This window comes from Hyaena hyaena, unplaced genomic scaffold (assembly GCF_003009895.1).
Source record: "Hyaena hyaena isolate Hyena2069 unplaced genomic scaffold, ASM300989v1 scaffold_220, whole genome shotgun sequence".
Lineage (NCBI taxonomy): Eukaryota > Metazoa > Chordata > Mammalia > Carnivora > Hyaenidae > Hyaena > Hyaena hyaena.
The window spans coordinates 2440960-2512675 of record NW_024080852.1 but is presented as its reverse complement, the minus strand read 5'-3'; the positions used below and the strand labels follow the sequence as shown (position 1 = coordinate 2512675).

Genomic DNA, 71716 nt, shown 5'->3' with positions numbered 1-71716 from the left:
CGTGCTGTGGACTTGTTGCATTCCAGCTTCAGGACTTTCTCCGGTGGCTGCATGTCAGGCTGCCTCCTGGGCTTTCTCTCCAGTTTCTGTCTCTTTCCTCCACAGGTTCCGTGGACACCCAGGTCACCCAGAATCCTGGACACCTGGTCAAAGGGGAAAAACAGACAGCAAAGATGGATTGTACCCCTGTAAAAGGACATTCTTACGTTTATTGGTATCAACAAAAGTCAGAAGAGTTCAAGTTTCTGGTTTACTTACAGAATCAAAACATTGTCGATAAAGTAGAGATGTTCGATGATCAATTTTCGGCTCAGTGCCCCGGCAACTCACCTTGCAGCCTGGAAATCAAGTCCACCAAGCCAGGGGATTCAGCCCTGTATTTCTGTGCCAGCAGCGAATCCACAGTGCTGAATGTCAGCTTTCCTTAGAACACAAACACGTCATGGGCCCACCCAGGAAATACGTGGTGTGTTAGGTAGGTAGGAACTAACAGAAACCCAGTGAGGAGGACCATGAACCAGAAGGAAGAATGTGTAGACAGCAAGTGTAGGTGAGCAGAGAGGGATGTTTTTCTGTTTTGTTTTGTTTTGTTTTTTTAAATTTATTTCTAGGAGAGAGCGAGAGAGACAGCGTGAGCAGGGGAGGGGCAGAGAGAGAGGGAGTCACAGATTGAAATGGGCTCCAGGCTCTGAGCCGGCAGTCAGCACAGAGCCCGACGCGGGGCTCGAACCCACGAACCGGGAGATCATGACATAAGCGACTAAGCCACCCAGGCGCCCCAGAGAGGGATGTTTAAAAGAGCTGATGGGGACAGAACCCTACGGAAGGGGAAGGAAAGTGTAAAAAGGGGTTCAGGCTCCCCAGTTTGCAGGGTATCTGGCAAAGGAAAGAAGGAAAGACCCAAGATACCTTTTCTTCCCCACGAATCTGGTGGATTTTTAACGATCTGTATGAAAACCTGTAATTCTGTGCTTTCACCTGGCAAAGAATAATGGGCAGGTCACCTGTCTTTCATGTAGACCCTGGCCATCTGGGCCAGCATATGTCTTTGAACCAGACCCAGAGACTTGTTAGGGTTTGTGGCTACTTCTCACAGCTGTCCCTGCCCTAGAACCTTGGTAGGAAACTCAGCAACCCCCCTCCGTCCAAAATACTACAATACCACAACTTCTAAAAGCAACTTTCTGGAGCATAACATACACACCATAAAATTAAGTACATATTTCAAAATGTCCTGACCAGTTTTGACGCCCACGTGACCAGCATGACAGTCAAGCTGTAAAACATTTCCAGCTATAGAACATTCCCTCAAGCTCTTTCATTGAGGCCTTTGCTAATTTTTCTCAGCATCACTATGTAGTTTTTTTTTAATCAGACACATCTTGCACATATTTTGTTGAATTTTTCTATTCATTTTAAAGAAATGTACTCTGTGCTTTTTAATATTTATAAGCACTTTATTTATTCAAATATTTTCTGCCAAGATTTCACATCAGCCCAATTCAGTTTAGTTTTTCCAGTTTCAACTGATGCCTCGTCATCAGTACGTTACATAAAATACAGACCTTCTCCAGAAGACAGTCATTCACCAGCAGGTGTATGTGAGCTCACAAGGCCACCTCACCTCCTCTGTGAACCCCCTCAGTGGCAGTATTGCTCTGTATCAGGTAAACTATGCTAGTTCAAACATATTGGTAAAAGTTGCGAAACTCTAAGATGATGTACTCTTTGCTGATGGAAAGAAGCCAAGCCAGGTGTTAAGAATAACACAAGGGTGTGTTTTCCCTGCAGCACGTGTGACTTGGAGTGGAGATGGGGCGCTGCAGCCCAGCTAGTCTTGCAAGGAGCCCTCTTCTTTTTCCCCTGGGGGCCATTTTGTCAGGTCCTTGGTCCTGTACCACAGGGTCACCTTTCTCCTCATCCACCTACCCAATCAGTTCAGTGTTCCTAGCTTTCCATATCCAGATTAGCAATCTCTTCCTTTTGATTGGATTATTTAGACTGTTTATTTTTCATATAATTAATACATTTGAGTGAAAATGCCACATCTTGCTCTTGCTTCCTATGTGTTCCATTCACCCGATTTCTTCTTACCCCTTTTGGGCAACCATTTTTATTATTCTCCCGGTTTATTCTTTCAGTGTTTGTTTTGAAAATATATAAACATCCCAGTGCAAACTGGTGCAGCCGCTCTGGAAAAGAGTATGGAAGTTCCTAAAAAAATTAAAAATAGAACTACCTTACGACCCAGCAATTGCACTACTAGGTATTTATCCAAAGGATACAGGAGTGGTGATGCACAGGGGCACATGCACCCCGATGTTTATAGCAGCAGTCTCAACAATAGCCAAATTATGGAACCAGCCCAAATGTCTATCAACTGATGAATGGATAAAGAAGATGTGAGATATTTATATATATATATGTATATACACACACACACATATTTATATGTGTATATATACACATATATTTATATACATTTATAATTCATATATAACAATTATATTATAATATATGTATAATATATACATATATTTATATACATTTATTTATAATATATGTAATATTACTTAGGGATCAAAAAGAATTAAATCTTGTAGCAACATGGATGGAACTAGAATGTATTATGCTAAGTGAAATAAGTCAGTTGGAGAAAAACAAATATCACATGATTTCACTCATATGTGGGATACAATAAACAAAACAGGTGAACATACGGGAAGGGAAGGAAAAATAAGATAACAGAGAGGGAGACAAACATTAAGAGACTCTTAAGTATAGCGAATAAACTAAAGGCTGCTGGAGGGGAGATGGGTGGGGGATGGGCTCAATGGGCTTAATAGGAGCACACCTGATGGGATGAGCACTGGGTATTATACGTAAGTGATGATTACTCAGTTCTATACCCGAAACCATTATTATACTATATGTTAACTAACTTGGATTTAAATAAAAAATAAATGTAAAATTTTTAAAAAAATAAACAATTTAGAAGAATAAAGAAAAAAATTTTTAAAAAGAAAATATATAAACATCCCAGATGGAGAAGTACCTCATTAAAGGCATGGAATGGGAGCAGGCTATGGAATCTTTTGCAATATGGGAAAAAATGTTTAATAATGTAACTATTATTATTTATTCCTTTGAGCTGCCTCTGAAACTTGACACAGCCGAGCAACAAATATGACAAGGATCTTGAATGCACCAGAATGATCTAAATTTGGTCAACAAGGAGAGTACATATATATTACCATTCATTGGGATCTGACGTGCCTCAGAATTAGTCATGTTTGCTATTGTAAAAGGTTATTTTAAAGAATATACTGTGTAGATTTTTTGCTTTCCACTTAGGAGATATTATTTCTGGTTGCAGAGTTCCTCTGCATAAAGCCTCACTCTTCCATGCAAGCAAGTATATCTCCATCACACTGTGTTCTTGTCACTTTCTACTCCCATAAATTCCCTCAAGAATCACATATACATCATGATAAAGAAAATGAGGAGGGGGAGGAGGAGGAAGAAGGGTTGGAAGAAGAGGAGGTGGAAGGTAACTGACATTGAAGATGGTACATAGAAAGGTATTTTATAAAATTGTATCACATTCTCAGGACTAGAATACAACCATAGTAAGTACCCATTAGGTCAAATTTAGGTCTGCAAATCTATCTAAAGTAGTTGTTTACATTTTTTTTACTTTTTAAAAAATCAGGACACTTTTGACAAATCTGAGATTTGTGAGCCAACTATTTCTGGGAATACATGACCTTTCCTAATGTTTCTTTCTATGTATTCCAGTATGAATTATATTCTCTTTCAAAGCAATAATCCTGGGGCACCCAGATGGCTCAGTGGGTTAACTGTCTGACTTTGGCTCAGGTAATGATGTTGCCATTCAAGAGTTCGAGCCCCACATCGGGCTCTGTGCTAACAGCTCACAGCCTGGAGCCTGTTTCAGATTGTGTGCCTCCTTCTCTCTCTGCCTCTCCCCTGCTCATGTTCTGTCTGTCTCTCTCTCTCTCTCAAAAATTGAGGAGCCTGAGATTAAGGCCTCCGTTAAAAGCAACCGCGGGCTGCCTGTAGCCCCAGTTCCAAGAAAAGCTTCAGCTGAAGCCACCCTCGGACCACCCTCGGGTCAGCCAATCAAAAGAAATGTGTAACATTCCTGTGTCTGAGTCAGGGCTGGGAACTGCAGGCAGTTACTCTGTACAAACTAGTCAATCACTCACTGCTTGCCTAAACCCCACGTAGGCCCTTTGAGCTCACCTCATAATTGGTCATTTTCAAAGCATTCTCAAAGGTCATGATTGGGTCCCGCCAAAAGTAATGAACACCTCACAGATACTGAATGGCCAAAACTGTTACCATGGATGCTGTACAATTGTAATTGGTGTTTATGTGATGACGCTACACATACAATGTGTGCACTGTAACACCCTCGTCCCTTACCCCATAAAAACCTTGCTCGCTATTGTTCGGGGCTTTTCACCCTGCTGCCGCTGCGCCGGTTGACAGGTGAGCCCCTGCTTGAGCTTGTAATAAAAGACTTTATGTACTTGCATCGGTGTTGGCTCCTTGGAGGTCTCTGGGGACTTGCGATTCAGGCATAACAAAATAAATTAAAATTTAAAAAAAAACAGTAATCCTAATCTGTGACCCATGGACACAAATTCAGGGAATCCATGAATTTGAATGAGATAAACGTATCTTTATTTTCACTAACCTCTAACTAAACTAGAGCACTTAGCTCATGATAGATACAGCTAATAAATATAGCAGTGTTCACAGTACCTATGACAAAGCCAATAACAGAAATCACAGATATTTTGCATATATTACATTTGATATGACAGGCATAGATATATTCATCCCTCATTATGTAAAATAAATATAATTTATTCTCACTACTACTTTGAAATCAGGGTAGTCTGCAACTCACAATATATTCTATTCAATAAATTTTAAAGATGTCATATTCATATATCATAAATTTCCTTAAAAATTTTTGATAACTGCATTTCAAAATAACTCATTTCCTTCATAATACAATGTATTCTATTTCATGGGTTTAATACATTATTCTGAGACGGGGTCCTTAGGATTCGCTGGATTGCCAAAGGGGTCCATGTACCAATAAGGTTAAGAGTCCCTGCGTGAGGAATGAGATCCTCAGCTTTGCAGATGTGATTGAGAACTTGAAGCCTTGACCTGGTCGTTGGAAGCAACCTGTCAGCAAGCATTCTTTCTCAGAGTTCTACCCACACTGCTGCCCTTTCTGATGGTCCTAACTCTATATCATTAGCCTTTCCCCTTCTCTCCCTCTCTTTCTCATTCTCTCTCTCTGTCTCTCCGTCTGTCTCTTTCTCTCTCTCTCTCTCCCTCTCTCTCCCTCTCTCTCTCTCTCTCTCTCTCACACACACACACACACACACACACTCACGCCCCTTTCTTTTAGGAGCAGGCAGCAACCATTTCTAAGCCACTACATTCCAATCAAAAGTTTCATCATAAAAGTGTCTGTTTTTAAATTTTTTAAGTTTATTTATTTATTTTGAGAAAGGGGGGATGCACATAAGCAGGGGAGGGGCAGAGAGAAGGAGAGAGAGAATCCCAAGCAGGAACCAAGAACTGTAGAACCAGATGTGGGGCTCACATTCACAAACTGTGAAATCATTAACCTGGGCTGAGATCAAGAGTTGAACGCTTAACCAACTGAGCCACCCAGGCATCTCAAAGTGTCTTTAAGTTTATTTATTTATATTCAGAGAGAGAGAGAGAGAGAGAGAGAGCACGAGTGGGGGGCGGGCAGAGAGAGAGAGAGATAGAGATAGAGAATCCCAAGCGTGCCTCACACTGTCAGCATGGAGTCTGATGTGGGGCTCGAACCCACGAACTGCAAGATCATGGCTTGAGCCAAAATCAAGAGCTGGACACTTAACTGACTGAGCCACTCAGATGCCCCATGAAACTGTCTTTTATTACAGATAACCATAGACATAAAAATAAAGGAAACATTGATCTATCAAAGTAGTAGCATTTGTTAAGAAATAATCCATGATATTTATTTTTATTTATCTAAGACTCTCAAGAAGAAACTATGTTATGCAATGAATTTACATTAGTTGCGTACATTTCAACTCAATACTGGAAAATATATTTTAGTTAGCTAGTACAATTCTGTGTCAGTAAATGTCTGATTTTCTTTGACATAGTATTAACTCCACAAATCCCATGGATTACAACACCAGGTCCAGAAAATAATAATAGCAAATGCAAATATGGTGCTTACTCTGTATGAAGAACTATTCTAAATTCCTTATTTAGATAAAGTTCACAACAACTTTTGAAGTAGAAACTCATGATACCCATCTTACCAATAAGAAAATAAAATCAAAGGGAAGCAAGAGACTCGTCCACCTTTAGGTAACTGCTGCTAAATGTCAGGACCAGGACTCCAGCCCAGGCTCCAGTCCACAGTCCTCGGGGAGGGTGGGCTTAGGACCCTTTTCTGTTGCCAAAATCACTTGAGGAGTCTGTGCTCCATCTCTATTGTATCAATGATAATAAACACAGAGGATGGAGAGAATTGGCTTTATTTTATAAAAACAAAAAATTCGAACACATTCTTGTATTTGGAACGGTATTGGTGGGAGCAGAGCAGTTGATAGACAAGCAATAGACTCTGAAAATTGTAGGCATTTCTTTTCCACAATCTCGTCACAGCGAGCACAGAGACATAGGGTGTACTGAGTGTGACTCCGACCAGGAAATGGGGAATCTCACCATTCCGGAACTTGTCCATTTAGAAGGGATATAAAGAGCTGTGTAGGCAGAAGACCTTGATCTCTGAGCCTTACCATCCCCAGCCACAAAATGAGCTGTGACAGTCATTCATCTTACAGCAGTGACGACTTGTGCAACCGTGGCAGGGGGAGCCCTACATTCTAGTCCCCTCCCTTGGACTCTCTCAGAGCCTGTGTCTAGACCTTCACAAAGACTCTATGCCTGTCATGGGCAGCCGCGCCCTCTGCTATGTGGCCCTGTGTCTCTTGGGAACAGGTGAGTCCAACACCCAGTCAGTAAGTTCCTATCCCGGGTCTGCAGCCCCCCAACTCTGCTACTTTCTTCTTACAGTAGTTTTGGGCCCCCCTTCTGGACATTATCCTCAGCCTTCCTATCTTTACCCCACAGGACCCGCACACGCTGAAATCTACCAGACCCCCGCGTTCCTGCTCAGCAGGGCTGGACGGGATGTGACCCTGGAGTGTAAACAGAACTTGCAATTCAGTGCCATGTACTGGTACCGGCAGGCCCCGGGGCAAGGTCTGAGACTGATTTACTACTCAACGGTTGAAAAAGATATCCAGAAGGGAGACATAACTGAAGGCTACGGTGTTTCTCGAGAGGAGAAAGGGCTGTCTCCTCTCACTGTGAAGCTGGCACACACCAGCCAAACAGGCTTGTACCTCTGTTCTGGAAGCGCACCACGGTGGAGCACGGCCACCGGCCACCTGCACGGAAACCGGCTCCAACCCTGTGGTCCCACGGTTGCCGTCGTTCTAAAATCCTCCTCTGCCGAGTAGCCTTCCTGCACTCTCTGTATTCCCTCCCCCCCAGCCTTTTTTTTTTTTTTTTCAGTTTTTAAAATATTTTTTCTTAACGTTTATTTATCTTTGAGAACAAGAGAGGAGAGAGGCAGAGTGAGAGTGGGGGAGGGGGCAGAGAGAGAGAGAGAGAGAGGGAGACACAGAGTCTGAAGCAGGCTCCAGGCTTCAGCACAGAGCCAGACACGGGGCTCGAATTCACAAACAGCGAGATCATGACCTGAGCCAAAGTAAGAAAGACGCTTAACTGACTGAGCCACCCAGGCGCCCCTCTCTCTGGATTCTTAACTAAGCAATCAAGGGAACAGACCCAGGAGATACACTTTATTATGCGTGCCTCCCGTGTTTTAATCACTCTTGTTTTTAAAAAATATTTTTATTTATTTCTAGGAGAGAGAGAGACAGCGTGAGCAGGGGAGGGTCAGAGAGAGAGGGAGTCACAGACTGAAACAGGCTCCAGGCTCTGAGCTGGCAGTCAGCACAGAGCCCGACGCGGGGCTCGAACCCACGAACCGCGAGATCATGACCTAAGCGAAAGTCGGATGCTTAACCGGCTAAGCCACCCAGGCGCCCCTTAATCACTCTTTTGACACTTATCTGTATCTTTTCTTGAGATGTTACTGTGTCCCGTCCCCTTTCTGAATGCAAAGGATACAAAACTGAATAGCAACACATCCTTTCTGCCAGGAGATAACAGTCTAGGAAGAGAATAATTAAAATAAAATAGAGGGGTGGCGTGGGAGGTGGGTCATGAGGTCTGGGAGGGAAAATCTAGAGACTTCAAAGGTGCTGACAATATTTTATTTCCAGAGGGGGGTTGTTTGTTCAAGCGCTCATTGTATTGCTATGTTATCAAATTATTGGATATATATTCAATATCAGTGTTTTAATGTGGAGAAAACAACCTCACTGAACAATTGAAGGGGAAAGAAGAAACCTATGGTAAGATACACATTCCACTGTTAACATTCTTCCCCAGAATGAGGGTGGGAAGGAAGAAGAAAGTAAGCAAAAATAGATCACGAAAAAAGAAGTGTACTACTTAAACTATAGGTTGATAGAAAAATCAGAGAAGAAAATGAGAACTTATCTCACAATAAATGAACAAGCTGAAACATACCAAAAATATCAAGAAGGTAAAATATTCTGCAAAGCAGTGGTTAGCCTCAGAATCACAAAAGCAACAATAACCAAAGGGACCTGTGTTAAATGGAAAGATAATTAGATAATTAATCACTCAAAGCAATACCCAGTCCTGGGTTAGAAACTGTTGAAATCCGTGTAAAAGGATTTTTTTTCAAACAGTTGCTGAACTTTGAATAAAAATTGGGTAGTAGATAAAGTTAAAATGCATTGATAGTGAAAGATGATGATTATCAAAATTTTATTAAGTTAATACAATTTTTTAAAAGCTTATAAAACAGCACTTACAGAATGATATACTTTTTGTCAAAGAGAATGTACACATACATGCAGAGGGGAGGAGAGATCTGGAAAGAACGTCACTAAGATGTTAACAGGCATCATCTTTGGCAGTCAAGTGGTTTTATCTTTATTTCCTAACTTTGAAAAAAATAGATATTGTTTCTGCTGGTAAAACTAGACATAAAATGTTTTTAAAGTGAATATTTCTAGGGGCGTCTGGGTGGCTCAGTCAGTTGAGTGTCCAACTCTGGATTTCGGCTTAGATCATGATCCCCGGGTGGTGGGAGGGAGCCCCTCGCCGGGCTCTACACTGAGCATGGAGCCTGCTTGGGATGCTCCCGTGCCCCTGACCCTCTACCCCTGCTTGCACTCCCTCTCTCTCTCTAAAAAAAGAAAAACAAGAAAAACAAATAAATAAAATGAATATTTCTAAATGAATAAAATACAGACTAGGTGTATTTACTCAACTGGGATAAAAGCTTTCCTTCTGATGCCATGAGGTGTTTTTGCTCATTAACACGAAGCAGTTACATGAAGATTATGAGTCTGCAAAGCCATCATGTTCCAGGAAGGTTTCTGATGGAGCTTGAAAAATCCTCGTCCTTTTGATACTTTGAGGCCACCATGGGCTCAGGGCTCCTCTGCTGTGTGGCCCTTTGTCTCCTGGGAGCCGGTGAGTCCTGAGCACACAAGAAAAATCTTGTTCCGGGCTTATCGACTCCCAGCCCCAAGCTCTTCCCTCGTAGGATCCCTCCTGGGCTTTGTCTACAGCTTCTGTGTTTTCTTCTTAAAGGCTTTCTTGATGCCAAAGTCACCCAGACCCCAGGACACCTAGTCAAAGGCAAAGTTCAGAAAACAAGAATGGGTTGTATCCCCAAAAAAGGACATGCCTTTGTTTACTGGTATCAACAGACCCCAAAAAAGAGTTTAAGTTTTTTATCTACTTTCAGAAAGATCAAGTGCTTAATCAAATCGACTTGCTTCAAGGAGCGAATCTCAGCTAAACGCCCCCAAATGCAGCCTGGAAATCTGGGCCTCTGAACCCAGAGACTCAGCGCTGTACTTCTGCAGCTAATGCGCAGAATGCTGAAGTGTTCGATCCTCTTCGTACACAAACTCATCGTGGACCCAGCTCAGGAAGCAGGTGGCGTATTTGGTTGAAAGGAAGTAACAAGTCAACTGGAGCTAGCTTAAGCCACAACGGATTTAATACAAGGTTTAATACAAAGAGATATCAGCCATCAAGGAGTGATGGACAATTCTGGAAGAAAGCACCCCTTGGACCAGGGTCTGGAATGACTGACTCCCCAGGTCTCACTTTTCTTCTCACTTTGTCCACTTCATGTTTTTCTCTCCCTGTGTTCTGTCTTTCTCTTTTCTTCCAGTCCTCACGGTGGAAAGTGATGAAGAGATCCGACCAGCTCACCTCTTTCTAAGCCTGGGGTCAAATCCAGGAGAAACAACAGCCTGGTCATGATCCAGCCATAAGCCTTCTCATGGAGCATTCAACCCTCACCACCTATGTACGCCCGCATGCATTTAAAATCATGCAAATCTTTATTATGCATGCAAGTCTGCCTTTTAGATTCTCCCCACTCAGCTCAAGTGAGTGAAACACTTCATTTTTCTGTCTGTGCGTGTAGTCTGTTGCTTCTAAGTGATGCACAGCGCTCCGTGCCTGCTTCTCCTGGAATAGACCCAGTGTTCTTCTGATGTCATGCCAGCTTTGAGTATGCTTGTTTATATCCCTTCCTGGACCTGCATAATCATTTTATAGGATTGTATGCCCAGAATCATGACTGCTAAGACATGGAGTACCATTTGTGAACATTATTTTATGCATCTAGATACCACCAGAGGGCTCCTCAGAATCGCTGGTATAAGTCTCAAATCTCACTTAAAAGTGCATAAAACTTCCCATATTCCCATACCCTCTTACCCAGTTGTCTAGATTGCTGCCAGTCTAGAAATGTAAAGAGATTGCCATCTCTCATCCACTGCCTTTCTCCTAAAACACCATCACTGCTTACCTTAAAAATACAGATGAAAATTTAAGAAAAATAAATAAAAGCAATAATTTAATAGGAAGAGCCAGAGACAGAGAGGGAGAGAGAGACAGAGAGAGTTTACTTTATACTCCTGCACTATCAACTGGCAACAGTCTAGAAAGCTGGATGATGGTCTCTCCCTCCTTGCCTCTCCCATTTGCATTTTGTCTGACTGCTAATGAATCTAAGCCCTTCCTCATTAGATGTTGGATTTCTGTTCTCAAAATGGGAGATTTCTGTTCTCAAATGTTCTCTCACTATTTGTGCCATTTCTCTACTGAGAGTTCTGCATCTTCCTCAAAGGTTTGTAGCTATCAGTCCCTTTTTTAATTTTAGAAGAAAACTGAAATGCCACCTTCCCCTATGGTGCACCCCTGTCCCCGACTTCAAAGAACAAGTAGGTACGGAGAGAAACAGGTGGCCTCTCCTCTGCGCAGGTGCACATTATCTCCATCACATGAAAGATGCCGCTATTTCTCCCCCATGATTACGGCCATCTTTGCATATCACAGAGACATTTCCAACCACGGCTGCCCCCACACTACTTACCACCCTTCAACAACACCCTTTCATCCAGAAACGAAAAGAAAATGCTTCACTCCATTCGACTATGCTTTTTGCCCCCTGGAGTAAAGCAAATGAATTTTTCTCCCTTTTTCTAACTGGATTCTGCTGGCCGGTTACAGCAAGAAGCAGTAAAAGTTCACACAGTTTTCTTAACGACTTAATATTTGCCCTCATATCACCTGTTGTAGGGCCAAATGCCATCCAGTGCGATCACCAATGTCACTGAGCTCTTGATATGACAGCTGATTCACATTAACTCCACCATTTTAAGTCACCGAGACATAAAAAGATTGGGAAACTTTTAGTTACATTGCATGGAGTTTTAGTCTCTGGGGAAAGAGAGAAGAGTAAAAAGAGAGCTACGATATGTGTATTTCAAAGAATGTATATAGTTATGGCAAACAGATTTTTACTTTTTACTAAAAACATGAAAACATGAGAATGTTATATGCTCTGCAGGGAGAACTTTTTCTTCAGACAAATTACAACAAATTCCTGAGGAATAAACTTAGGGAAACAAATTTTAAGCGATACCCAGAAAACTATCAGCATTTACCATAAAGACGTATATAATAATTGAAGAAAAGGGGGCACCTGGGTGGCTCAATTGGTTGATCATCTGACCTCAGCTCATGTCATGATCTCACGGTTTGTGGGTTCCAGCCCCGCATTGGGCTCTGCACTGACAGCTCAGAGCCTGGAGCCTGCTTTAGATTCTGTGTCTCCCTCTCTCTCTGCCCCTCCCCCACTTGTGTGCTCTCTCTTGCGCTCTCTCTCTCTCAAAAATAAACATTAAGAAAATAAAATATCACACAAAGGAAAATATTTTATTTATTTTAAATGCTTTTTTAGTGTTTATTATTTTTTTTGGAGAGAGAGAGAGAGTGTGTGAGTGGGGGAGGTACAGAGAGAGGGAGACACAGAATCTGAAGTAGGCTCCAGGCTCCAAGCTGTCAGTATAGAGCCTGACATGGGGCTCAAACCTGCAAGCTGTGAGATCATGACCTGAGCCAAAGTCGGCTGCCCAACCAACTGAGCCACCTGGGCGCCCCAGAAAATATTTTTAAAAATAATAATAATTTAAGAAAAGAATCAAACCAACAGTTTAACAGGGAATGAGAAAATATGTATAGAAAAAGTTTCATGTAAATTTGGAAATAAAGAAGGCTTGTGCAAAAGTGTTTAAGAACCCTTAAGCAATGAATTATGCTACCCACTTTGATCAAGAGCCCCAACAGAGGGTCACTCTTGTAAACTGTATAATAGTGTCAGCTTGACAAGAAGATCAGAACCTTAAAAGGACAATAAACACTATCATAATTATATCACCATAATGAGAATAACAGGAATTTGGCCTCAAGTCAGATCAGATAGTTGTTACCATACTTGCCTACATCTACAAGCCACCGTAAATCTTGATGGAAATTTTTTTTTAAATGTTTATTTATTTCTAGGAGAGAGAGAGAGACAGTGTGAGCAGCGGAGGGTCAGAGAGAGAGGGAGTCACAGACTGAAACAGGCTCCAGGCTCTGAGCTGGCAGTCAGCACAGAGCCCGACACAGGGCTCGAACCCACGGGGCTCAAACCTACGAACCGCGAGATCATGACCTAAGCGAAAGTCGGATGCTTAACCGACTAAGCCACCCAGGCGCCCCTTGATGGAAATTTTTAAGGCAGTTCTCAGGCATTAGACAGCAGAGAGTGGAGGGCCATCAGCACAGAGAGGAGGGAAGATGAAAGGGGGTGTCACGATTGTCCCAGGTCCCTGAGTTGGAACAGCTTCTAAACTGCAGCACAAGAGCATGGAACCAAGTAGAGCAGGTGGCCTCAACACATCAGGGAGGCAGAGAGCAGAGCTCAGGGCCGAGCAGCTGTAGAGAAGGAAACTGTGCAGGAAAAGGACTCCAACATTGCCCAGGGATCAAACACAGAACAGGAGATACATAGAGAGCCTCTGTGAAGCCTGGCAGAGAGCAAAGATGGAGATTCTGGCTGCCACACAGTCCTGGGGGGGACAGGAGAGACATCACTGAACGCTCTGGGAATATACTTGGCACCTAAAGGGCAGGGTCACACCTCAAGAAGGGGGCCACCCAAGTCCAAGAGTAAGAGCCACTCTACAACTGCTCATGGGAACTAGCTGATCTGCCAATAAATTAAATGGTTTTTAGAGAAAAATTTCACAGCACTCTCTACATAAGGGCAGAAAAAAGAACGAAAGAATGAAAGAACAAAAGAACGAAAGAACAAAAGAAAGAAAGAGGAGAAAAGAAAAGAAAAATCTAGACTCTCAACAGTGTAGCATGCACAATTTCAATCATGCGATGAAAAGGTACTAGACATGGAAAGAAATGGGAAAATATTACCATCCATAGGGGGAAATGGGCAATGTAAACCAACCCTGAAATAACATAGATGCTGGACATTTCAGTCAGGAAATTTTAAGTAATTACCATTATAGAAATATATTCAAGGATTTAGAGGAAACTGTTCATAATTTGGTCAATTGATAAAAGTGATTAACCTATAGCAGTCAACACAAAAAGGGGAAAGACACAAATTCCCATATTAATGATGAAAATGGTGAAATGATGAAAAAGAGAATATCTCCATAAATACAACAGACCTTACAACAATAGAATATCATGCATTAGTGTTACAACTAGATGAAATTACTTGAAAAACACAAACTTACCCAACTGATTCAGGATGAAATTAGAAATGTAAAGAAATTGAATTACTTATCAAAAACATCCCCACAAAGAAAACTACAGACACAGATTCCTTTCCTGGTGAATTCTGTCAAACATTTAAGGGAAAGGGAAGCTAGCCAAAACCTGAAGCCAAAATCCGGCAAAGTTATTGCACAACAATATGTTTATGACCGTAGATGAAAGAAATCCTTTTCAACAAATTAACAAATTAAATACAAATGTGTATACATACGGATGTGTGTGTGTAAGTGTATATCCATCTATAGTGGTAATACATCATGACCAAGTAGGTTTATTGTAGGAGAATTATTAGCAGAATAATGAAGAATAATCATTTGAGCATCTGTTTTTTAATGTTTATTTATTTTTGAGAGGGACAGAGACAGAGCTTGAGGGAGGGAGGGTCAGAGAGGAGATACAGAACCCGAATTAGGCTCCAGGCTCTGAGCTTGTCAGCACAGAGCCTGAGGCAGGGCTCAAGCTCAGAACTGTGAGATAATAACCTGAGCCGAAGTCAACGCTTAACCAACTGAGCCACCCAAGTGCCCCTCATTTAATCCTCTTAATAGATGCTGAGAAAAATTTGAAAAAATCCAGTACTCCTTCAAAACCAGGACTCTTATCAAACTGGTAAACGGAGAGTTTTCCCAATCTGTTGGAGGCTATCAATGAAAATGCATGGCGAACATCCTGTTTAATGTTTCTCTTCTCCTTGCCATGCATCTACAGCCTTCTCCTGTAGGACTCCACTGGACCTCAACAGACAGGAGCCCTGAAAACAGCTTATATGTATTCACTTCCCAGATCTCTCCCACTCATCACTGCCCACAGCAGGGGGCAGCAAAACAGCATATTTACATTAAAAATTGCAAATTAGGGCGATGCTTTTCCCATTGAGGACAAACTCAAATGACAATTGTTCTTATAATTATCTTGTTTCTATTAATGAAGCCCCTGGATAAGCAAATTTATTGGGGAAAAAAACCCCAAGTTTCTATTGGTATGATTAATGAAGAACTCTATCCAGAAAGAGAGAGGAAGGAGAGAACACTGGAATATTTCATAGAGAATGTGTACACTGGCAATAAAGTGTGCCTGGGTACTCCTGAATAAAGCAACAAGTATTCAAAATAAACACAGGAGAGAGAGAGAAATTGTGAAGAATGAACAAGAGAAGCCATGAATCGGTAGTTATTGAAGCCAGATAATGTGGGGACATGGAGGCTCATTATATTATTACATCTATTTTATATATGTTATGAATTTTCCTAATCAAAAAGAAAACTATTAAAAAGGAAACTTTCCCAATGTGATATACAGCTGAACTGATTAGTGTAGGAGGCTGTGGTGTATTCATGGATGAGGAAGAATCAGGACAGGCACAGACCTGGAGAGGCAAAGAAGACTGACTGATCACATCGATGTTTCACATGATCTTTGTGGTTGCGCCGTCTTTGTACTTTGTTGTACTGAGATATTAAAGACTTTCCTCCTAAAGTCAGGAGCAGTTTATGTGAAGCTAAAATTACCCCTTCACTGAACTCTTTTCAGTTCATTCAAATGTGAGGGAAAGTGTTAAATACTTCTCTGAAGCACATACCCACATTAAGAGAACACCTTCCTACAATTAGCCCATATTTTCCGTAAAGATCTGTGCCTGGGAAACATTGAGAACAAGAACATCCATTGAAGAGCAATGGAAACTTGGATCCAAGTGAATAGTGCTGATCCCGTCGGAAAAGACAAGACTCTCAATCTTTGTGGTGAATATGTCCAAATTGCATAGCCTACCTAGACCCGAGTGAGAAAAAAATGAATAAGTGCAGAAAAAAAGAAATGTTACGGTGTCACAACCTTCCCCAGGAACTAGCTTCTTTTTATTTGAAAGGAATCTGGATTTACTCCATAGCCTCTTCAACAGGGATGAGGGCGCGCCCTTGAGCTACTGAAATAGAGAAGGCGTGGGAAGGGGAAGGGAGGCTAGTCTCTGGTCGGTGGCAGAGAGGAAGGAGGAAGAGAAGAGGAGGGAGTTGATGAGTTTCAAAATCCTCTGGCAGGACCCCTAGTAAGTAAACCAAGGCACCGCCTGCCTGAGTATCAAGGGAGTGAAGATGAGGCCAGGTGGGGAAAGGGGCGTGGCTGCAGCTTTCTCCAAGGCCAGGAAAGCTGTGCGGGACAAGGACATCACTGACTGAATTCTTCCCATGTCCTGTTCCCGTGCCCTGTTCCCCCAGCACTCAAAGTTGGAAACGCCTCCATCTGGCCTCTCCCCACCATGGACCTCTTTCTCCTGTGCTCTGTGGCCTTTTGTCTCTTGGGAACAGGTGAGTTTGGAAACATGGAGAAGACCTTAAATTTCACAGCTCCTGGCTGAAGCTTTTCCCTTGAGCCTGTGGCAAAAGGAACCTTCCTAAGCTCTGTCCCGTTTCTGTCTTGCTTCCTCACAGGCTCCTTGGATGCTGGCATTACCCAGACCCCACGGAATGGGATTATAGAGACAGGAAAGAGCATTTTACTGGAGTGTTCTCAGACTCTGAATCATGACTATATGTACTGGTATCGACAAGACCCAGAACTGGGTCTACAGCTGATCTACTTATCCTACGGTGTTGACGATATTAACAAAGGAGACATCTCCAATGGGTACAGGGCCACTCGAAAGGAGCCAGAGAAATTCTCCCTGTCCCTAGAGACTGCCATCCCCAAACAGACAGCTCTTTACTTCTGTGCCACCAGAGATATTCACAGTGCTTCTTGGCCACCTGCTCTCTATATAGAAAGACGGGTACATTTGCTCAGAGGGACGCGGAAGGCTTCCTTTGTGGGATGTGGTGACCCTTAGGGGTTTCAGTAGCTCTATGCTGTATCTGCCTCAATCTGAGCTTAAATCCACATTGGATCGATGTCCAAGGCCATGTGGTGACTGTGAAATCACAGATGACTGAACCTATCTCCCTCGCCCACTGACCCTCCTTATCTATTCAAGCGGGGCTAGCTCAATAGTGTCCTTCTAGGAGAATGAACCTGACATTTGGCAATATCACCATGCTTTTCTTTTTAATTTTATTTTGAGGGGATGGGGAGGGGCAGAGAGAGAGAGAGGGAGAGAACCTTAAGTAGACTCCATGCTCAGCAAAGAGCCTGATGCAGGGCTCAATCCCGCGACCCTGGAATCATGACCTGAGATGAAATCAGGAGTTGGACACTCAACCAGCTGAGCCACCCTGGTGCCCCCCACTGTGATTTTCAATAAGAGCATCTCTTATTAGCTCAAACACAATGTGGCTTTTCATGGTTCTGTCCCTACTGACTGTCCCTTTATCCTGCTGTCCCCCCTCTGTCCTGTCCCTCCAAGTGCCAGCCATTCTTCACCTCTGTATTTGAGTGCCTTTATACCAGGAACAGAGGGATTACCTTGTTTTCTAAAACTTCATCCTAAGTAAATTCAATTACTATTGAAATCTGACTCAGAAGGTGAAATTTATCAAGTACCAGGACGGTCATCTATAAAAGTTACCTTTCATCTACTGCCCCACACGTGGATCGCTGCTGAGAATAATCTTAACCTGCAGGAGCAGGTAGACTGGGCCATTATCTGGATGTGCTGGGTCCCAAAACTTTGCCTGCTCCCAGCATGGAGCCAGAGCTCCGAGCTTAGAGATTCCTCTTTCTCTCAAAGGCACTGGAATGATCCCCCTGCTTCCCCGCTGGTGAACCCCAGGCACGAAAATACTCAGTTGAAGGCTACGTAGCATAAAACCTGCCTAAGACGCAAATTGAAGACTTCATACTCCATGAGCCTCAATTAATTGAACAAAAGAATCCATGACTCACTGACAGTTCACTGAAAGAATCCAACTTATTTCATTTTCTACATGTTCTGATCTGAAAAGAATGTTACGCCTTAAACAAACAAACAAACAAACCCTCTGGTATGAGTTCTAGCTCATCTGCTTTCCCTTTAAAAAGTCAGTTTGCTAGAGTTCTGTTCCCTGCTTTCTATCCACACCTCATCAAAGCCTCATTCTGTAATAATAATTCTTCTCTCATAAATGATTAACTGTTCCCTTTAGTTATTTAGTAGATATTTCTAGTAGATTTTCCTGGACTTTCCTTCTGCCTTCTTTCCCTCTTAGTATTAATATCCTTCCTTAACCTTGCCACTCATGATCATGACAATCCCTTCACAAAGTTCCAAACTGGTAGACTCAACTGTCTCCTGGAGCTGCTCCATAGTTCAAATTCAAGTAATTTACTGCTTAATTCATTATCCCCTCTCCTTCTGGCCCATACCCTGTGTTTCTGCTCAGTCTGGAACCCATCATTCTAGATTTCTCTCATTGAATCTGTTTGCAAATCTATTACTTCTATATCCCATATTATCATAGGTTTGGTTTTCTAGAAGGCAGACTTGGCAGGGGAGATGAGTGTTTGGTGGGTTATTAGAAAATGCCATTGCCATCAACATGCATAGAAGGGAACAAAAGAAGGGTAGACTGAGGAAGAAGCCAGGCTACTCTGAAACCTTAGCAAAAGCCTTAGCTGAGCCACAAAGAGTCCTGAGAACCAGCCGAAGTGGAGGTGAGGGGGTCACATCTTCTACCCCACTTTCCTTGGAACAGTGTCACTGTGTATGGTTGCTGTCAGCCAGCAGTACTCCTAACACATGGGGAAACTGTCCTTCACACCTGAAGGGAGATACAGGTGACACGTCAGTCTTCAATATGCATATTTATCTGATTCAGCTCCTCCTTTCCTTTCCTGTCCCTTCTACTCCAGTGCAGATTCTCATCATCTATTCCCTAGAAAAAAAAATTTAGTGCCCTTCTTGATGGCCTATTAGCCTCTTACTTCCTCTCTCTACTTGGTTTTAGGTGTTGCTACCAGACTTATTCCATGTGGCATTCTTCCCGTGGTCGCAAAGCCTTTCGTTTGAAAGATCTCTGTCCAAAAATGCAGCCAGATCGTCCACATTCCCTTCAGTCCTTTAGACTCTAGCTCAGCTGAAACATCTTACGTTTCCCTGACTAGGCCAAGCCCAGTTGCACAACTGTACCTTTGCAAATGTTCTGTCTCATCCGAAATGGACTGCAACTTCTTCATTGTCTGGCTTAATCCTGCACAACACTTAATTCTTAGCTCGGAGATGAGCTTATCTATAATGGCTATTGTGACTCCCATGGACAGAGAAGATTCAGCGCTTATCCCTTCCAGATACTATAGTTATTGTATTCTATACTAACTCTCACCTAGACTATCCATTCTTTAGTTTAAGACTGAGGTCCCTCCAGGAATGCCTGTGTACTCAGTTGGTTTAGCGTCTGACTCTTATTTTTGGCTCAGGTCATGATTTCATGGTTTGTGATCCCACGGTTGAGCCCACATTGGGCTCTGTGCTGACAGCATTGAACCTGCTTGGGATTCTCTTTCTCTCCCCTCTCTTTGCCCCTCCCCTGCTCACACTCTATCTCTATCAAAACTAGGTAAATAAACTTAATTTTTTTTTTTAAAGAAGAGTGGTGTCCTCCAATTTTAGACCTCTAGAACTGTGTGCAATGTCTGACTTAGCAATGGAAAGATGGAAGAAAGGAAGGGAGGGAGGAAAGCAAGAAAAATGGACTCAGATAGGTCTTTCAAGTAGTTCTTTGGGATTTTCTTCCAAGTAGCATGTTTTCTGAGTTCTGGTGCATGTTTACTTAAGTCCACCACACCCCCACCTACAGGTTCCCTTAAAAGAAAGAAAATATGTTAGGTTAAGCATAGTTCTAGAGGAAGACTAGGAACATTGGAAAATGAGAGAAGATGTTTTACTGGATCCAAAGTGTGGAGACATGCGTAACAATTGTTTTTGATAATTGTTGTGTCCTTAATTGTTGACATTAAGAAATTCTCAGAGCTGCTCCAGACCCTTCCCAAACTATGCCAGGAAGGTGGGCCATGCTGAATTATTCCTGCCCTGGAAACAAGGCCTGGCTAGTTATCTCTGCTTTCAAATACTCCTTTATCTGAGTGGGACCTGAGCCTCTCATATCTGCCCCCAACTCGAGACACCAGTTACTGCTGGGGTCTTTCATTCACTCATCACTCATTCTTAGAATCTTTTCACACTTAGAACAACTTGGGATGTCTCATCTTCCTATTTATTTAAAATTCATAAGAAAACCCTTTCAAAATCTCTTAGTGTCTATTCATCCTTTTCACATTTTTTTTTCAGCAGGGGGCAGTAAAGTTTCATTATTTTTTTTTCCTTCCTAGATGCTACTATTAAGGTAAGACCAGCTTTCAAAGCAAAAGCAAAGACCAAATGTCATTCAATTCTGATGATCACCCTTGTCTTAAGGAAGGCTTTAATGGACAAGAATATGTCAGAGTTGGGTAAGTCAAAATTGTTATATTCTTTTGGGACATATGAGAGACCAAGAGTGAGCAGGAGTCTGCAGCTGTCATATATAAAATACACAAAGACCAGGGGCACTGGGTGGCTCAGTTGGTTAAGCAGCTGACTCTTGATTTCAGCTCAGGTCATGATCTCATGATCTCTCAGTTCTCTGTCTGATCACACATCTCACACTCATGATCTCATGAGTTCAAGCCCCACATCAGGCTCTCACTGACAGTGCAGAGGCTCCTTGGGATTCTTCTCTCCCTTTCTCTCTGACCTTCCCCTGCTCATGCTCAAGCATGCTCTCTCTCTCTCTCAAAATAATTGTATACACTTCAAAAAATACGTAAAGACTGAAGAGGTGATCCATCAGCTCCAAAACCCCGGGTCAGCAGCAGCTAAGCAAGATTTTGAGTGACTATCAGCTGTAAATCCCAGTGAACTAGGGCAAAAAGAAAAAGAGGAAGTGGAAAGGGATCCTGGGATTAATCTTTGTGACTCATGACTAAAGTTACAGACTTTTCTGTTAAAAAGAAATGGGGAGAAGAGGATAGTACTTGGTTTGGATGCTGTTTACTGCAACAGCACCCAAAATATTTTAGCCAGTGTTACTAAAGTACGTATTAGAAAGAACTGCAGATCTGAATTTTCTATTCTACCATGATTGATGGTGCAGTGAAGAGAAAGATGAACTTAATAAAATGGAGCTTACGTTGATAAAGTTGGTAAAATCTGAACCCTGAGTCAATGAGAAATAAGACCAAGAAAGTGATACAACAATCACAATACATTTTCGGAGAACTCAGCAGATGTCATTTGCCCCCAAGCCCTTCACACGTGTGATCTAAATGTGTTCCATCATGCAATCCTCCAACACGGTCCCTTGTGCCCTGTCTGATTGAGCCGCTCTGTTCCCTGGGCCCTTTTTTTTGAGCTCTCCTCTCACAGCTTTGCAGAATTCATTCCAGCCCATCCTTCAGATCTCACCTCACACATCCCTTCCTTTCCCGACCTTCCCAACTAGGTCACATCTTCCTGTTATAGCCTTTCAAAGCTCTGCAGTGCTCACTTTCATAGCTTGTGAAATAGTTTCAATTTAATGTTTTGCACAAAGAGTAGAGACTAAAGATAAATAAGCAAAGCATCTAGCCTACTTTGCACGAGAGAAATAAACAAAAATATTAGTCCTTTGATGGGTAAAGGGATATAGATGACACGCTATATCAACAGGATGGCTGTGGGGCCCAGATAGTTTGCAGGGACTGTGTCATCACACAGTGACTTCATCAAGAGCCCACCCCACTTCCCCAGAACTGGGAGACACTCTTCTAGCCCTAACTGTGCCATGGCTGTCAGACTCTTCTGTTATGTGGCCCTTTACCTTCTGGAGGCAGGTAAGTCACTGATACTGATTTCTTTAAAATTGGAAAGAAACATTTTTCCCTGTTCTGGCTTTGTACCTGGTTCCAACACCAAGGCCCATCCCGGACCCTGTGACCAATTTTTTTGTCTCCTACTCTCAGGTCTCATGGATGCTAGTGTCTCCCAGACTCCAAGACATGGTGTTTTGGGAATCGGAAAGAAAATTACTCTGGAATGTTCTCAAACTATGGACCATGAGAACATGTACTGGTATCGTCAAGACCCAGGAAAGGCACTACAGCTGATCCATTATTCATATGGTGTTAATACCACAGAGGACGTAGAGGCCTCCTCTGGATCAACTGTCTCGAGAATAAGGAAGGACCATTTTCCTCTAACACTAGAGTCCACCAGCCCCTCACAGACCTCTCTGTACCTCTGTGCCAGCAGTGAACCCACAGCGCTGCATAGGCACCTACAGCCTGCCTAAAAAGGTGAGGAAGCCCCACCTTAACCTCATCTGAAACTACAAAGGCCACTGCAGATCACCCCAGACACCTCAGCCCTGAGAAGACAGTGTAGTCTGAACGACACTGTGGGTAGAAAACTAACCCTGGGTCGGTCTCTACCAAGATGTGGAACGGCCAAGTCCACAGTCCAGGACTAACTTGTCCCCTGCATTTTTGTTCAGTCTAATGAGAGATTCATCACTTCTGTGGATTGTTTCAAGAAACAAACTTTTAGTTCCATGGATTTCCTCATTTTTTTCTTTTCTTTTCTTTCTTTCTTTTTTTTTTTTTTTTTTACAAATAGTTTATTGTCAAGTTGGTTTCCATATAACACCCAGTGCTCATCCCCACAAGTGCCCTCCTCCATGCCCATCTCCCCCCTCCCCCTCCACACCCATCAGTCCTCAGTTTGTTCTCAGTATTCAAGAGTCCTCATTGTTTTTCTGTTTTCTGTTTGACTAACTCCAAATAGGATGTTTATTATTCCTTCCTTATTCTTACTTTGGGTATACATTTTGTTTCTCTTTACAGTTTCTTAAGGAGGAAATTTAGCTTATAATGCAGACCTTTGGGGTTTTTTTTTTCCTCTAATGTAGCCATTTAACACTATAAATATCCTTTTAATCACTACTTCATTCCATGTGATTTTGTATTTTATATTTTTTATTCAATTAAAAAATACAATTTTCTTTGAGATTTCTTCTGTAGTCCATGATTCATTTAGGAATGTGTGGCTAAATTTCCAAGTATTTGGGCATTTCTCAAATACCTTTCTTTTGTTTATTTCTAAGTAATTTGATCTGAGAAGATACTTTACATCTCTCAGTCCTTTTATATATGCTGAGATTATTTTATGGCATAGTAGGTGGCCTATAATGGAAAACATTCTATACGTTCTTGAAAAGAATGTGTATTCTGTGGTTGTTGAATAGAATATTCTAAAACCATCAGTTAGATCAACTTGGTAAGTACTGTTTTTTAGTCTCTTTATCCTGACTTGTTCTTAGTCTTGTTGGTATGATCACTTTTTGAAGGTGGAGTATTGAAACCACCGACTATAGTTTTGATATGTTCATTTCTTCTGTCATTTCGGTCAGTTCTTACTTCGCATATTTTGGAACTCTGCTGGTATGTGTCAGGAAACACCAACAGTGCTGCCCAGGCAAATGCTCATCACACAAAAATCAACTGAATTTAAGATTTATGGGATGCCACCAAGTTTACCAATATATGCAAATGGGAGTCTCAGGAAGAGAGGAGCAAGAGAAAGAGGAACAAAAAAGTCATGGCCAAAAATTCCTCTGATGACGGAAAACATCAATCAAGAGAACCTAGAAATTTAATGACTCTCAAGTACAATAAACACAGAGATACTTATCTAGACATTATAGTCAAACTTCAGAAAGCAAAAACACACAGAGAAACTATTGAAATCAACAAGAGAAAAATGAATCATCATGTGTAGGAGACCAGCAATATGGCTGAAATGATGGAGGTCAGAAGATAGTGTGACATGCACCAAGAAACAAACAAAAGTCACCAAGAATTCTATACCCAACAAAGCTATCCTTTGAAAACATAGGTGAAACCAAGACATTCCCAGATAAGCAAAAAATAAGAGATTTCAAGTTAGCAGGCCTGCCTTACAGAAAAATCTTAAGGTCATCAGGCTGAAAGAAAATGACAATGACAGTACCTTGAATCCATAGGCAGAAATAAAAAACACCTGAAGGAGGTAATATAAGAGGAATGATAGGTAGGTAGGTAGATGGATGGATAGATAAATAGATAGATAGGTATAGACTGATAGATAAACATAAAAGCAGAAGTTAACAAGGCAGAAAATTCTGAAACAGTAAACTAAGAAATACATAAACTAACTTTTTGAGAAAAATACAAAATTGCTTCTCAACTAAAAGACAGGGAGAACAAATATACTAAATAAGGAATGACAAGGGGAAATTATCATAAAAGAGTACATTTTTAAAAACAGTATTTTGTACAATTCTCTACAAATAACTTCAAAGCCTAAATGAAATGGATCACATTTGAAGAAAATGCAGTTTAACAAAACTGACTCTAATGCAGATAGAAAGCCTAAGCAGAGCAATGGTTAATGGCTCTAAGAGAAATACATGCACCGTCCCATCCCAGCAACAAAGCAGCTCCAATAGAAATGAAAGGTGAGAGGAGAGTTTATGAGGCATTTAGCAGCAGGCACATTCCCAGAATCCCATTCCCTGCCAACTTTCTCCTTTACTGGAAGCAAACTGGTAGCCAACGGAACAGAAGTAGCTAACACAGAAATATGTTCAATTGGATGAAATATTTACTATAAACAAAAATGTTTACATGAAGACAAAATTCTTCAGAATTCTATTCTAATTCTCATAATAAGAGCCCAACCTGGTTACAAGGATGATTTGGCATGACGAGAAAGTACGTGGAATCACTTCAGACTTGCTAACGATCGAAGGGCGTTTGTTTAGAAATAAGAAATAGGGGAGCACCTGGGCGGCTCAGTCAGTTAAGCAACCAACTTCAGCTCAGGTCGTGATCTCACAGGTTCATGAGTTCAGGCCCCACATCCAGTTCTCTGCTCTCAACGCAGAACCTGCTTCAGATCCTCTGTCTCCCTCTCTCTCTGCCCTTCCCCCCACTCACACTTGCTCTCTCTCTCTCAAACATAAATAAACATTTAAAAAAGAAATAAGAAACAGGACACCTATGGGACAGAACCTAGAAATGGACAGCAGCGAATCTTTAGAATAGCCACTCTTAGAAAAGAGATCCAGGGGCGCCTGGGTGGCTCAGTGGGTTAAGGTTCTGACTTCGGCTCAGGTCATGATCTCACAGGTTGTGGGTTCAAGCCCCGCATTGGGCTCTGTGCTGACACCTCAGAGCCTGGAGCCTGCTTCGGATTCTGTGTCTCCCTCTCTCTCTGCCGCCCTCTCCCACTCACACTCTGTCTCTGTCTCTCTCTCAAAAATAAATAAAAACATTAAAAAATATATTTTAGAAAAAAAAAGAAAGTAAAGAGATCAACCAAGAATTTAGAGAAAAAATTGGGCTTGAGCAAGCCATCTGCCAAAAGTATGCTCAAGGATTTCAGCAAGAATAGACACAGTTAGCTTAGGACACCAGAGAGTAAAGGATGTTTTGCATTTCAGGCAGATGGAGAGAGCATACTAACTGTGCTTTTAGTTTTAGAAGTTAGAGTAAATTGAAAAATAATTCCTGCAAGAATAAGACTCCAGTCAAACTCTTAAAAGACAGAGAGAAAAAAAGAATCCTTGAGAAATTCATTATTAAGAGTTGAAAATACAGGTTTTGGAATTCGACTTACCTGGCCACTTCCCAGTTTTACCAAGTTATTGAACCTCTCTAAAGATGTTTCCTAGTCTATAAAATGGAGTCCATAATATATAACTCCCAGAGTGTTTATTAAGTCGAGAAAATGTATATGGATTGCCTAACACAGTCCCCAGCACAAAATTAGACTCAATAATAAATGATGATGTTAATAGCGGTAATATTAGTAGCAGTGCTACTAGTTAACCATTTTGTAAGCGAAATCTTAATGAGCGGTTACTTTATGCTAGGCACTGCTATCACCTCTTAGTGTTTTAATGTTAACTCATTCAGTCTTCACAGCAACTCCATGAAGCACACGCTTTTATTGGCACGAATTAGTGATAGTAAAATTAAGGCACGAAACAGCTCATTTACTCACCTAACACGAAAGTAAGTGGCAGAACCAGTATTCGAATCCAGACCTCTAGAGCCTTCCATGTTAACCACTAACCTGGAGGCAGCAGTGGCTGTCAGAGAATGCCGGAGATGAAAACTATGTCTAAGGCAGAAAGAACGCAAAGGAACAACATGTATAAACCCCAGAGAACAGCTGTTTCTCCCAATCTGAATTACCCAGGAGAGTGGAGCCTAGCCGGGTGATGCTCTGTGAAGGGAAGGAAGGACTCTATCTCTGCAGGACCTGGGACCGTGGGCGCAGGTGGGGACAGTGACATCACAGACAAACCACCTACAGGCTGACAAGAGCTGGAAGAAGATGTGTCCCTTCTCCTACCCTTCCCTGGGTAGCAGGCTCCTCTGAGGACTAAGCTTTTTGTCTCCTGGGAGTGGGTGAGACCATGGAGCACAAGGAAAACTCACACGCTGGGATTTCTAGGCTCTAGCATGAGCCTTATTTCTTTTTCACGGCCAAAATATTGACCTTCCTGGTGCACACTGCCTATAACTTCTGCTGCTTCTCCCCCAGGTCACTTGAATATTAGAGAAATCTAGAATCTAGATATAAAGCAGAACAGAGGGGCAAGAGAAAGCTTTTGCTTGAATGCCTTTAGGACTTTGCTTGTGACAGAATGTTCTGGCGTGACCAAGCCCCAGGGTTGGGGCTACAGCAGAGCCACTGCTGGCTTGTTGCTGGCCGCACTGAAGAAGATTCCCTGATGCATGCAGTGTCTCCTGGAAGAAGAAGGAAGTTTCTTCAGGCCCTGGACCCACCTCTGCACTCCATGCTAGCATTCTATCTATGACAATACACAGCCACATCCTCAGGTGGCCCAGAATTTGAGAAGAAAACAATCGTCCTAGAAATAGCGTTAAATAGCGGAAAGCCACATCTATGACATTTGAACTTCAGTTCATCTGTGGTGACTCACATCCCACAATTTCCCTAAAATGCTTTTTTTCCCCAAGCAAGCAGTTTTGAGAGCAGTTACTAAGTCACTCGAGGGGATCAATAGCTACAAGCACCTGCATAGTGTTTGTCCACACCAGGAAACCTCTGGTCAAATGAGTTCCTACAACAGATTGAGATCACCTCTGAGAATGTTCTAGGCACCTACCAGATTTTCCCGTGTTTGTGCACATTTACCTGCTCTGTTCCCTTCACCACAACCTGCTCACTGCCCACAAAAGGAGAAGGGGCACCAGACATTATTGGGAAAGCATGCTGAGATTAAATGGTGGAAATTCATGGAAATGAAGGACATTAGGCTGGCTCAAGGTTAGAGTACTCTTAGAGTAAAATTTCAAGCTGGCTAGCGAGATAACATGGGAAAGAGTTTCCAGAGAAGTGTTTGGAGAAAACCCTCAAGGGTCCATGCAATGCTACTCTACTCACCATAAGGGTCTGGTAAAAATTCTAGTGCTTTTATTTTATTTTATTTTTTATTTTTGAGAGAGAGAGAGAGAGAGAGAGAGAGCATAACTGGAGGAGGTGCAGAAAGAGCAAGGGACAACAGTGAGCCTGATGTGGGGCTTGAACTCATGAACCACAAGATCATGACCTGAGCTGAAGTTGGATGCTCAACTCACTGAGCCACCCAGGTGTCCTGGGCCTGGTAAAAATTCTAAAAACATGAACCCACCATGTAAAAATGATATATCATATAAGAGAAATTAGAATTCATAGAGATAAAAATAACAACAACAACCTTCCATGCTAATGCTTTAACAGAACATCATAAATGATTTGTGACCTAAATGAAGGAAACCAACCACATTCTATTAAGCCCAAGTGGCTTTTGATTCTTTTCTGAAGCACTGAGGGAGGAGGGCGTGGTCTCTGGCCAGGAAGCAACTAAAAAATCGTTGGCCTCAGAGACTAAGTTCATCACAGCACCAGACAGCAGCATTCATCAGGTGTCGCCATGAGCAACAGGTTCCTCTGCTATGTTGTACTTTGTCTCATCAGAGTAGGTGAGTCCTGGGCACCTGTCACTGGCTTCCCAGGCTCCCTCCACAGAACATTCCTTCAGGACAATAGCATCAGTCTCCTCTCCCCTGGCTCTGCCTGTATTTGACCATCTTTTTTCTTTTTCTGCCACAGACCTCAAGGATGCTGTAGTCACACAATTCCCAAGACATAAGATCTTGGGGACAGGAAAGAAATTAATCCTCCAGTGTACACAGGATATGAATCATGTGTCAATGTACTGGTATCGCCAAGACCCTGGATCTGGCCTGCAGCTGATCTACTATTCAGCCGGTACCAAAGCCTTTGAAAAAGGAGATGTCCCTGACGGGTACCATGTCTCTCGAGATGATTTGTCACATTTTCCCCTGACCCTGGACCACGCCAGCACCAAACAGACATCTGTGTATTTCTGCGCAAGCAGTTTATCCACAGTGCTACACAACCACATCCTCTCTACACAAGAAGGAGGCAAACCAAGGAGTGAGGGGACACTGCCCCCAAACCATGGGGCACCTGGGTGGCTCAGTCTGTTAAGCCTCTGACTTCGGCTCAGGTCATGATCTCATGGCTCGTGAATTTGAGCCCTGAGTGTCAGGCTCTTCACTGACAGCTCAGAGCCTGGAGCCTGCTTCGGATTCTGTGTGTGTGTGTGTGTGTGTGTGTGTGTGTGTGTGTGCGTGCCCTCCCCCGCTTGTACTCTGTCTCTCTTTCTCTCAAAAATAAATAAAAATTAAAAATAAAAAAATAAAGATTACCGACCACAATTAGGGAAGGTTGTCACACACGATTGTACGAAAGCTCTGCCTTGACTTTAATATTTCTTGCTTCCTTTTTTTCCCATTCTCATCCCTCTAAGATATCTTTGCTGTTATAATCAAAGTCTTTGCCCCCGGCTGATACTACACTAGACCAGAGGGCAGTAACTCAGAGTGAATATTTCCTAATGCGAACTTCAATGTTCAGATACAGATGTAGGGGAATTTAGATACAACTGAATTCTGATCAGGTAAAGAAAAAACCCTCAGGATTTGCAAAGGTCCTTCAAAGATTCCACGATGGTGTCTCTCAATAATTGACTCGTACAGGAAAATAAGTAGGGAGGGAGGCCTCCTCAGATGCGGACTCCTGAGCGTGAGTAACATAGGACTTGTCATGTGATTGATGACAAGTTTTCAGATAACCCGTAAGCTCAGGATTACCACGAAGGGGGAAAAGGTAGTGGAGAGGAGAAGGGTAGGTAGTAAGAGACACAAAATGTGTCTGTTCACAAGGATTGTTAGGGAGCAGAACCTCACTTGGGTAGATGCAGGTGTAATGTTTAAAATTGAAATGTGTGGTGCTGAGTGGGTAGATTAGAGATGCAGCAGGCTCACTGCACAGTTGCCCAAAGGAAAATGCTGGGTGATAATCAGCTATATTCATTTTCTTTTGCTGTGTAACAAATCACAAATTAGGCAGGGTACGATAGCACCGATTTATCATCCCGCACCTCGCCATGCGGGAAGATGAGGATGGTGGGGCTGGGGTCTCTGCTCAAGGTCTGCTGAAACCACGGTGTCATGGGGCTGCATTCTCTTCTGGAGCCCACTCCTCCTCCCTGCTCATTCTTATTATTGGCAGAATTCAGTTACTTGTGGTGGTAGGAATAAGACCTTGTTTCCTTGTTGGTGGTTACTGGGGGGGGCGGGGGTTGCCTTCAGTTTCTTGCATTCTTTCTCTGGTCCCCTTCATCTTCAAGGAAAGAAATTCACATCAAATCCTACTTATGCTCCAGAAAGCTTTGTGACCTCCCATTCTGCTACCAGCTGGAGAAAACTGCCTTGAAAGGTCTCATGTGATTAGATTAAAGATGGGCTCATCTGGATATTATCCCTATTGCCAAATACTGTAACACAATCACAGGAGGACATGTTGTCATATTCATAGGTACCACCTACACTGGTAGGGGTGGTACCTATGGGGCTTATACATGGGCAAGTGTCCCTGGGCGTTGTTTTTAGCATTCTGTCTACCACACCAAAAGAGCACAAATATCAAAAGTATTGGGGCAGGACATTCAGAGAGCATGCAAACAAATACATTAAATTAGAATTCTGAACTACTTGAAGGGCGCCTGGGTGGCTCCGTCGGTTGAGCTTACGACTTCGGCTCTGGTCACGATCTCACAGTGGTGAGTTCGAGACCCGCGTTGGGCTCTGTGCTGACAGCTGGGAGCCTGGAGCCTGCTTCAGATTCTGTGTCTCCCTCTCTCTCTGCCCCTCCCCCACTCATGCTCTGTCTCTCAAAAATAAACATTTAAAAAAAATAATTCTGAACGACTTGAGAGATGTTTTTGAGTCTTGGCCACACAATAGATCAAATTTTTTTTCTATTGTTTTATCAAGGACACAGAATAAAAGTAGAATGGAGTGGCCTTTAGTAAAGGCAGCAAAGGGAAGTTACATGAAGGAAAAGGGAAGAGGAAAGATATAGTTCTTACTGGAAGGACACCGAAGCTTCAGGCTAAGGAACCATATTGTTTTAGTCTCTGGGTTGAGAAAAGAGATGAGAGATGAGACCAGAGCAGCTGCCCATGAAAGGGATGGAGTGAGAGTTGAGAGAACTCTTTTGAAGAGAATAAACTTGGTTGGCAGAGGGAAAGAAATCTATAATGAGCTTTGTTACTATGAATTTTGAGGTAACCTAACAGGGAAATAACGTATCTTATCAGTTTATTGACTATTTGCTGGAGAGAGTATAATCTCTTGAAATTCCAATGAGTCAGAGAGCTAACAACCTTGAGAAGCAACACGTATCAGGATCCAGTTAGCAGGACACTATCTGGTGTGATTTTAGTTTTGTTATCAGCCAATTTGTGAAGGTTTTCTGGAGAAGAAACTGGGGCATCATCTGGATACTGATCAGTGTATCAGGCGACAAATTGTTTTTCTCGTGAATTGACCTACCCTTCCGTGATTAGACAACAGAGCTCTTGTCAGGGAACCCAAGTATTAATGAGTTAAGTAAAACTGAATTGCCACCTGCTGCCATAGATGGAGAGTGATAGTTGGAAGAGGAGAGAAAAGTTACTTTCTTAGGGAGAAAAGCTACTCTCGGAGATGGTATCAGTCTTTTGTCTCTCTCAACAAGGTGGCTGCCTTCCACCATCCCAAGATGGGGCAGGGAGCACAAGGATCCCACTCCGTAATTAATGAGTTCTAGATCTGTCCCTTCCCCCCTCCCCAATTCTTAATTTGGACCCAAGTCTATTCAGGACACCAACTGAACACTTCCTACTGGAGTTTATTTATTTATTTTAAAATATTTTTAACATTTATTTATTGTTTTAAATTTTTAAATATTTATTTATTATTGAGACAGAGAAACAGAGCATGAGTGGTGAAGGGGCAGAGAGAGAGGGAGACACAGAATCTGAAGCAGTCTCCAGGCTCCCAGCTGTCAGCACAGAGCCCAACATGGGGCTCGAACCCACAAACCAAGAGATCATGACCTGAACTGAAGTCAGATGCTTAACTTCAAGGTGCCCCAACGTTTATTTATTTTTGAGAGAAAGAGAGACAGAGCATGATCAGGGGAGGGGCAGAGAGAGAGACACAGAACCGAAAGTAGACATCTCAGAGTCCAATGCGGGGCTTGAACCCACAAGCTGTGAGATCATGACCTGAGCCTAAGTCGGCCACTTAACTGACTGAGCCACCCAGGTGCCCCATTCCTCCTGGAGTTTAAACACATGTGTCATCTTTGCCTCTACAAGCCACTTTCTGGTTTGCCAATTTGGTGAATTGAAGTATGAGTCATTTGCTTGTATGAGATTGAAGTTGTCCTACATTTCTCATTCTCCTTTACCCTGGACATCCAATCCATCTTCCAGTGCTTTGATTTCTAACTCTTACCTAACTTTTCTCTTCATCCATTCTCTCAGGGTGACCACTGCCATGTCCATGCTCTTCTAATCAGCTCCACAGGGAAGTTTAGCAGCCTCTTTAGCTATTTCTCCTGTTCCAGCCACCCCCACTAATCCAGTATCAGCGTACAGTACCAAGTGCAATCATCCTCACTGCAAAAACCTGGCCATGTCACTCCCTTCGGTGAGTCCTTCGTGGCTCTCTGTGGTCTACCAGACATAAAAGCTACATAGATTAGCATGGAAAAAAAAACTCATGACAATCCTTTTAAACAATTTAAAAGGAAGGAAACTAAATACCTTACAAGAAAGATACCTTGGTATTAGAATGTCAAGTTCTCATTAGAGTCTAGGATAATGATAAAGGGCTCTTTATGTTTCCCTCTTGAGTTACAGATCTCTTTTTCCATTAAGCCCATCACAGTTGGGCATTAGGGAAGACATACCCATGTGCTGTGAGTACCTAGAATAGGTCAGTGCTTCAGAATCTTCAGGTCTTCTCACAGGAGGAGAAAACCAAATGACCTGACCAGATCCAGCCTTCGACTGACGCTGGAGATAATCACCCCTTCTGTCTTCATAGCTCCTACAGCACGTGTTCACTATGCTGACAAATGCTCTTTTTCCTTCAGTCTTCTAAATCTTTTTCTAGTTCTCCAGCTTGATGTGGGTCAGTAGAGCCCTGGGTGGTGGGTTTTGGAAGAGGCATAAGTGAATCCCCGGGACAGAAGTGTGTGGCAGTGGAAAAAACTTCCTGCATGTATAAGGTATGATCACAGCCCTTCTAGAAAACCCAGCCACACCTCCCAGCACTCACATTCTCACACACTTTAGCAACATTGAACTCTAGCTATTTCCAAACATGCAGCACATAACATTTCCCTTGAATGGCGCATCTCACAAACTCATTTTGCTCTTCAAAATCTCAGTTAAATAGCACTATCTAAAATGTGCCTTGTTTTTCCCCAGATCATGAGCTCTTTCCTCTGTACTCTTACTACACCTTACACAACTCTTCCTTTCTGTAGATGCCAAGTTAAAATTATTATTGGTATGGCTAACTTCCCATTGGACTACAAAATCTTCAATGTAAGAAGACACGTATTTCCATCATTCCTTCCCCAGAATCTTCCTCTGTACTTGGCATACAAGTACCATGAGCAATCAATATTAAATATTATCAGCCTGGAGATAGCAATATTGTCCTTTTGTTCATGCCTGGATTCCCATAGTCTAAAACATAGTCTAAAACCTACCACATAATTGGTATTCATTATATGCCCATTAAAGGAAAGGATAAATAGTTCAGCAATGTCCACAGTGACTGGGTCCTGGGCTTGCTTCTTCTCCTCCCCTTTAAAATTATAGTCCTTAAGCTTAATCAGTTCCCAGTCTTACCTTTCTTTTCTGGTTAAGGGTTCCTGATAGGCTCAATAACACCTTCCCCCAGAGTATTCATTTCCTGATGCTCAGAATCTGAATATATTGTCTTCCATGACAAAAGAGAATTACATTTGAAGATGCAGTTAAATTTGCATACCAGTTGACCTTGAGGTAGATGGTGAGATTCTTCTGGATTATCCAGGTGGGCCCAGTTACATGGGTCTTTTTGGAGTGATGTGGGAAGGACTCCACGCTCTGTGGCTGGCTTAGAAGATGGAGAGGGGTAACAGAGTGGCTCAGGTCGGTTGAACATGTGACTTCGGCTCAGGTCAGGATCTCGCGGTTTGTGGGTTTGAGCCCCCATCAGGCTCTGTGCCAACAGCTCAGAGCCTGGAGCCTGCTTCGGATTCTGTGTCTCCCACTCTCTCTCTCTCTGTCCATCCCTTGCTCATCTCTGTTTCTCTCTGTCTCTGTCTCTCTCTCAAAAATAAACATTAAAAAAATTTTGTAATGAAGTGGGAGAAAGGGGCCATAGAGCTCAGACATCCTCTAGAAACCAGAAAAGGCAGAGACAAATTCTCACCTAGAGGCCCCAAAAGAGCATGGTCTTGCTCTTGATTTCAACCCAATGAGACCCGTGTCAAACTCCTAAATATGTGTTGTTTCAACCCACTAAGTTTGTGATACTTTGTTATAGCAGTGACAGAAAATGAACACAGAGTGAGCCCCACTCCTGAGCCCCTGAAAGAAGGCTGCTGTTGAAGAAGGCCACTCGGGGAGAAGCCTAAGAGAAGGCAGGGGATGATAAGGACAGGAGGTTGAATCAGATGATGCCATTTTTAAAGGCAGATGCTGCCAGTTTCTTCTCTTGGCTTGCTCCATTTTTGCGAATGCCTCCTCTGCACAGGCTTCGGACCAGAATGTTCCAAGAGAGAATCACTGCCAGCCTCAGGGGGCCTATTCTCTTGGGAAGAAGTCTGCCTTTGGTCTGACAGCGGCCAGCATGGTGTGTGAGGCCTCTGCTAAGTAACACAGAGCCACCAAGGTGCTGCTGCCCAGGAAGGCAGGGAAGTCTTGACACAGGACACAGGAAGTCACCTTCCAAACAGCAGGAGGTTAGAATGCATTGTTATTGTGAATATCAGCAGAAGTCCATTCACTTTGAAGCTTCTGCCCCCTTGCAAGGTGACCACACAAATACACTCATGCATGCAGACAGAAAGGAGGGAGAAGGAGATGGAGAGAGAAGGGAGAGAGAAAGGAGGGAAAGAACTATCTCCCCTGACCCTGGAATGTCCTAGCAGTAACCAAGACACCCAAGTCCCTCTGCACCAGCAGTTTGTCAATGCGGCCACATCCTCTGCACAAAAATGGCAAACCCAAGGTACCCGGTAACTCTGCCCTCATGAGTCCCACCCCCACCCCCAAGGTGGCCCAGCAGCCCTGCTCAGGATTCTCTCTGCCCCTCCACTGCTCACTCTCTCTCTCTCAAAATAAATAAATACACATTTTTAAAATACACATACACAAATTTGTTATCTTAGAGTTCTGGAGGTTAGAAGTCCAATGCCTGTCTCATTCAGCTACAATGAACGGATGGGTAGGGCTGCTTTTCTTTCTGAAGGCTGTAGAAGAGAATCAAGCATGTTTGCCTTGTGTCTCCCCACCTCTGTCTTTACAACCAGCTACGTTCACCCCCCCTGGCCCTTCTTACACATTCACGTCTCCCTCTAAACACAGCTAGGAAGGGATCCCTGCTTCTAAAGTTTATTTATCTTGAGGAGGGCAGGTGGGCAGGGAGAGAATGAGAGAGAGAATCCCAAGCAGGCTCTACACCATCAGCGCAGAGCCCTACATAGGGCTTGATCTCAGAACCATGAGATCATGACCCGACCCGAGCTGAAATCAAAAGTCAGATGCTCAACCAACTGAGCCACCCAGGAGCTTAGAGTTTCCCTGTTTTTAAAGACCCATGTGATGAGAAAGGGCTTCCCAGATAACCCATGATAGTCTCCTCGATCGAGGCCAGCTGATTAGTAACCTTCATTGTACCCACAACCGTAACTCCCTTTTGTAAGCTAATCTAAACATTTACAGTTTATGGGATGTGAGCATCTGAGCCTCTTTTTCTGCCTATTGCAGGAAAAGTCCACTAGAGGGCACGGACTTCTTCCTTATTATGACATTATATTTCAAATAATGAGAAATGAGAAAATTTGACAAAACTGAACACTGTATCACCAATTAAAGAGAACTCAGTACACAAATCTCTCTCATGAGGTCTTTCAAAGGTTAATCATATAATAGGGAAATACATAGGGTGGAGCAAATTCCTCGGAACTGAAGTGGCTGAAGCACAAGTAAAATAGGATTTGAAGTGTGGTAACCATTCTACAGTCTGTATCTCGGCTCAGGATCACCCCTAGAAAAAATACTGCTGTGCACTTAAAGGGATAAGCATGTTTCCCTACAGGGTATTTTAAGAAACGGCTCCTCGGTGGGGTGGAGGCCAGCATAAGTATTGTTGTCAGAGACTGTTATCCCAGAAGGAATGGGTGGGAAAATGTGGCAGATTTCCTAAGTAGTGCCTCCGAGGAGGGGGCTGAGAGCAGGCACTGAAGAAGTCCATGGACAGATGGACAGCACAGAGTGAAATGCATTACATTAAAGTACAAAAGACAAGGGAGATATTTCAGGGCTCCTGGCCATCTACAGGATTCTCTTTTCTTCCAGGCCCTTAGTTAGGGAAATAGAAATTTGCCCCACATTGGAAGAAAGTTCCCAAACTCTTGAAAGTGGTGGCCTTCAGGAAGGAAAGATTAGAAGGAAGCTTCTAGGAAGAAAAGGTGGGAAGGTATAGCAAATGGCTCGTGATCTAAAGATACAAGGAACTCAGGTTAGTGGTATCACTTTAAAGTCTTGGGTTGATGTAGAGAAAGAAAAGAGGGCCCAGAGCATCCTCACTGGCAATAGGGTGTGGAGGAGGGAGCAGCTTATGTCTGAGGAGAGTGAATTAGCTGCTGGGGGACAGGAGTATAGAATCAGATGCCACTTGGAGGCGCCCAGGTGGCTCAGTTGGTTAAGCGTCCAACTTCAGCTCAGGCTGTGATTTCATGGTTCATGAGTTCAAGCCCCATGTCAGGCTCTCTACTGTCCATGCCGATCCTCTGTCTCCCCCTCTCTCTGCCCCTCCCTAACTCTTTCTTTCTGAAAAATAAACATTTTTGAGAAAATGAATCAGCTGCCTCCTGAATCTTGGGTTAATTTAACATGGAGAATGCTTGGGGCGCCTGGGTGGCTTAGTCGGTTAAGCGTCCGACTTTCGCTTGGGTCATGATCTCGCGGTTCGTGGGTTCGAGCCCCGCATCGGGCTCTGTGCTGACTGTCAGCTCAGAGCCTGGAGCCTGTTTCAGTCTGTGACTCCCTCTCTCTCTGACCCTCCCCTGCTCACGCTCTCTCTCTCTCTCTCTCTCCTAGAAATAAATAAAATATTAAAAAAAAATTTATAAAAAAAATAACATGGAGAATGCTTGGGATAAACTATAAATCTTTAAGCGGTAATTGTCCACCTGTATGATGTGGGAAGCGCAATGGAACCTGGGAAAATCCACCAGGCAGGAAGTAAATAGTGGGTTTAGCTTTGTGGATGCGGGTAAACTGTGAAAGATTTCTAAAGATGATCTTCAGTTTACTAAGATCATTGTTGACTTGAAGAGGGCTCTTGAGAATGAAAACTGCTTTCCCTTCCTGGAGAACACCGGTCTCCCAGCAAGAGTATGGAGGATTCTCAGGACAACAAAAAACACGAAGGGCTGAAGTCGAGCCAAGCCTGCTCCCTCCATGGTTTTCCTGGAAGGAACAGAACTGGTAGTGACATAGGAAGAGAGAACACGCCTCCTTAGAGCAGAGTTACTGTCCTGATAGCCAGCATGCCTCTCTCGCTGGCCTGGAATGGTGACAGTTTGGAGCTGCACCTCCAGCTTGAGGGGGTTTCGAGCAAGAAAGCCCTCTCTGAGGTGTGGGCACTGTCCCCAAACTGGGATGAAACTTCTTGCCTGGAGGTGACAATGATTTGGCAAAATAGAGAAGGTCTCTGTGAAGTCCTAGCTGTGGTTGGAAGCAGTTAGGGGAGATGAGGCAGTCTCTTCTCTCCCCTCCTCCCCTGGGCCCTTCAAGAATATTCCGGCTCTAACAAAGCACAAAACAAACTCAAAGGTATTCAAGAGGGGAAACATTCTGGGCAACCCCAGGAAAGTCACCTCAATGCAGGAAGGACATGGTGACCCAGAAAAGGGAGCAATACATGCTGCTGGAACTCAGAAGAGATGCCATGATGCCCCCAGCCCCAGACAGAACTTCCTTTGACTTGGATATACAGCCGATTGCAGGCAGCATCCAGGATGTATCCCTGCTTCTGTGCGGAACAGCACGTGGAGATTGCAAGAAAGAGGCTGAAAGCCTACAGTAGACAAAGAAACCATGCAGGCTGGTAAAAATGTGAGGTGACTGTAGTCAGCAGATGTCACCCCTCCCTTTAGGAAGGGAGAGAAGAGGGAATGGAAGAAAGATATGCCAAACACCAACCTTGAGGAAAGCAGTCCCTTGCGCCCACAACTACGTGTACTCTGCTAACGAGGAAAGAGTCCTGCACCTAACATGCTGAACTGGATACAGACCAGTGAAATAATCCACAATGGGGACCTGACAGAAGTTTTACACGTGAGCCTCTTGTAAACAGTAGCAGCTAAAACACATGTCGGTGGGTAAATAAGGATAGGAAAATACTCCTGCAGAGCAGAAGTGAGGACTTCTAAAGTGCAATTTTGATGACAATCTAAGGTTCATGCTCTCACATTTCTAAGTGACCAACATGTTATGCCAGTTTTCATCAGAAAGATTTAAAATACACAAATATTTACCAAGTTGAACGAAAGGATACTGATGAGACATTGTTCAGTGTGCAGAAATAAGCAGCCTCAAAGGAGAGCGAGGGGAATGGTGATCATAAGCCTTGTCAGCTCACAGCGGCCTGTACTGACTGCCTGGGTTTCACTTCAGCCCCGTGAGGAAAGGGGAGTGGTTTCACCCCTGAAAATGAGGGCCAAGAAGCTGCAGAGATGGAGACATTACAGAGATTGATGAGAGCCCCCGGGGCTGGGAGACACCTGTGTGAAGCCACCATGGGTTTCCGGCCCCTGGGCTGGGTCGTGCTTTGTCTCCTGGGAGCAGGTGAGTTTCGGGACACATGGATAACTTGACCGTAGCTTGCAGGTCTCAGCTCAAGTCCTTTTCTAGAGCCTCAGGTGCCCTCCTCGGCTGTCTCTATTTCTGTTTCCTTCTCTCACAGGCCCCATGGAAGCCAAGGTGACCCAAACCCCAAGACACCTCATCACGGGGACAGGAAAGCAGTTGACAGTGCATTGTTCTCAGGACATGAACCATGATGCTATGTACTGGTATCGACAAGACACAGGGCTGGGTCTACAGCTGATCTACTTTTCGAGGAATGTTGACTTTTTTGAAAAGGGAGATGTCCCCAATGGGTACGCTGTCTCTCGGAAGGACAAGAGGAAATTCCCCCTGACCCTGGAGTCCACCAGCACCAACCAGACATCTCTATATCTCTGTGCCAGCAGTCTACCCACAGCGCCGCACAGCCAGCTGCTCTCTGAACAAAAAGAGGACCACAAGAAGAAGGAGGCTCCTTCCTGGGGGGCCCCACCCCAAGTAGGGGCCTTCTCTGACTTCCCAAGTCCGGGGACCCTGATCAAGCACCTCTGGAGCTCATGCTGAAGCCCTTTCTCCATACAGAGCTTCATTGCTCCCCAAACAGAGCGCTCCATTTTCACTCCAATCACTCCGCAAACTTTTGTCCCACATTCCACATCCTATTCCCGGATGTTGGCCACTCAGGGGAAGAGAACGTTCTAGGTTGTTTACAAAATCTGCCATCTCCCGTTTTCCCGACCTCAGTGAATGGTCCTGCCATCCACCCAAATGGCCAAGCCAGAGATGTAGGAGTCATCCTCACCATCTCCGGATCCTATCCTTCTACCCGGCATCCATCCCCACCCCCTACAGATTTCTAGATGTTATACCCCTTGCAAATTCTACCGATGTTTCTAACTTCATCGGTGACACCGGGGCCCAGCAGATGTCTCTCATCTGGATTCCTCAACCACCTTTGAAGTAGTTACCTCCCACTTCCAGTTTGCTACCTGCCTCCATCCACAAGCCTCTGTCTCCAGCTTAAACCCATCAGTGTCTTTTCTTAACCTCACCAAAGTCATGGGTATAAACTTGAGACTTACAAGCCTCTCCATGATGTGGTCTTTGCATACCTGTCTACCTTCCTAACATGAATATCCTCTTTCTTTCAGTTACCACCACTACCGGACATTTCTGTCTCTTACAGGTCCCCACATATGTCCCCTGCTGCCTCACTGCTGGGTCTTCACCAATAACATTCACTCTACCTAGAGCACCCTTCCTCTCCCCATCTGATTGATGCCTGATTGACCATTCCTCTGTATGCTAATTAAGAAGTCATTTCCTCCAGAACGATTTCCTTGAAGCCCTGGCTAGGTTAGGCCTCTCCTCACTGCTTTTAGGACTGCCTGAATCTCTATCCTCAAGGCAGTCAACACACTCAACTGTTTATTTTTTAAAATTTACATAATCCGGACACCTGGGTGAGTCAGTCGATTGAGCATCCAACTCTTGATTTTGACTCAGGTCATGATCTCATGTTTAGGGGGATGGAATCCCACGTCAAGCTCTGCACTGACAGTGAGGAACCTGCTTGGGATTCTCTCTCTCCTCCTCTCACTGTCCCTCCCCAGCTCACTCATGCATGCTCTCTTTCTCTCTCAAAATAAATAAATAAACTTTTTATTTTAAAAACAAGTTTATGCTAATAAATACTAAGCTTAATGAGAACAAGGATCATGCCTATATTGTTTATCTTTTTTATCTCCATACTTGCCAGAGCGCCTAAAGGCAGTAGTGTTAGGTAAATGAGTGACTCCGTCTTCTTTTGGACACTCTTTGTAAAATCTCTCTGACTAGTCCAATATCTAGGCCCCCTGCAAATTTCTCTCCTGGGCATAGTTTGGGGAGATTGCAGGGGTTTTCACATCTGTATAGAAGCCAGACAAATCATATGCTCTAATAGAGTTTTTTACTGTACTTGGGCCCATGTTGACTCTATGCTATAGGTCAGCCTGACAAGGATATTGCCTCTCCGGGTATCACTGTGCCCATAGGATCCTTTTCTTTTTCTGATGGGCCCTAAAATACCTGCCCACCACTGCCGTTGCTTCTGCTCTGCACCATTACCTTTGCCAAGTGACACAACACAGCAGTCTCTATTGTTGCGCCGGCGGGCTCCGTCATCCCTCCTGGGTAGAGTCTCCCACAGAGTGACACCTCCGTTAACGAAGCACAGGAGGAAAACATTTTCTCAGGCTTTTCCTTGTCCTTCTCTGTGTTGGAAGGGCAAAATTACGGTTCTGTATCTTGGTCCCCCATCTCTTACACAGACTTTAGCAGAAAGGCCCATTCAATTACACTACTCACCAACCGGCAAAATAGTAGTTACACCCTGGAGTAATGGAGTGCAGAGAACCTCATCCAGGATGCAGAATCTGGCACAAAAACAAAAACCCAGCTGAGCTCAGAATCCACTCCTCCCTCCAAGAACCATGGCTGTGTCGCTGGCTTGGCCGCCGCCCCTACTGCAGGGTGAGTTGTGTCCCGCAGGCATTTCACCCTGTTATTCACAGAGGCTTCCAGTGCACCAATCCCTCCTTTTTTAAAGACTTGCCCAGACATTTCTAAACCACAGAACTTGTTACTTCCCCGGCCTAAGGTGAGTTTCCATTATACCTTTGATCACACCCTCAGTATAAATAGAATTATTTTCATTAAATCGGAGATGTAAGTGGAGATTATAAAGACCAGAGACCGTTCCCGGTGAAATGGATCTGCTATCTCATGACCTATTTCCTGGAAATCATCTCAAGCGACTCCTTAGCCTGTGGGAGCCCATGGGACAATGATGTAGACAGACCCCTTCATGCTCATACAGAATCCCACACACCTAGCCCTCTCTTCGAGGACCTAAGGATCTGAGCTAGGATGCCCTTATTCTTAGCTTGGACCTGCCTTAGTCACCAGGTTACGCTGCTTGTTACCCTTGATTCTAGGGCCAGGAGAGTTCTGATTGTAAACCATTCCTTAGAAAATGCACCCACACAGTCTGCCTTATGGAATCTACTTCCGATGCCTAAATCGCACCTCAATCAATTTCACTCATGCTAAAGAAATATCTACGAGAGTTAGTGAATTTTCAGAGTTAGAGGCCTTGTCACAGGTTTTTTTTTTTTTTTTAATATTAATTTTGGTTCACTAATTGTCATTGTCCTTGGTGGACTACTATTTCCATGTTCTTCCCTTAAATGTGGGGGTACCAGGATATTATTTCACTAACAGCACAGCTAACACAGACACCCCACCATGAACTCACCTGCTATGGTATCCTCCTTGGGATAGGTGGATCACGGGCACAGCTAGGGTGTCTTTGACCTTGGTTCACCAGACCGCTACATTAAGCCTTTCTCTGGTGGTGCTACATTGGCATCCCTCCTCAGCTCTCTCTTCTGAGGTACCATCTCTTTTAATCCACAATGCCCATGAATGCAAGCGCCACTGAAATCCCACAGTCAGAAAAAGGGTGACTCTGTGATGTGACCAAAACATGTACCATGACCCATACGTGCTGATTCAGACAAGAGCCAAGACTGAGGCTACAATTAATCTTTTACTCGATGCCAGGAGTACCAACAAATGGGAAGTCTCTAAGAGACAGGGTATCTTTTTAAGTAAGACTGAACATTCTTCCCAACCTTCAGACGTCCAGCCTGCCAGCGGTTAACCCACAGTGCTGCTCAGACACTTCCTCTCTGCTCCAGAAGGGTTGTCACAGAGGGGAGGTGGCGCCCACATGGGAGACCGTGAGGGCGGGACAGCACCTGGGAATGAGCTGTCACAGTGCTCTCTTCCTCCCTCCTCCTCAGGGTTTGCACAGAGCTTCCGCAGCCCAGGCAACCTGAGAGACCCCCCCTCTTCTGTCAGTTCGGCTTCCCTCAAAGCACCTGCTATACTGGGCTTGAGGGACTCTCTCCAGGACCCCCCGCTGTCCAACCCTTTGCACTGCCCTATTCCCTCCCCATCACCCACATTTCATTTACCAGCTCCACTCCATCTCTAGACAAACCGCCTGTCTAATTTCAGGGTTTGATCTCCAGCCTTCATTTCTCGAAGGCTCAACATTGTAGTCAGTGCTATTTTATAACTGCATTTCAGCTGTCGCTGCCGCCTACCTAGCAAGATAACATCCGATTGCACATGACGTTTTCCTCTGCCAGGCCCGCCCGGTAAGCTCAGTCTTGCTCTCCTGATCTCCTGATTGCTTCCCACGTTCCCCAGAATGCCTCTGGTCACTTCCTGGACACACTCACCTTCTATGCATCTCCATTCTGCAACAGTCTTACTGTATTGTTGCTGTTTGCGATAAATCTTTTCTCCCGGCCGTCTGTTCTTCGATTTAGGGCAATGTGCCTTTCCAGTGTGCATCACCAAACCACCACTGTGCCTGGTGCACTGCACAATGGATCGAATTGAAACTCTGCAAGGCATGGAGCATCCCTCTGAGGCCCATGACAGAATTCCCAGGGCCTGGCACATAGCAAGTGCTCGATAAATATCAGTGCAAGGATTCTAAGAGGGGTTTGAGAATTTTAGTCAGGATTTGTCTTCTTATCTCTCTTTCCCAGCTAAGAGCCCTTTTTTAAAAAAAAATTTTTTTTTAATGTGTATTCATTTTTGAGAGACAGAGAGAGACAGAGCGTGAGTAGAGGAGGGGCGGAGAGAGAGGGAGACACAGAATCCGAAGCAAGTTCCAGGCTCTGAGATGTCAGCACAGAACCTGGCGCGGGGCTTGAACTCATGAACAGTGAGATCATGACCCAAGCCGAAGTTGGATGCTTAACAAACTGAGCCACCCAGGTGCCCCTCAGCTAAGAACCCTTTCAGTAACTGGCTTAGATAACAAAGCTTATGAGTAAATCCTCTAAGAGACAAGCTTTTTACTTGGATGATGCTCTTATTAAGCAATGATGCTGCTGATCTCTGCTCTAGACATGCCCCGTTTCTGTGAGTTTCACCATCACAGATTCAGGGACAGAATTTTCTAGTCACAGACTCCATCACCTCCAGGAGCTATGGTAACACGGGGCAGAGGAGGAGGGGTGGCCAAGCTCTCCAGGGGAGAGACCGTTCATGTGAACTGCTGGGATCATTGAACTCAGAACCGACACGTTGACACTCTGCCCCAAATTGCTGTTATGAGTTCAGGAAGAAGATTGTGACAAAGGGGCGCTGTGGAAGTACCCTTCACCTGGGTGCTTCTCAGCTTGGGATTTCTCTTCTTCATAATAAGTAACAGAAAGGTCCATAATCCTTAGCCTCTTGCCCATGGCGTATCAAGCCAATTCAACTGCCAAAGCACTTCAATTTTTAGCATCCCCTCCTCTATACAATATTCTTTTCATTAACAGTCATGTAACAGTCACCAATCTCAATGTGCCCTGAAATCACCTGTTAAGGATTTGTTTTGTTCTGTTGGGTTGTTTTTTAAAATTCTGTGTGTGTGTGTGTGTGTATGTACAGTGTGATAAGGATACTTAGCATGAGGTCACCCTTTTTAACAAGTATTTAAATGTACAATCCAGTCTGGGGTCACCTGAATTGGTCAGGTTGGTTAGGTCATGATCACATAGTTCGTGAGTTCGAGCCCCATGTCGAGCTCTGTGCTGACAGCTTGGAGCCTGGAGACTGCTTCAGATTCTGTGTCTTTATCTCTCTCTCTGCCCCTTCTCCCACTGACACTCTGTCTCCCTCTGTCTCTCAAAAATAAATAAACATTTAAAAAATGTACAATCCAGTCCTGTAAACTACAGGCACAAAGACAGATCTCTAGAAGGTAGTCATCTTGCAAGACTGGAACTTTTTATCTGTTGAACAGCAACTGCCCACTTCCCCTCCCCCGGTCCCTGGCCACCGCGTGTTCTTCTGTTTCTAGGTACTTGACACTGCGGTATGTGAAATAAGGCAGTTGCGAGGACAGATATTACATAAAAGGAGTCTTTTATCACCAAAATTGTTTAGAAGTTCTGGCACATGGTGAGAACACAAGCAGAACAACTTTTAATTGGATTTTATTATTGTTTTTTTTTTTTTACATCAGTATCTGCTACATTATTCATATTTGGCAATTGTCCAAATGACATTCTTCATAACAAACAGAAAAACAGATTCTGGCCCATGTAATTCCAATCCAGAATTATATTCTATATTTAGCTGGTATTTCTCTTTACTCTTTACTCTGGACCCTTCCTCAGTCTGTCCTTTGTAATTCAACACTTTGGAGGAGTATCAACCAGTTACTTTATAGAAAATGGTACTTAATTTAGTACTGTGATAAAGCATGTTGAAGGTGAAGCATTAGACGAAAATAATTTGTACTTCCCATTTTTCCCCTGGTAGAACATTTTCAAGCTTTTTATAATAGATGAAAAATTTCAATCACAGAAGCGGAGAGGCTAATACCATGAGCCCTATCGCCCAGATTCAATCATTTACATTTTGCCGCCCCTCCCATCTTCCATTTCGGCCAGCGTTTGTGGCTGATACATTTTGAAGCAATTTCCCAGACATCACAATATTTTATTCCAGATTTTAGTAAGCTCTAAAAAATGATAACACACTGTTATATCATATTACCTACCTAACAAAATTATTTGAAATTCCTTAATATTACATATGGCTAGAATTATATTCAAATTTCTCCTATAACCTTGAAAATGCCCTTTTAAATATCTGCTTATGCATTTGATTGTGCTGTCTCTTCCTTCCCTTTTCCCTCCCTCCCACTCCCCTTCCTCTTCTCTGCAGACAGTGCGCTGCTCCTCGTGAATAGGGAGAGGGTGACATTAGGCAGAGAGAGAGAAGGGAGCCTTAGGGAGCCAGGCTGCAGCTACTAGTGGGCGGCTGAAGAAGTGGAGGGGTTCGGGGGAGAAAAAAGCATAAAGGTTTTCCGGACCCGCCTGGGCTAGGAGCCATGCATAGAGCCTCACAAACGTTCTGATAAGGTCCCAATAAAAAGTTAGGGACAAAAATCCTTGGTGGCTACCCAGGCAGGACCCCGTCACTCTTGAGAGCTTTCTACTCTTTCTCAATAAACTCTATTGCTTTGCTCCCTCTCCGTTGTCTGAGATCCATTCTTCGACTCTGTGAGACAGGGACCAGTGTCTCTCCCACCTCCTATAACATGAGTGCTTGCACCTGGGACCAGCCACACCCGCACGACACCACTGGTTGCCCACTGTGTTCACTACATGGCCCGGTGGACCTGCGCCTGCACGTGTGGGTGCTTGTCTCCACCAACAACACAGAGGATGGAAAGGGTAAGTGTTATAAAAGGAATTAGCCTAGTGCTCATGGGAAGAATCATATCTCCTTATGTATCTACATCTCCCAAAGCAAATCAGTAACAATTAGAACAGAAGTATCTACAACTAGGGGCGCCTGGGTGGCTCAGTCTGTTAAGCATCCGACTTCAGCTCAGGTCATGATCCACAATGTGTAAGTTCCAGCCCTGTGTCGGGCTCTGTGCTGACAGCTCAGAGCCCGGAGCCTGCTTTGGACTCTGTGTCTCCTTCTCTCTCTCTGCCCGTCTCCCACTCATGCTCCCTCTCTCAAAAATAAAAAATAAATTGATATTAAAAAAAAGAAAAGAGGGGCGCCTGGGTGGCTTAGTCGGTTAAGCGTCCGACTTTCGCTTAGGTCATGATCTCGCGGTTCGTGGGTTCGAGCCCCGCGTCGGGCTCTGTGCTGACTGCCAGCTCAGAGCCTGAAGCCTGTTTCAGTCTGTGACTCCCTCTCTCTCTGACCCTCCCCTGTTCATGCTGTCTCTCTCTCTCTCCTAGAAATAAAAATAAAAAAAATTAAAAAAATTAAAAAAAAAAGAAATATCTACAACTAAATACTTTAGCACACTGCATGTGTACTTAAGGATGGACATGTAAGAAATGAGGACTCGGGGACTAATGATAATTTGCAATTTAAGACGCCAGCTGCATACAAGGATGTGCCCGGGAAGGCAGGGAGATACTAGGGATCTGATAAAATCCCCCAAACACTAAAGCTAATCATTTCAAAAATAGAGAACAGCACAACGGAAAGATGGGATTTGAACCAGAACACGAAGTCAGACATATTTCTTCTGACCGCTCTGGTTATGAGATTCACTGGGAATTCAGAGGCAAGAAATTGATGGTTGAGTTAGAATTACCCTGGAGTTCGAAGCTTTTCCTCCCTAGTGGGTGAGCAGGATGGGACACTGCCTGGGTGAAGTCTCTATTAGAGAAGTACTGTGAAGCGTAAAGAAGGGACAGTAGAGATAGTATAGGACACTTGGTAATGAACCAGAGTCTAGTATCCATGGTGGCGGACGAGGGCGTAGCAAGTGCGGTTTCGGTTTTGTAGAACTGAATACATGGGAAAACAATTCCTGCAGAAATATTTTGGAAGGCAAATCTCAAAAGACAAAGATTTATCCCAAAAGAGGAAGACCAAGATGAGTCCAAGAAATCATATCAATGAAGAACTTGAACAGGCTGCCTGACACAAAATCAGTATTCAGTGAATGATGGTAGTAGTGACGAGTCAGGCTTTTACTGCTACTTTCATGGAGCCCAGAAGGCTTATAATCCGCCCATAGGTACAAACGTGCCTTCTTACATCCACCCTGTGCGGTTGCCAGAGTTATTAGTCCCATTTTCCATATAGGGACACTGAGCCCAGAATTTGTCCATGTCACTGCCAATCACATGGATGACAGAGCCGGTTTCACGCCCGGACAGTCCACCTACAAAGCCTTCCTCTGTATCGAGTACGATACTTGTGGTAATTATTGTTATTTAATAAGATTGTATGAAAAAACAAAACTACTGAGAAGTAAATCTATACTCAGAGAAAGAGGGGAGAAAAAGAGGGAAGAGAGAGAGAGGGATGGAGAGAAAAGGATAGACAGAGAGAGAGTGAAGAAGGGGGGGTTAGAGAGAGGGAAGCTAATCAGAGTTATTAACTCCTAATCAGAATTAATCAGGGAAATCATAACCCCCGCTTAGGAGATTCACTTACTAAGACACTGAGAGGCCCCCACCCGTCAGGACCCATCTAACCCTAACCCTAACCCTAACCTTAACCCTAATCCTAACCCCTAAACCTAACCTTAACCCTAACCCCTAACCCCTAACCCCTAATCCTAACCCCTAACCCTAACCCTAACCCTAACCCCTAAACCTAACCCTAACCCCTAACCCCTAACCCCTGACCCTAACCCTAACCCTAGCCCCACCGCCCAGCCCAGGTGGGGTGCGAAGGCAGGCGGTAGGGGCTTGGACAAATCCCTGCAGACACCGTCACGCCCTCCCCCTCCCAGGAAGATGCGGACCTGCCCCTGCAAGGAAAACGCAGAGCCTGGGGGCAAGGCTTGCGCCCAGGGGAGCCCCTCAGAGACGCAGCACCCCAGCCGCTTGCGGCCGCTAGTCGTATGGGCTGAAGTGTGTCCCCTCGAAATTCCTATATGGAAGTCCTAACCCTCAGGACCTCAGAATGTGACTGTACGTGCAGGGAGCTCTTCAGAGAGGTAATTAATGTAATTAATTGAGGTGATTAAATGAGGCCACGGGTGTGGCCCCTTCCCGATCTGACCGGTGTCCTTATAAGAAGAGGGAATTAGGACACAGACACGCACAGAGGAAACACTGTGTGAAGACAGAGGGAGAAGACGGCCACCTGCCAGCCGAGGAGCGAGGCCTCTCAGGAAACCAACTCGGCCACACCCCGATCTCGAACTTCCGGCTTCCAGAACGCCGAGAAAACCCACTTCCGTAGGGTTAGTCACCCGGTCTGCGCTGTGCTCTGGCAGCCCTGGGAAGGGAATCCAGCTGACCATACAGGTCTCTGCCTAATACGTACCCAAATCCCACAGCCAAAGGAACAAAGCAGGTGCTCGGCACACACTGTATCATTTGTGCCAGCAGCCGCGGCAAAAGAGCTACACTCACCCGGTACTCGGTGCCCGAAACACCCCTGAAATCCCAGTGCCCACACGCCTACCTTGACAGCCAGTCCTTCTAAGAATGGCCATCTCAGGCCTACTGTGCTAGCTGTTTTCTACACACGCACATGCACGCGCGCGCACACACGCATGCACATGCACACACGCATGCACATGCTCACACAGACACACACGTGCATGCACATGCGCACACATGCACACAGGCATGCACACACATGTGCATACACGTGCACGCACAGGCATGCACTCACGCACACGCACAGACAGCAGAACAGGGACGGCTTTCACTCTGGCGCCTCTAAAGTCTCTCGCTTCTAGAAGATGACTAAGGGATTGCGAGTGTGGGCAGGGACAGTGACGTCACAGACAACCAGCCCGGAGCCTGAGCCTGAGAGAAGAGCCACTCTGCCTCGAGCCTGCCATGGGGCTCAGGCTCTTCTGTGGTGTGGCCTTTTGTTTCCTGGGAGTAGGTGGGTCTGGGAAGTTAGCAGCAGACCCCTGTGTTATTATTCCTAGGCCCTGAATACAAGATTTTCCCCTCATCAGGCTTCATGGCCTCTTTTTTTTTTCAAAGTTTTTTATTTATTTCTGAGAGACAGAGAGAGAGAGAGAGAGGGAGAGCGTGAGCAGGGGAGGGTTAGAGAGAGAGGGAGACAGAATCTGAAGCAGGCTCCAGGCTCTGAGCTTCAGCACAGAGCCCGATGTGGGACTCGAACCCATGAGCTGTGAGATTGTGACCAGAGCCGAAGTTGGACGCTCAACTTACTGAGCCACCCAGGCGACACTCAAATTGCTTTTTTTAAAAAATTTTTTTAATGTTTGACTTATTTCTGAGAGAGAGAGGCAGCGTGAGCAGGGGAGGGTCAGAGAGAGAGGGAGACACAGAATCCGAAACAGGCTCCAGGCTCCCAGCTGGCTGTCAGCACAGAGCCCGACAAGGGGCTCGAACCCACAAACCATGAGATCATGACCTGAGTCGAAGTCGGATGCTCAACTGACTGAGCCACCCAGGCGCCCCCTTGGCCTTTTTTTTTCACCTCATCTGTCCATCTCTCTTAGGCTTTGTGGATGCACAAGTAACACAAACCCCGAGATATCTCATCCAAAAAGTGGGAGCACAAGTTTTGATGGAATGTTTGCAGAATATGGACCATGAAAGAATGTTCTGGTATCGACAAGACCCGGGTCTGGGGCTGCAGCTCCTCTATTGGTCGTATAATACTAACAGTTTGGAGAAAGGAGATGCCCCTGACGGGTACCGGGTCTCTAGAAAGAAGAAGAATGCCTTCCCCCTGACCTTGGACTCTGCCAGCACCAACCAGACAGCTGTGTACCTCTGTGCCAGCAGTAAATCCACAGCACCACACAGCCACATCCTCTCTGCACAAAAAGGGGCAGACGTCAAGGGAAGTGACCACAGCTCAGGGCTGAGCTGCACTGCCTCCCATGGCACATTTGTGCCCATCAGAAGCCAGGCGGCCTCTAAGGAGGAACCAAGACCACAGACACACATGTTGGCTAGGAGAGCATGGATATTTTTCAGGCCCCACTCCTCACCCCTTTCCAAGTCAGGCCCCCTTCTGAACTTACGTAACCCGCCCAACTTTATGTGTCATCCCCAACCTAAATGCATGAGACCCCCAACCCCAACCAGGAGAAGTCTCTTCACTTATTCGCACTGGAGAGGCCCTGCCCTACGACCCTTTATCAATCTTTCCTCCCTGTTCTATCAGAGTCCCTCATACTCTGCTACTTTGATCCCTGAATGCTCTTACTTGACATTTCGCTAGAGGGCGCTCACACATTTTAACTCTTTAGCTATGTCCTCTCTTCCATGTGTTGATTTCAACAGGAAGCTTGTGGAGTTTGAATCCTGTTTGGTCAGTTGAGAAAGAGAAAAACTCTGACAAAAATAGATCTTTTTGAGGTTCTCTAAATGGGTGATGTGTTTTATTGGAAAGTTCTGATCAGGGAAGGAATACATTGTGATGCAGGAGGTGGTAAGAATTAGGCTAAGGGCACGTGGGTGGCTCAGGTGGTTAAGTGTCCTCTGACTGTTGAGTTTGGCTCAGGTCATGATTTCGCGGTTTGTGAGTCTGAGCGCCGCATTGGGCTCTGTGTTGACAGCATGGAGCCAGCTTGGGATTCTGTCTCTCCTTCTCTCTCTGCCCCTCCCCTTCTTGCTCTCTAGATCGCTCTCAAAATAAAAATTTAAAAACTTACAAGAAAAAGAATTAGCCGGGCTAAATCTGTACTCACAATCCCCTGAAGAAAGTATCTGCTTGTTTTAAGAATGAAACATACACTATCCTGTCAGTAAATATTAATTGAGCTTATTCTGCTTTGGGAATACAAAAGAAACGTAAAGGGTATTGGAAATCCATACATCAGTGCAAAAGTATTAACAAAACAGATGTTTAAGATGCTTCAATTCACTGCTAAGTTTTTATGGTGTAGAACTCAGAGAAAAAGTGAATCGATCACATTACAATATTCGGGATTAAGTTCACATGACAGCTCAGATTTGAGCTGATTTTTTTCGTCTTCCAAGTTTCTATTTAAAGTCCAGTTAGTTAACATATAGTGTAGTGTTGGTTTCAGGGGTAGAATTTAGTGATTCATCACTTACATATAACACCCAGTTTGAGCTGATTTTAGATAAGAAATAAAGGCAAGAGGAAGTATCAAAAGTAAGAAATATCCTGCAACATTTTTGCGAGAGATCCTACTGGAATGAAAAGGTGGCCTTCTTTCTCTGGAAAAGACACGGATCATAGGTCTCCCAACAGAGGTCGACATCTAGAACAGAGAAAGCACCTCTTCACAGAATAAGGTTAAACGACAGGACATATCTACAAACATCTATTTTCAGTGAGCCTTCAGGGTGTCTGGGAGTCCTATAACTTCCCATAAATTATTTACTTGCCACAGTAAGCATTGCACTGACCCAGATGATCAACCTCGAGAGAGGCGAACAGATATGAGCACTGTGGTTTCATTCCCAGTGCTTTCTGGGACCATTCCCAACTTCACTGAGACCCTGGTGGGAAGAGCTCCACCCCAGCTCAGTCCTTACACGCTGCCGCTTGCTCCTTCAAATGCATCTTACCTTGCTAAGGAGCTGTCGCCCAAGCAAAGAGATAGGACATGTGAATTAAATGGATAATACGCAGAGATTGAATATCATACATCAAATGAATTATACAAGACATCTAAAGAGGTTGAAAGGATTATAGATTGGGAGAAGAGGCTTGAGTTCAGAAATAAATTGAAAAGAAGAGTTCCAAAGAGAGTTCACAGAATACACTCTTAAAAGCCCATAAAATATTACCAATGTTTACCGTAAGAGTACAAGGAAGCATTCAGAAAATGTAAACCATTATTTTGGATAAAGGTACATCACATTCAGATACTGAAAAATTCATAGAAGGAATGATGCTATCCTAAATCTCCAAGAAAGCAAGGTTTAAAATTTTGTGATGGGTAAATATAACAAATTCTTTTGTGTTAAATGAAAATATAAACAGGCTTTACTAGGACATGATGGAGAAATGGGGGTGGCCTCTTGAAAAACAGGGGCAATAAAAGAAAAGAGAACATCTCCCCTTTTTTCTAGACAAGAGTGAGATATCCCAAGCAGTTTATTTTAAGATACAATTGTGAAATACAAGTATTATTGCCTACTGATTATAAGTGAAAAACCTAAATTGAAATATCTCATCAAAAGCCACAGAGCTGGAAAGCTAATGGCAGAGATCAGTGTTCCTATACTGTTTTTATTTATTTTTTTTAAATAGTTTATTGTCAAGTTGGTTTCCATATAACACCCAGTGCTCGTCCCAACAAGTGCCCTCCTTCATGCCCATCACCCCCCTTCCCCTCTCCCCCCCCATCAGCCCTCAGTTTTTTCTCAGCATTCAAGAGTCTCTCATGGTTTGCCTCCCTCCCTCTCCCCAACTATTTTTCCCCTTCTTCTCCCCCATGGGCCTCCGTTAAGATCCTCCTAATGCACCTATATGTGCAAACATATGGTATCTGTTCTATACTGTTTTTAAAATGACCAGATAATGGAGTCCACTATGGGTAAATTTCCATGCTCAGCTCAATGGGTCTCAAATCCAACCATTAGTATTAGAATTAGATTTAATTCTAGATTTATTAGAATTAGATATAATTCACACAGCCAAAGATTTGGGTCTCCTATCTTTGCACCAGCAGCATAGCCAGCACCAAAGATGTATTTCATGATGTAGCATAAACTTTCAACACTTCTATCTTGAAGTAGAACAGTGAAGTGTTAACAGAAGAAATGGTATCTCCCTAGTGATGGACAAGTAGAGATAGCCATAAGAAAAAAATGGCCAGTTGTATTTTTGCTGACTATAAAACAACTGAAACTAAGGTATATCTCCATTCATTTTCAGAACGGTGTAGATAAAATGATCTTAAAGTGATGCAAGACAGAGAAAAATGTTAAAAGTCAAAACAAGCTATAAATAAAGAAACGACAAAGAGAGTGATACACATTTCTCTGTAGCAACCCTGAATGCTAGAAAGCAGAGGTGTAAAAAATAACTGCAAAATTCTGATAGAAAACAATTTTCAGCCTATTTTTCTCAACCAACCCAAGCTATCAATCAAATGCAACTTTCATTTCTGCCAGGCTCTAAAACCTTTATTTCCATTTCACTCTTCCTTAGGAAGTTCCTAAGGAATGTAATAATTCCTTAATGTAATAATGTGTATCAGCAAAGTACAGGAGAAAGTCAAAAAGAGAAGAAGTCATAGGATTTGGAAAATAGGAAATCCAATTCCAAACTGTAAAAAGTTTAAAATGAATATGATAATTTTTAGGTAATCACTAAAAAAAATAATAAATAGAGAAGTATACCTAAAATGTCAGTAGTTAACAAATAATAAAATAAAAAAATAGATTTTTTTTCAAATAATTAAATAGGGTCTATCCCAGGAAAAAGTTTGCTCTGACAATTCAAAAATCAGTCATTGTAGGGGTGCCTGAGTGACTCAGTTGATTGAGTGTCTGATTCTTGATTTCAGCTCAGGTCATGATCCCAGGGCCTTGGGACTGAGCCCCATGTCTGGCTCTGCACTGAGCATGGCACTTGTTTAAGATCATCTCTGTCTCCTTCTGCCCCTCTCCCCCAACTCGCACATGTATGTTCACTCTCTCTCTAAAATATAAATTAAAAAATTAAAAATTAAAAAAATAAGTCATCATTTATTTTATTATCACACGTATAAAAACTATAACAGTTATCACTAGAAAGAAAAAAAAGCACTTAACAAAATTCCATATCCACTGATGATAGGAACACTCAGAGAATTGGGAACAGAACGGGACTCCCTCAGTCTAATGAAGGAAATCTGCAAGCAGCCAACAATTAACAGCACAATTAATGGCAGAAATATTCAACATTTTAGCTCTAAGATAATAGATGAGTCAATAACGTTCACTCACAGCACCTCTGTCCCACATTAATGGAGATGCAACGCAGTACATCCAGACAAGAAAAAGATGAAAAGGCTGAAGAGTGAATGATAAGGTAAGATCTTTTAAGAGATGAAATCACTGTTTACATTTAAATATCAAAAGAAACTACAAAGGTATGAAATTATTAACTGAATTTATTAAGGCATGGGTTATAACATTAACGTGCAAAAATCAATTACATTTATATGGTATAGCAAACAATGGGATAATTGAATTTTGAAATTTGAATTTTTTATGTTTTATTTATTTCTGAGACAGAGAGACAGCATGAGCAGGAGAAGGTCAGAGAGAGAGGGAGATACAGAATCTGAAACAGGCTCCAGACTCTGAGCTAGCTGTCAGCACAGAGCCCAACGTGGGGCTCGAACCCACCCACCATGAGATCATGACCTGAGCTGAAGTTGGACGCTTAACTGACTGAGCCACTCAGGCGCCCCTAAAATTTGAATTTAAAAGAATATAAACAAACCCAAAATATTTAAGAACAAATTTAACAAGACATGCAAGACATGTATACTGAGAAGTAAAATAAAATTACTTAGAGAAATGAAAGACAACTTTACTTTTTATTATTTTTTAAAGTTTTCTTTATTTATTTTGAGAGTGAGAGAACACATGAGCAGGAGAGGGGCAGAAAGAGGGAGAGAGAGAATCCCAAGCAGGCTCTACGATGTCATGCAGAGCCCAATGTGGGGCTTGAACTCACAAACCATGAGATCATGACATGAGCTGAAATCAAGAGTCAGAAGCTCAACCAACTGAGCTACCCAGGTGCCCTGAAAGACAAGTTTACAAAGTGAGATAGATCATGTTCACAAATTGGAAGACTGAATATTGTTAAAATGATCATTCTCCCCAAATTGATCCATAGATTCAATAAAATCCCAATTATTGTCCCAACTGGATTTTGTGGGGTGCTGTTTTTTTTTTTTTAACTAGAAATCTTATTCTAAAATGTTTATGGAAATGAAAAGGTTCTGTGAGGAGGTGAGATCCGATTAAAAGCCTATGTGTGATATTTCAGACCTCACCAGTGGCAATTACCCAAAGGGGAGCACATATGTGGTGCTCCATAATGGTAGATGGGGAGTGGTGGATACATGGTGGATGGATGGCAGGTGAATGGGACACCTTGTGAATGAAGACCCATCCTAAGTGAAGAGCCGCACAGCTCCACTAGGGGGCAGATGGACTTTCTCCACATCTGCAGACCCTCCTCCTCCTACTACAGAAGGGAAACAGAGAGGCAGTAGGGAAGGAAGACCACATTGGGGAGGAGAGACAAGCTTGAGTTTGCCTTCTTAGTGCCTTTTCTCGAGGAACGTGAGAGGTTATCATCTCAAGATGCTGACTTGCTTGCTTCTTCTCCTGGGACAAGGTACGAGCCTAATCCCACTGAGAAGTTTGGGGTTAATGCTGATGTTGAATAGAGGAGCAGAGGGTCTGAGGCCACCCATCAGAGGATGAGGGAATTGGATGAGTGGATTAGTGGATTCTGATGGCTTCACAGTTGGAAGAACAAAATGGAGGCAGTGCCAGGGATCCAAGGTGACAATAGCAAATAGTAAAGAGACCTTCCTGCTTCGAGACAAGCTTGTCAGCTCTCTGTCTCTCTCTCTCTCTCTGACTCACTGAAACTAGGCTCTGTGTTCGGTGCTCTCCTCTCTCAGAAGCCACGCAGGAACATCTGTCAACGCGGGGCCTCCATGACAATCCACTGTGAGGTCGATACCCAACTCCCCTTAATGTTCTGGTACCATCAGCTCCCAGGACAGAGCTTGGTACTGATCGCAACTGCAAACCAGGGCGTGGTGGCCACTTACGAACATGGATTTACCAGGGACAAGTTTCCCATCAGCCGCCCAACCCTAGAGTTCTCAACTATGACTATAAGCAACGTGAGCCTTGAAGACAGCAGCTTTTACTTCTGCAGTGCTGGAGACACAGTACTCAGCACAGATCAGAGAGCTGAGCAAGAAGCTCAGCTGGCTAGGAGCCTCCCTCCTGCCCAGCTCCCACGCCGACGAAGCTGAGGCCCCAGCAAGGCAGGCTGAAGGGGGAAGCCTACAGCTCTAGCTGTCCCTGTGCTTGTGGGTAGGCCTGGGTGTGAATGGGAAGACTGGCCACAGGGAGAAAATCTACAGGACAAACTGAGGGGAGGGGGGAAGGGGGGAGATCCATCCAGACACAAGAAGCGTAGCTACCAGGAGGCTGAGGATAAAATTTCCTTCGTAAGAGTATTTAGAAGTACTTGGGAAAGATCATTGGATACAGTTTGCCTTCAAGGGGGGCAGGGTCAGAAATACCCTTTAACTATTTTATCTCAAAGCTATATGTAGCTTGTTTCCTCTCTATATAGTTCAGAAGGCTTTTAGCCGTCTTGATATCACCCTGGTCCATTAGACTGATGGCATTTTCCTGGTTGTTCTTAGTGGCCTGGAATCATAAAGCACTCGAGATGCCTCAGTCTGACACACGCATGCCAGACCAACATACAATCTGTGCAAGTTCAGGGACGTGCCACACTGATGAGCTTTTGAGTAGTCCAAGGTCTGGGGCGTGTCTGATTCTACCGTCTAAAAATGAGAGCGAAACTGTGAAACCTTATACTGTCTGCCAAGGAGGAAGAGGTGCAATGCCAAGTGGGCCCCCCTGGACTTTGGAGTTACCAGAGGCTCCAGTTGGATGTGCAAACCTGGTCCAATTTTTGTGTAATCCGTAAGGCAAGGGCAGTGCGAGAGAGGGTTCGCAGCAGAACAAGGCGGTGATTAAAGCTGCCTCGGGCCGTACACCAGGTAGGTCCAGGTGCTCCCCAAGTCCCTGTGGCAGACAGGAATGCCCCCGGGCTTCCCCAGCAGGAGACTGAGCGAGCAGATGCAAAGAGTTTTGTGTGAAGCCACACTCTTCTGCCTGCCAACAGCTGCTTTTCCTTTGGAAAGCTGCCCCTGGATTATTTCATGCCGCATCGTGGCCGTCAGACTGTGTCAGCGGCCCCTCAGATCTGCAAAGCTACACGTGCACAGAGTAAATATACGAGACCCATCTCACTTCACTCTCAAGAGCAAGCACGAGTCTCATAGTTACTCCGACCCCACCCGCCTTCACCATCAATCCACACACACCCAAGGCTGCATGGGAATTTCCCAGTTCCAAATGAAAACTCATGGGCCCATCTTCTGGACCGGGTTATACTTTCCTCTGGAAACATCAGTACAGTCCAACACAAGTGTGGTCTGAAAGGGAGTGGGACAATGATCCTCTCAAGGGGCCAGGACTTCAGCCTATAAATCCAGGTGTTCACATTTTATCCGAGGAGAGATGGCCTGGGGTATCGTTCTAACTTGTGTTCAAGTTTGTTTCATACTGTCATCTAGACCCTTTAAACTGTTCACTCACATTTTCCTTCTTTTTGCTTCTCTGTGCTGCATTCTGGTTCATTTCTTTGGAACCAGTACCCAGTTTACTAAATCACTCCTCAGTTCCAATAAGCCATTTAACTCTTCAATTGACTTTGTTTATTTAAATTATATTTTGGTTTCTAGCAAATCTACTTGGATCTTTTACAAATATGAGGGGTCATTTTTGAAAGCATCTTGCCCTTTGTATATTTTAATTTTTTCTTTAATTTTAGAGAAAGAAAGAGAGCATGCAAGGCGGGGAGAGGCAGAGAGAGAGAGAGAGAGAGAGAGAATCTTAAGCAGGCCTCACACTCATTGCAGAGCCGGACACAGGGCTTGATCCCACAACCCTGGGCTTGTGATTGTAAAAATGAGATGAAATCATCCACATAAAACACAGAACACTATGCCTGATAGAGACAAAATACACAAATTAATTTAGTCCCACTTGAATTTCTTTCTCACTATAATATATGAAATTTTACCACTGGTAAGTTCCTTCCCCAAGATTAGCTATTGCCCTCTCTGGGAAAATTTTATTTACTATTGCCATTGTTTCTCTTTCTTTTAGCCATTTTAATCACAAAATCAGTGCATAGTATTGCAAAAATTAAAATCACTCATTTACATAAATTTAGATCATACAATACATACTGCTTTATCATTTACTCTCTTAATATTTCACAAATACCATTTCATGTAAAAATATATACATTAAGTTTTACAAGGCTATTTCAATACATAATCGTCAATTTTTACAATCAAAACCAATGTCAAGGTAAATAACACATGCTAGATGACAGGGTTTTTTAATTGAAAAGCAATGGAGTGTGTGCTGATTTGTTTCTGTTACAGACTCAGCAGGGAATAGTGAAAGTCCTCCCTACTCCACCTTCACATACCTGGCCCCTTCTTTTTTAATTATTTATTTATTTATTTTGAGAGAGAGAGGGAGAGGGAGAACACGCAGGGGAAGGGGCAGAGAGAAGGAGAGACAGAATCCCAAGCAGCCTCTGCACCATTAGTGAAGAGACTGACATGGAGCTCAAACTCACGAAACATGAGATCATGACCCAAGCCAAGATCAAGAGTCAGACGCCTAACCGACTGTGTCACCCAGGTGCCCCATGGCTGGCGCCTTCGTAAGTGAGGTCTCATGCTCAAATCCCATGTCCCCAAAGAGGTCCTTCCTGACCCCCTTACCTAATATAGAACTTGGCAACCCAGGAGTCACTCACATTTGTTACCACTCTATCCTGTTTTAACAATACCTAACCACTATATCTGATATAAACATACTTCCTCACATGTGTGTAGACACACCCAGAAATACACATAAGGGCCATGAAAGCAAGGACATGTTCTATCTTCCTCATTGCTGTTTCCTTACAGCTTAGAAAAACTGCAGGAAAGCTACAGGAATTCAGCCAATATTTACTGAGTGTTAGAGACTGAATTGCGCTCCTCCGAAATTCGTGTAAGTACAGCCCTAAGCCCCAGTGTTTTAGAATGTGATTGTATTTGGAGGTTTGGTCTAATCAAAGATCTAAGTAACTTAAAGATGGGGCCATGAGGATGGCCCTAATGCAATCTGGCTGGTATCCTTATCAGAAGAGATTAGGACATCTTAGGAGAGATAGCAGAGTTGTGCCCACAGAAGAAAGCCACATGAGGACACGGGGAGGAGAAGGCCATCTACAAGCCACGGAGAGAGTCCTTCGGAGAAACCAACTCTCCTGATACCTTGATCTTAGACTTCTAGCTCTCAGAACTATGAGGAAGTAGATTTCTGTTAAGACACCTAGTCTGTGTTATTTTGTTACGGTGGCCCAAGCACACGAATATTTTGAATAAATAAATATGATTAAAAAGAAAAGAGGACAATTTGCCAAGCAGTATGGATTTCCCTGGAGGAAAAGTCTACAAATGTATTAGAGCTTAGACAATGTAATCCCAGAAGGAAATGAGCTAGATTGTTCTAACAATGCTTCCCTTTTTATGTTTGAAGAGAAAGGTGGCCCCATAGTGTGCCAGGCCCTCTGCTGCATTCCCAAGACTGGGAAAGGGAATAGATGTTATGGGTTCCAGATACCTAAGCCCAGAACTTTCTCAAACACAGTGGCCCTGAAGTGGATTGTCGTTAAATTGGAACCATACAGGTACCTGTGTGAACTGAGCACCCAGTGATGGGCCATGGAGAGCCTCTGGACAGGTTGGCCAATAACAAGTGGACAAACCAATGGCTGCCCTCCAAATGGACAACACATTCTGGAATTTTTATAAGTCAGATGAGTAGAGAGAGCCCAACTGACTAACTGGGCTTATCACTGAACTTGGCTTGTGGAGCTCAATCTGGATCTAATATGATTTTAAAAAATAAATACACATGTCATTTATTAAACTCTGAGCATTGTGGAACAAGTCACGTCTGCTACAATAATAACAGCCCATGTGTCTCTTCCTTTTGGACTCTCTCTTGCCTTTCTTCTGCTTACTACTCTCCAATAGATGCTGGGGCCACTTAAGCAGGTCAGATAGACCCAGACTGAGACAAGGAGGAGTGGAAATGTGAAAAGAAAGATCAGTACATTACAAGAACCAGTCTTTTGTTAGCTAGTGTTAAAGCCTTACTTGCCAGAGACTTCCCACTCACCTCTCTAAAGAAGCCTGAGGAATAGACAAAATATGCAAATGGAACTTCACTCTGGGCATAAAACTTCATCTTCCTTGGCTTCAAGGTGGGGAGCAGGACAAAGGGGAGAGAACGGATGGATAACCCCATTTAGTCAATGAGCCATGGCCAGTCTACGCCTCCACACCTCTGTCTCAGTCTTCACACTTTTCTGTACCACACAAAGCCCGCCCCTCACTATCCAGAGTCAGTGATTCCCAGGCTCAGATATTCAAGAAATCGGTTCTTATCAGGTAAGAAATTGTGCCACCGTGAAAACTGTGGTTTAGAAAAAATAATGAAGAAGAAAGGAGATGGAAGTTTAAAGAGAAGATGGCTCAGAACCAGACAATGTGGTTGGAGATCAGTAAAGAACATTGGGCCCCAAGGTGGAGTTGACTACAAGCTGAGGAGAAATACCCGAGCCCAAGGGGTGTGGGTGGGGGGACCTGGGGAGCAAAGTGTTACACACACACACCCACAACTGGTGGCTTGGAATCAGACAAAAATCTACTTTCCAGACCACTCACTGAAAAGTCCAAAAGACCCCAGTGTGGAGCAACACTATGGGAAATGAACTTCACTTATGTAAGGAAAGGAGGCTCTGGTGTCAACTCCACGTTCATCAGCCAGGTGACCCTATAGAAGTCACTTATCTCTGAGCTTTAGATTCTTTATTGGTAAAAAGAAGAAAATGGTATCTGTTACCTAACCCATGAGGCTGTACTGTGGATCAAATAAAGAAGAAGGGAAACAAATGTTCTAAGGTGGAGCAGGTGAGTTCTAGAGTCAACTATCATGCTTAAATCCCATCTCTACAACTCACTGGCTGTGTGATCTTGAGCAAGTTGCTCCACCTCTGTAAGGCTCATTTTATCATCTACAGAAGGGGCAATCTCATGGGTAGCTGTTATAGTAAAATGGGAAAAAACGGTCCAAGAAAGACTGAGACAATGTTTGGCATATTAAACACAAAGAAATTATTATCATATTATCATAATTAAAAGCTGGTGGTTTGAAATGCTAATCATGAAATATGAACTAGGAGAATGTGTTAGAAAAATGGTTCAGAATGAAGAGTATAAGAGCTGCACAGACTTCTCCAAACTGAATTTGGGCAAAGTTGTACCTGAATTCTTCCCACATCCCCGAGCCTAAAGCATGAGGTAATGGTCTAACTTATAGCTATTTTCTCTGCCTGGAAGGTGATTCCTGCTACGTTCAAGAAAACTGACGTCATGCTATGTTGTGGGTGTAATAGTTTATTCTGAAGAGGAGCACAAAATATCAGGAAAAAGGTAGTCTCGGGGCTTTAAACACAGAAAATCCTCAAGCCCTTGGATATTTCCTTTCAGACAGAGTCAAAGCCACAAACACTTATCCAAAAATTTTCTCCCTATTCCCCAATTTCCTATTTCTACCAAGGATCACCTTTTCAGAGTGTACCTGTACAGGGAACACTGGCACGTGTTCCTCTTCTTATCTGCTACAGCAAGGCTTTCTAAGGACACCCCACAACAAAGAGATAAAATAGCATATTTGGTGACATTACAGGGAAAGCCCTTATTATCAAGGTTCTACAACTAGTTCTACAACAACCCGTGAGCACAGAGAGACATGTCATCCGTGCCTTAGACATGGCCTAGAGCAGATGGAGGTCATGGCAAGGTAAGGCTCTGAGACCAGGTGCCAAACAGAGGATTAATTTGATCTTTTCTTTTTTCTTTTTTTTTTAAATGTTTTTATTTATTTCTAGGAGAGAGAGAGAGAGAGAGAGACAGCGTGAGGAGGGGAGGGTCAGAGAGGGAGTCACAGACTGAAACAGGCTCCAGGCTCTGAGCTGGCAGTCAGCACAGAGCCCAACGCGGGGCTCGAACCCATGAACTGCGAGATCATGACCCAAGCGAAAGTCGGACGCTTAACCGACTAAGCCACCCAGGCGCCCCTAATTTGATCTTTTCTATTTCTGCCAGAGAGCCAAGCATCAGGAAGGATCTGGAGGTACATTCTGTCCTCAGGGAACCTCTGGCTTGATCCCAAATCAACATTCTCTTAGATGGCACCTGCAGCAATTCCCAAACTTCCAACACTTTCCACGTCTTCCCGTAGCCTTGAGGCCGGCTCTGCCATTTTTAGATGTATATTCTTGGACAACACAGAACCTTGCCGATTCTAAGTTTCTTCTTCTATAAACGGAAATAATTTCTTTCTGCACATTTCACAATTAAAACATTTATGAAAAGCCAAATTCGAAACTCAACACAAATGAAGATACCACATACCACTGCTGTTTGTGTGTGAAAGCTCGTTAAAAGCTGTCAGGCACTGTGCAAATATAGCACCTTCCCACAGAGGTGTGAGCCCATCAGGATGAGAGGGGGTGCCGTAGGAAAGGCCAGAGCTCTGAGCAGTGGGTCCCCTGTTGTGGGGAAGCTGGCCTCTAGCCATGCCGGGCACTGGACCAGAAGACAGCCTATGGGCCACTCCCAACACCACGAGTCCCACTGTGGTGTTTTCCCCAACTTCTACTAGTTTCCATTTACTCCATTCCCCCAGCCTACTTCCTATCTCACCACCAGACTCCTGGGCCTTTTTCACCTTGTTCACCACCTCCAGAACATTTATTCATTTCCACCTTTCAGAGAATTCAAACATGAAGTATGCCTACTCCAGCCCTTTGCCACCCCGGAGCTCAGAGGAGCTGAGAAGGAGAAGTGTCTTCACAAGAGGGCCTCTCCACCTGGCTCACATAATCACACTTGAGCTCAGACACTGGCTCCATCTCTATTCCCTTCTGGTCAGGTTATGCCTCAATAGATTATAAGATTGTGTCTTGGTGGCAATGGCACGTCCCAAATTGAAGTCATTTCTGGAAAAATGAACTCTGTGCTGAGGCCAGCACAGTAGTCCCACTGCATCTAAAATAGAAAATTCCAGAATCCCCCCCAGTCCTTTGTTGTTATTGATGATCGAACACTCGACCCCTTCACTACGTGCTTATCTCTCTACCTACTGCTGATTCTCTAATCAGAACCCAGAGTCACCACTGCCCAAACCCTTTTTAATATCTGATCTGGAGCTCAGGCTGCCCCTAGCAGGTGGGGGAAATTTTCATTACCGCTGGTGTAGCTTCCCAGGGCAACCATGAGGTTGCTTAGAGAGAACCCAAGACAGTGTGAGTGATGAGAAAGATCAATGTCCTAATAAGGAGGACAAGGAGAGATGTGGTATTGGTCTTCCATCTTCCAAATAGACCAGGCAAATGTCTGCTTAATTTCTCCTTCCAAATGCTTCTGTCCACAAGCCTTGGTAGGAATGAAAGTCAGCTGAAAGCCCAGATTCCCAAGAAACCCTGCCTCTCCCTCCTCATCATCTCTTGACATTGGGATGTTCATTCCTCAAAGCCCTTAATGTGACCTTCCTATCTAGTGGTTTAGACTTGGGAGAAATGTCTTCATGCTTCCAGATAAAGACTTAGACAAGACTTCTCTCCCTTGTAGGGGTCCCCGGTCACTACCAGCCAAATTTGCTTCCAATACCAGCTCTTGCTTAGAGTAAGTTAAGTAAATCTCCATGAGGTCAGAGGGCCCAGGCCATTCTTCCTTTTCCTCTCATCTCAGCTTAAGAGGGTCCAGCTATGACATATGGCAGTTTGGCTTCTTCTCCTCCCCCCAGAACCCTCCCAGGAGTCAGCTGGTCTTCCTCTCTGCCCTCACAAGGTACGTTTTCTTATCACCTGTGGGTCACGAATCCACAGATGGCCAAACACAGAGCTGAGGCAAGGCCCTGGGAAGGGAAAGTTACAGGTGTGTTTGTCCTGGAAGGAGCTGTGGCCCTCCTTGCTCACATGACTCCTCGCCCTCATTTGGAGAGGGATAAAAGCGTCCCCACTACCCCTTCACTTCTACTTCTGCCACCATGAATCCATTCCTGATCCTTGCTTTCGTGGGAGCTGCTGGTAAGTCCCATGCATGGCTTCAGGCCCCATGTGCCCCTCTTCTGGCAGACATACCTGCTCCACTCTTGCTGCTCTTCTGTGTTTACCTGGGTTCTGATTGTCTCTCTCCCCTGCCTGGGAGCCCTCTTTCTCATTCTTGGGCTCTCTTTAAGATGGTCCCACCTTGTGCTGACTTCACTCCCAACCCCCTCATTGACCCATTTAGGACCTTGTTGGAAGAGGCTGGAAAGGGAGACCAGGTGCCAGCGGCTCATGAAATGAACCAGGGGTCTTGAGGATTACTTCTGGTGACTCTGGGATAGCTCCCCCATAGCTGTCCTCAACCCCAGGCATGCCCAGAGAAGTGGAAAGAATATATATGCCAAAGCCTTATCCTTATAAATCCTGATATAGTTGGCCTGGGGTGTAGCCTGTGCGTTGAATTTTTTAATTTTTTATTTTAAGCTTATTTACTTATTTGGAGAGAGAGCAAGAGTGAGCAGGGGGGGAAGGGCAGAGAAAGAAGAAGAGAGAGAGTCCCAAGCAGGCTCTGCACTGTCAGCATAGAGCCCTACGTGGGGATCGATCCACAACTGTGAGATCATGACCTGAGCCAAGATTAAGAGTCGGACACATAAATGACTGAGCCACCCAGGAGCCCCTGTGCACTGAATTTTTAAATTTTCTAAAAGGCTTTAGGATTCCCAAGTGTGTAGCCAAGGCTTAGAATCACTGTTCTGTTAGGCAATAACAGTTGGTCTATCTTCATCCTGCCTAATGGGCCTGAGGGCTCCTGTAGATTTTTAGCTATGGGGAAAGCTGGATACAGCCAGGGCTACTTAGCCAGATTGTCCTTGCTAGGCCATCCTGACAACCTGGGGCTCAAATAGCCATGAGGAGTAGAGCAATGATGGATAAGAGAAGCATTCAGGCACCAGGCTCCGTGCCCTGCAGACACACAGAGAGACTCTGGAGAGCCACGCGCTGTGGCACCTACTGGGGATGTGATGCTCCCCGCCTACAGACCTGCAATCTCTGTGCTTGGTGAGGACTCCTAACTAGCAGGATCCAACCACAGGGCTCTAGACTCCCCCCACCAACACCTGCTGAATTGTCTTCTCCTTTCCTATCTCCATCCAAGTTGCTTTCCCTACGGACGATGATGACAAGATCGTCGGGGGCTATACCTGTGAGGAGAACTCCGTCCCCTACCAGGTGTCCCTGAACTCAGGCTACCACTTCTGCGGGGGGTCCCTCATCAGTGACCAGTGGGTGGTGTCTGCGGCTCACTGCTACAAGTCGTAAGTGCCGGGTCCCCCTCACCCAGAGCCCTCTCGGGTGCTGGGGCCAACCCAGGAGTGCGGAGGTTGGGGAAGATCGGGGATGGAGAGGCGAGGTCGTCACCAGCCTCCCACTCACAGAAGTGAGGGGGTGAATAGCGGCACTGGATAGAAAGCCTCTCACTTCCAAAACAAATGGATGAAACGACAAAGGCTAGGGAGGGACTCTTTTGGGGGTGGTGGGGTCCAGTGGGAAATTAGCAAGGACCTTGCATGAGTCACCTCTGCCAGTTGACTATACACCGAAGCCACCTAGGATTCGTTCAAAAAGTATTGATGCCTGGGTCCTATCCCAGGGCACTTACCTCAGAATTCTCAGGAAGAGGGTTCTGAATACTGGTGAGTTTTTAATGCTCTCCACCTATAGTGACTCTACTCCGTGGCAGAACTGAGGATCTTTGCCTAGACCGAGGTTCTCCATCCGAATTACCTGAGAGGTGATTTTAGAAAAAACACGGACCATTGGGTCCCACCCCAGAGCTTCTGATTCAGCAGGTCTGGAGCAGGGGGAGGGGACGCACCCTCTGTACTTCTAATAAGTTCCCAGGTGATACTGAGGCTGCAGGTCCTCTGGGGCAACAGTCTGAGAACCACTGGATGAGCTCATACAGGATGATGGCACTTACCAGACCAAGAAGGAAGGGAATAGAAGTTGCTGCATGTGGTTAGCAAAATTACAGAGAACGAGGCATGCGTGGGAAGCTTCTAGCAGGTCATCTGTGGCTGGGGTACCAGGTGCATGGGCGTTTGTGGGGTAAGCAGCTGGGAAAGCAGGCTGAGGAGCAGTCCCCACAGGATCCCTTCACCTCATCCCTGCTCCATGACCACTATTTCCCGCAGAAAGCTCTTGGTCTCACACCTGCACTGACCCACCACCCCTCTCGTGCCAGATGATAGTGCCACAGTCCCCGCCGTGAGCAGAGAGCTCAAGAACACTGGGGGAACGTGGGCACATGCTTCTCTTCCCAACAGCCGCATCCAGGTGAGGCTCGGAGAGTTCAACATCGAAGTCCTGGAGGGAGATGAGCAGTTCATCAACTCGGCCAAGGTCATCCGCCACCACAGATATAACAGCCGGACCCTGGACTATGACATCATGCTCATCAAACTCTCCTCGGCTGCAGCCCTCACTTCCCGGGTGTCCACCATATCTCTGCCCTCAGCCTGCGCACCTGCCGGCACCCAGTGCCTCATCTCCGGCTGGGGCAACACCCTGAGCTTTGGCAGTGAGTGGGGCCCCCACTGCTTCATCCTCCAACTTCCCCACTCCCCAGAACCAAGCATGTCCCTGAGCTTGAACCCCACTGCACTCCGAGCTCTGGGCTGGGTGCTAGAAAGAGGCAAAGCTTTAAGGAGTTGACTCCCTAGAACCAAAATACTGGACAAAGGTAGCCCTTGCTATTGTCACGTCTAGGGAGGGGTTCAGCAGCGATCATTCTAGGAACCGAACCCCGTTGTCCCTCTCTGGGGCTTACCTTCTCGGAGTCCTCTCCTGGCTGCCCTCCATGTTCAGCACTGGATTGCTGGCCTCTACCCTGGCCTGACTCCCATTTCTCCTTTCCTTGATCTCTTCCTGCTCCTCAAAGCCAACTACCCTGAGCTGCTGCAGTGCCTGGACGCCCCGCTGCTGAGTCAGGCCCAGTGTGAAGCCTCCTACCCCGGGCAGATCACCAACAACATGATTTGCGCTGGCTTCCTCGAGGGAGGCAAGGACTCCTGCCAGGTGACTCGGCCCCTTCCCGCGCGGAGACCCCTGCCCAGGGGCAGGATTTGAACACCCAGGGCTGTGGGGTCGGGGGAGGAGGGCTCTGTGCAGTGAACTCATAAAGGGGTGAGGAAGGCTAGTCTCTGTGACAGTCATCTTCATGTTAGAGCAGAGAACGGGCCACCCCGGGAGAGGTGCGGAGCCCCAGATCTGACTAGAATGTAATCGTCTAAGGTTCAGACTGTGTATGGCTCTGTTTACCCTTTTCTCCTTCCTAAAACTTGTCCCATCTTCATCCTTCCCCAGGGTGACTCTGGTGGCCCTGTGGTCTGCAAAGGAGAGCTCCAAGGCATCGTCTCCTGGGGCTATGGCTGTGCCCAGAAGAACAAGCCTGGAGTCTACACCAAAGTGTGCAACTTTGTAGACTGGATTAAGGAGACAGTGGCTGCCAACAGCTAAAAGCCCCAGGCTCCTGCCGTCCCTGTACTAATAAACTGAGCCTCTTACAACTGCCTGTGTCTGAGCCTGCTCCCTCCTACCCCCCTCGCTCTGCGGACCTCCCCCCGCCCCCGACTGAGGTCAGACAGGGCTCTACCCCTTAAAGAGCAACAGAACGCCCCAGTTCCCAAGACGTGTTCCATGGCATACTAGTTTAGCTGCATGTGAAGACATGAAATCTAAAAACAAAATAAGTAGGGGGCAATGGGGCGGGGCTATTTACTAGAGAACAATACAGGACGCTCTGCTAAAGAGGTCCTCGACCTTTGCATTTCCTTGGGTCTACACTGCAGGACTCCTGTGCGCCCAACACAGGTCATAGTTTGCAGGCTCTCACTAGCTCCTTTCACTGCGACCCAGAGCTAATCACCTCGGAAACCCTTGTGCCAATCACCTTGGCCTTTGCTGAGCTCCCCACCCCCCACCCCCACCTCCATCCCCACCCCCACCCCGACGTACACGTGTTCTTTCTAGCAGGTTGTGCTGCTTCCCGGGAGCAAAAGGCCACACTGGACCCTCGGCCCCATAACCTGCCGCTGTGTCTAAGAGAGACGGCAGCCCCCACACTCTGGAGAGATCTGCCTCTTACTCATCCCCTGTAACGATACCAATACGTGTCTACCACACCGGGCGCTTTACAAACATTTTTACATCTGGTCCCTTCTTGCCTCTGTCATGGTGATTACGCCAGTGATACAGACAAGAAAGCAAAGGCTCCGGGAAGGTTGTTAGCTTTCCAGGTCCCTCCTCCAGCGGATGGGAAATCCGGACTTGGGCTCCTCATTAGCCTGGCCCCAGAAGCCTGTGCTCTCTCTACCCTCCTCACCATGTCTCCCGCTGCTGCTGGGGTCTGAGATGCTGCCTGGCCACGGGCTCTGCTCTTCCACAGCCTTCCAGGCCATTCCCTGCCTCCCTGCACTTCACGGGGGCTCCGGTCCCTGGCCATCTTCCGGCACTGGTCACAGAGATCCTGAGCGTGACACAGGCCCCTGACCTCCCACAGCCTCTAAAATAGAACCTGAGAGGGGCGCCTGGGTGGCTTAGTCGGTTAAGCGTCCGACTTTCGCTCAGGTCATGATCTCGCGGTTCGTGGGTTCGAGCCCCGCGTCTGGCTCTGTGCTGACTGCCAGCTCAGAGCCTGGAGCCTGTTTCTGTCTGTGACTCCCTCTCTCTCTGACCCTCCCCTGCTCGCGCTCTCTCTCTCTCTCTCTCTCATAGAAATAAATAAAAAAAATATTTAAAAAAAATAAAAAATAAAAAATAAAATAGAACCTGAGCGCTTCATCCTGCAGATGGGCGGTTCCTTCATCCTCGCCCCGCCTACATTTCCATCCTCCATCTCTCTCCACTCCTCTCCTCTCTGTCTCTGCTCAGGTGCTTAGAAATCCCAGTGGCTCCTCCGACAAGCCACCGACCTCTCACCTCTAGCTCTGTGTGTTACTGGTCCATCTGGCTTGATGCCCTTCCCACCTGCCCCTTCACCCTCTTCAGGAAAGTCATTTCTGACTCCTCCTGCCCTGGGAACTTCTTCCCCCTGCCCAGTGCTGGCCCTGTTGGCCCTGGGGTCTGAGCAAGGAGTCCTCCTCCTCCTGCTGCTGCTTGCGTACAGTGGTCAGTCCTGCTCATGCTGCCTAGTAACTGTGGATGCATCTCCTTGGCATTCAATGAATGGTGAGCTCCTTGGGCAAGTAATCTTGTCTTACTCATCCTGGCACATCTAGTGATTAAACACCGTCTACAATATAATAGACACCCAGTGATTGAATGATTAAAGTATGAGCTAGGACTGGAGGGAAATGTACAGAAGAAAGAAAGAATCTTCCAGAACAATGGTTCTCCATGCTGGACCCTGGGACCAGTGGCACCAGAATCACCTGGGAATTTAGGCGAAGTGCAAATTCCAGCGCCCCTCCCAGCTCCTGAGTCAGAAATTCTGAGATGGAGCCCAGCCTCTTGCATTTTTACAAGACTTCCAAGGCCTTCTGATGCATGCTAACGCTTGAGATGCAATGCAGAAGGGGTATCCTTAAGCCAGCGCTCTCGGTGAAGACAATAGTCCCTAACATGTTTACTAACTTTCTTTAGGCACCATAATAAAGCTTTATGTGTGTTATCTGATTTAGGTCTCTCAAGAACTCCATAAGGCAGGTGGTATTATTATTAAAGGGACTGGGTAACTAGCCCAGGGCCTCACAGGCATAAGAAGAGGGCCTGGGTGAGTGGGCGTCCAGGCGGTCTGGCTCCAGCAGGTAGGCTTCCCTCAGTAGCCTGCAGTGGCCCCAGCAGGAAGGACTGGGTGTCTGTGCCAGCTCTGTCACTTCATCATGCATGACTTAGGGCAACTCTTTTAGCCTCTTCAGATTTCAATTTCATCTGAGGAAATCAGGAGACGCGTTTGGAGTTTAAACGAATCTAGGAATGCACTTGAAAAGTTTCAAGAATTATGCACGTGTGAGATGCAATTTGTTTATCTCTTTCCCACACCTCAGCCTTGAGAAAGACAGGCAGGTAACCCAGTTTCCCCCTGGGATGGGGGGAGGGGCGTTGGTGGTGGGGGGGGGTCCCTCCAGCACTAACCACATTCTTCTCACGCCCCCAAGTGGCCGCGCTGAGATGGCAATGACTTTGGTCTAAAATAAATAAGGAAAGGTTGCCCCCTGCTGACTAAGGTGATGAATGATCCCTCCTGGACACCTGCAATACCAGCTAAACTCCTCTCACAGGGGGGGATAAAGCTTTGCGACACCTCAGTTAGGCACTGGATTCTTGACTTCAGCTCAGGTCATTATCTTGTGATTTGTGAGATGAAGCCCTGCATCAGGATCTGCACTAACAGAGCGGAGCCTGCTTGAGATTCTCTACCCCCTCTCTCTCTGCTCCTCCCCCACTCGCTCACACTTTCTCTTACTCTCTCCAAAAGAAATAAACCTTTAAAAAAAAAAAAAAAAAGCTTCATGCGCATGTATGCATATTGACAGCATGACTGAGCAGCAAATACCAAGGCAGAGTGGCATTCTTTGTAAGGCCAGTCTGGTTGAGGGTCCCCAGCTAGATGGTCAAGAGGAAACTTACTTAGAGGATATACTACTGATAAGCAAAAGAGGCAAATAAAACAGGGAAATGGAAATAGATCAAAATAAATCATTACACTGACGAAAGGGTTTTTCAATGTGGGAACGAAATAAAGAAGAAAACTTGCCATTTTCCACTTGATAAAGACCGTCCATGACCTTTTATTCAGTTTCTTGGCAGAGCGTTGTGAGATCCACCACTGGTCATGAGTACAATGCACAAACTGCCTCTCTTTTCCTTTTTTCCCTAAATTCTAAGAGCCATGCTATTGTACCCAGCTTGTGACACCACCAGATAGCACTCTGACATTCTTCACGGCTGGCACCTGCCCTTTTCCTTCTCAGGGGACATGCAGTGCATCCCAAGTGCCGTACTGAAATGGAAACATCCAGGGTGATTTTGTGTTTGATTGTTTACTTAAATACATTATCAGTAACCACAATACTAGAGATTTTTAACACAAAATATCCTGAGGACTACTCAGAAATATGCATTTTTTACAAGCTTCCTGAGGGATTGGGAACCCCATAAGTAAAGTCAGGACTGTAACACACCTTTTCAGGTAAACTGATCTTCTTTGGAAAAAACAATGACTTTGTAAATTACACAAGTAGTTTTTTTTTTTTAAAGTAGCGCATTTCCAAATATTACTTAAGCAATGCTTTCTTTGTATTTTCTCTTATTTTAATGTTTTATTTATTTTTGAGAGAGAGAGAGAGAGAGACAGCGTAAGCAGGGGAGGGCCAGAGAGAGAG

At 44.7% G+C, this 71716-nt stretch overlaps 1 protein-coding gene, 1 long non-coding RNA gene and 3 gene segments (V, D, J or C); 4 read left to right on the top strand and 1 right to left on the bottom strand.

Annotated features, from left to right (window-relative positions):
- LOC120238971 overlaps positions 1-571 on the bottom strand; it is a 1287-nt gene extending 716 nt beyond the window's left edge. Inside the window, exons 1-2 of the long non-coding RNA XR_005530334.1 lie at positions 259-571; positions 1-143 (exon numbers count right to left, since the gene is read on the bottom strand). The exon at positions 1-143 is cut by the window's left edge and continues 716 nt beyond it. This is a non-coding gene — a long non-coding RNA (uncharacterized LOC120238971). The remainder of the gene's footprint in view (positions 144-258) is intronic.
- Positions 572-7001: 6430 nt separating this feature from the next.
- Positions 7002-7583, top strand: LOC120238966. The segment is given in 2 exon segments: positions 7002-7059; positions 7192-7583. Coding segments are annotated over 2 exon segments (450 nt in total).
- A 20687-nt stretch (positions 7584-28270) lies between these two features.
- On the top strand, positions 28271-35776 carry LOC120238965. The segment is given in 3 exon segments: positions 28271-28335; positions 28466-28813; positions 35763-35776. Coding segments are annotated over 3 exon segments (411 nt in total).
- A 2979-nt stretch (positions 35777-38755) lies between these two features.
- LOC120238964 lies at positions 38756-39413 on the top strand. The segment is given in 2 exon segments: positions 38756-38849; positions 38968-39413. Coding segments are annotated over 2 exon segments (537 nt in total).
- Positions 39414-64327: 24914 nt separating this feature from the next.
- Positions 64328-67850, top strand: LOC120238969 (anionic trypsin). The gene is made up of 5 exons (XM_039243039.1): positions 64328-64367; positions 65488-65647; positions 66659-66912; positions 67273-67409; positions 67698-67850. The coding sequence occupies exons 1-5, from the start codon at positions 64328-64330 to the stop codon at positions 67848-67850; spliced, it is 744 nt and encodes a 247-aa protein (XP_039098970.1).
- Positions 67851-71716: the final 3866 nt, after the last annotated feature.

Excerpts from the sequence above, each read along its gene's own strand:
- LOC120238969 (XM_039243039.1), top strand. The coding sequence starts at position 64,328 with ATGAATCCATTCCTGATCCTTGCTTTCGTGGGAGCTGCTG. Across the intron at positions 66,913-67,272 it reads CAACACCCTGAGCTTTGGCA|CCAACTACCCTGAGCTGCTG; the intron begins GTGAGTGGGGCC and ends TGCTCCTCAAAG. Across the intron at positions 67,410-67,697 it reads GAGGCAAGGACTCCTGCCAG|GGTGACTCTGGTGGCCCTGT; the intron begins GTGACTCGGCCC and ends ATCCTTCCCCAG.